A 72,089-nucleotide genomic window follows, 5' to 3' on the forward strand; every position below is an offset into this window, starting at 1 on the left:
TCAACAAAGTAACTGTATTCTGAATACCACCTTTTTAAACAGTAACTGTTGGGTCTGTGTTTCCACAAGCCCCGCTAATTCTAGAGACTTATTCATCATGAAGAAAACAAGACAGTCGATCGATCGATTATTTGAGCAAGGGAGGCCTCGTCTGTGTCCACCACGAAAATGACCCCCAGATCTGACCTCCTCCTGCTGCCTTTTATTGAGACACAGTTCACACAAAACACGTCAGAACAAAGCCACGCCCACATGGTCCTAAGACAAGGCATTTGTATGTATATGTGTGAACTTCTGTAAGAATTTGTGTGTGTGTGTGTGTGTGTGTGTGTGTGTGTGTGTGTGTGTGTGTGTGTGTGTGTTAGACCTCCTGCTGACCAAAGGGTCGTAAACCCAGGAAGCTTACATCAAAAGAAGCAGATCTTCCAGATAAGATGTATCTGCAATAAAACATTACACCCCCCCACCAGAACCTCGAGAATCTGGGGGGAAGGACAGTGGAATTCCTTTCATCAGAGTTAAAACACTGTACAAATGGTAAACATAAAAATGACAAACATTTAACAGTTTAACTCTAACAGTAGCTGAATATAGATACTTATATTTTGTATTTTAAATATGTAATGTATGTAATGTATGTCGTTACTCCCCAACACTGTCTGTGTAAAGATTTATGTTTCTAAAGTGAAACAGTGAAAAATAACAGTACTGTTAATAAATTAATATGTCGACGTTGTACAGAAAGGCCAATTTTGGCACACATCTGTCCTGAATTCGTGAAATGACAAATGACCACAGGTCCAAGTGTGTCAAAACAATGATTTTATTAAACACACGTGTGGAGGAAATACACCGTCACAATCCTCAGCATAAATCCCCCCAAAAAGCATACTTAAAATTAGGGATGGGTATCGTTTAGCTTTTATCTGATACCGGTGCCAAATCGGTACTTTTGAAACGGTGCCGGTGCTCAAACGGTGCTCAAACCGGTGCTTAAAGAATGGAGAACACAAACTTTGTCCAAAATCCTCTCATGTTCAGCTGTTTTTTTTTTTTTTTGTAAAAAGATAACAATGTTAGTCTTTTCTGCAGCTATGGGGCATATATGGCATCACTCTTGGCTGGAAGCAGTGCTTAAACAATGGAAAAAAGTGTATCACAGCTCAGGAAAAAAAAAGCACCGAAATAAAGCACCGAAATGTGCGCTGCTTTTCGGTCTGGTTACTACCGTTTATGTCAGAACCGGTGCCATCATGGCACCGGACACCGGTACCCATCCCTACTTAAAATGTTTTTATATGTCATGTTTTTATATCTCATGCATCAAAGCAGATACATAACATGCATAAGTTACAGTAACCACAGCTTTTCTGCTGACAACCTTTGAAGCACACTCAAAAAGACATTTTCTCCGTCTCCACGCCAGGTGCTTCCTGTCGATCTTCTTATTCTCACTTATCTCTGGAACATCAGAAGCACATCCTACAAAAAACTGTTGCTTATGCAGGTGTTACGGGGGAGCTGTTAAGAGAGCCTCCGTACAAAAAAAAGAATAAAAGTTCTAGTAGGGACCAGCAGCAAACCACCACGCACACACTGCAATGGGTTACACCAAAATTTATTTGTTCTTCCTCTAGGCGAACTACCGGCTGAAGACAACTACGGCCAGGGATTCGAAACCCAAAGACCACCACGGTCCGAGTCCTTCGCCTGTTTAGACTTTAGCTTCGTTCCAGGCTGGGTCTCCACATCACCTCCCGGCAGTTAGACTTCCCAGAACTGGTCCGATTTTTCTTATTGGGGCACAGGAGGTCTCCAGTCTAGTGCTCGTTTTCCTCTTTTCCAACACGTCCTCTCTTTTCCAGCACGTCCTCTCTTTTCCGGCACGTCCTCTCTTTTCCAGCACGTCCTCTCACAACTCCTTAGGAATGCGTCCTCCCTTCCATGTCCTCCGCTTCGTTAAAAGCAAAACCAGGCCAGGCAAAATAAAATCCTTTCCATTAAAAATGTGCACACTTTGTCCTCGATCTCCGGGGCTCTCTTACTTCACCGAAGTCCTACTAAAAACCAACAACAACAACTTCCTGCTTCCTCTCCCCTTTATAAAGAGGAACTCCAATCGGCCGCTCCCTGTATTCAACTCCGCCTCACTGGCAGCTGGGCTAGAGTAAAATCTCCCCTCCCACATAGGCACAACAACCGTAAGTAGACACAAAAACATGCGATTAATCCAAAACAAACTCAAAAACAAAACCAACAAAACTTAGGGGGGGGGGGGGGGGGTTCTCTCCATCCTTTCCCACCATGCTACACTCCGTAACACCCACCCCAACTTTTTCTTAGCCCGTCCTCGGGCACTCTACTAAGTATATCGAGGTGGGGGCTTCCCGAGATTTTCACGGGCAGATCTCCTTAAACCCTCCTGAGTTGCAGGGGCGGATTTGTTGGAGGACGGATAGTGATCTGGCCCTGGCATCTGCTGTGCCATACTCCATAGGAGTAACCACTGGTCTGAGGCTGTCGCTATATCATGCGCAGCCACCATTCCTGGTTCTAGGGCGCCACCTCCTGTTTTATCATTGACGGAAGGCAAGAAAGTACATATGCGCAGGCGATTACGATGTACCACTCTAACAGGCCCATCTTTGCCTTCTGGCCGAATTCTGTAGACTGGGTTCATAGGGTTAGGCTGGCCAACTATAATTTGGATCTCTTCCTCCCAGTGTGCTGCCAGTTTACCCTGTCCGTCCCTTCTTGTCGTATGGACTAGGACCCTTTCTCCCGGGAGCAATGGTGCTGCCCTAGCCCCAACATCATACCTGTCCTTCATCCGGCCTGCAGCCTTCTGGCTGCTCTTTTCCACCATCTGGTATGCCAGCCTCAAGTGCTCATGATGTCTCCTAACCCATTCCTGCGTCGTGGTTGACTCCATGGGTCTCTTCGTCCCCATGAACAGCTCGCCTGGCAGACGAGCATTCCATCCAAACATCAGGTAATGGGGGGTGTAACCTGTAGATGCATGGACAGAGTTATTATAAGCCTGGAGCAGTTCGGGCAAACATTGTACCCACCGAGTCTGCCTCTCTTCCTCTAGGGTGGACAGCATATTTATTAATGTCTGATTGAAACGTTCACAGGCCCCATTTCCCTGAGGGTGATAGGCAGTAGTTCGACTTTTCCGACAATTATAATACTGACAGAGCTCCTTTATGACGGCGGACTCGAAATTAGCACCTTGATCCGAGTGCAGTTGTTCTGGGCATCCAATTGGCTGAATAATATGTTTCAACAACATCTTCGCTGTGGTTGCAGCGGTCTGGTCCCTGGTAGGTATTGCCCAAGCATACTTTGTAAACAAATCAGTGGCGACCAAAATATACTGGTATGAGTCTGCCGGTCTACCTAATGTCAGGAAATCAACTGCCACGGTTTGGAGAGGTGCGTGTGTAAGAACAGGACTAAGTGGGGCCTGACCGTCACCACGACCTTTATGACGTACACACCGTTCACAGGATGTTGTCCAGTTCCGCACTCTCTTCTCCATTTGAAGCCAATAAAAACTACGGCGCAGCATCGACAGTGTCTTTGCCACCCCCAAATGACCATTCCTTTCATGGAAAGCCTTCCATGTTGGTTGCTGTTCCTCCAAAGGAACAAGGATTTGGTAGTACGCCTCACAGGTGTTGGAATCCACCCCCCTGCGGACCAGAACACCCTCCAACAACTCCAGCCGTGACCATTGTTTCATGTAGTTTAAGACTACAGTAGGCTCCTGGCGTCTTTCCTCCCCAGAGGGCATCCTTCCTCGGGCCATGTAGTGTCTCACTCTATGCAGCGTGGGGTCCTGCTCCTGTAAACCTTGCCAGCATCCTGGGTCCCAATCGATGTGCACAGCCTGAACCCATGCTTTTTCGTCCACCCTCTGTGGAGGCACCAAATCCTGGGGCTGCACCTGCAATGGCATTCTAGACAGAACATCAGCATTCACATTTTCCTGGCCAGGCCGATACTTAATATCAAATTGATAATTTGCGAGCTGGGCCACCCACCGTTGTTCCACTGCGCCCACTTTTGCAGTCGATAAATGGACCAATGGATTATTATCAGTATAGACTGTGAACAGAGACCCCCATAGATAATCTTTAGATTTCTCAGTCACCGCCCACTTCAAAGCGAGCAGCTCCAGCTTAAAGGAGCTATAGTTTGCATCATCCCTTTCGGCGGATGCTAAGCTTCTGCTAGTATAGGCTATCACACATTCCTTCCCATCTTGTACTTGAGACAGTACTGCACCAAGGCCCACTTTACTGGCATCCGTATACAGCCGGAAGGGTAATCTGAAGTCAGCAAAAGCTAAAATAGGAGCCTCTAGCAGTTTCTGCTTCAGAAGATCAAAGGACTGCTGACAATCCTCATCCCAATTTATGGGGATATTCTGTTTTTTATTCTTCGGTACTCCCACCAGCAGCGAGTTAAGAGGCCTAGCAACACCCGCAAATCCTGCAATGAACCGCCGATAATAACCAGCAAAGCCCAAGAAGGAACGCACCTGATGAATAGTCTGCGGGGCCGGCCACTTCTGTACAGCGGCAATCTTATCAGGGTCCGGAGCCACACCCTCACTGTTCACCAGGTGACCCAGGAACTTCACCTGTTGCTGGAAAAGAACACATTTATCAGGTCGCAACTTCAACCCATAGCCCTTCAATCTTGCAAACACTGCCTGCAGATGTTCTAGGTGGCTGTCAAAATCCGGTGAATATACTATCACATCATCCAAATATACAAAAGCGGACTCTGTGATTTGACTTCCCAAACAACTCTGCATCAACCTTTGAAATGTTGCTGGAGCATTACACAATCCAAAAGGCATTCTTTCAAACTCATACAAGCCAAAAGGAGTACAAAATGCAGTTTTTTCCCTGTCAGCTTCAGAAACTTTCACCTGCCAATACCCACTTGCTAGATCGAGGGTGGAGTAGTACTTTGATTTAGTCAGCATCGTCAAGGTCTCTTCAATTCTAGGTAATGGATGGGCGTCTTTATGTGTCACTGCATTCAGCTTGCGGTAATCCACACAAAATCTCAATTCCCCATTCTTTTTCCTTACTAGGACAATGGGTGCTGCCCAGGGACTTGTACTCTCTCGCACCACCCCTGATCGGATCATATTATTCAGCAATTCTCGCACTTCCTGATACATTTTAGGGGGAATTGGCCTATACCGCTCTCTAATAGGAGGTGCCATACCTGTCGGAATAGAGTGCGTAATTACATCTGTGTGGCCATAATCCTCTTCGTCGGCAGCAAACACATCACCCCACTTCCTCAAGAGACCATTTAACTTTTCCTGCTCCTCCGTGGATAGATTCGACCGCCCTTGTGTCATAACTTCAATGTGAGGAGCTCTACCAGATGATTCCGAGCTCACCTGGGATACGCCCACTTCAACAATGCCTGGCCTGGTTTGCTCAAACGTGACTTCAAAAGGCTCCTGAATGTCGACATTTTCCGTGGAGAATGTAGCCAGGACCTCATAACGTCGTAACGTAATAGGAAAAGGATTAAGGTTCCTTACTTTGATGGGGACCCGGCCTCTATAGACAGTTCCTAGCGATCGAGCAACGGCAACTGTACTAGGCCCTTCCAATGGCTCCACCAAAATACATTGTCCTTTCCTCAGTGTCTGTGGGGCCCTAGCCCAAATCACCTGCTCACTGTGCTCAGGGATCCTCACCGGGTGGCGGTAAGCGGGTCGCAGGGTCCCTACTTGTGATACGGGGACAGCTGCCTGAATTCTTTGACAGTCCTGAAAAGCAGATGCCCACGCTTGTTGAGTATCTACAGTCGAGCCAACCGGCCAGGTCTGGGTCTGTGTCTGAGATTTCGAAAAAAACACATCCCAACATGGAACGATGATGTTCATACCTAATATAGGTAAGGCATTAGAATTAGTGGGGTCGTCCTTTGAAATCACAATTCCCATATCTTTCAAGGTAATGTCTCCCACCTGTACTTCAGCTAACACATAGCCCACGTAAGGAATAGCCAATCCATTCGCGGCCTTCAGCTTCAGCCAGTTAAGATCACTCTCTTTCCCCGGCTCTTGTTCACCAAACAATCTCCTAAAACAGGCTTGTGGCATTAATGTTACATTGGACCCAGTATCCAGCAAAAATGTCACTTCTTTACCATCAACGAATACTTCTACTTGACGGCATGCCCCTAAAAATTGAGGGTGGTTTAACTGGGTTGGACCACTATCCCCCTTTCCAATCACCTGGCCCATAGCGACTGGATTTAATCGTTTAAAGCCATCTGAGGTGAAGTGCCCCGACACTCTCTTGCCATGTGTCCACTAACTCCACACCTACTACAAATAGGCTGCCCTTGCTCATCCCACTTGTGCCGTGGTCGCTCCACCAACCGTGGAGTTTGCTTTGTCGCCGGGGGTGGCTCAGACACTTCAACACCTCCCCTATATTGAGGGGAACTAAGGTTCCGCCTTTCTCGCTCACCTCTAGGAGCTGCAAACGTCCGTGGCGTTGGTGCTGGTCGGACAAATTCCCTCAGCTCCTCCTGAAGGGTATTTTTGAGATCCATAATTTGCTCCTTCATTTCTGCGAGGATCTCCACTTTAAATTTATCTTTCCAATTCAAAGTATCCTGCCACTTTAAATCCCCTCTTACCACAGCACAAGCGGAGTCCTCATGTACGCCATGCAGCGCATCCGCTTCCAATTGCAGAGCCTCCTTACGCACCTGTTCAAATGAGAGGTTAGGATCGTGCCTTAATAAACGCCGCAGGTCACGCTGTATCTCACCCTCCCTAAGACCCAAGACAAACTGATCACGCAGATGCAGGTCGGCCCGCCGAAGATCTTGTGGCTCTTTTGTCTGCAGGCGATGGCCCAACTCCCTTAAGCGTAGCGTGAACTTTCTAATAGGCTCTTCTGTCCTTTGTCTACATTCATAAAACATGGCACGCAGGGTACCCACAGCTGTTTTGTCCCCATACAGTTCTTTAAGCTGAAGAAAGATCTTATCTGGCGTATCCCGCTCCGCTTGTTCCAGAATAAGAATTTCACGTCGTGATTCTCCTCCTAATGCACTCAATACAAAATCACATTGCTGTTCTATCGACCACTTTTGAGCACGGAGCATTGCGCTAATTTGACTCTCCCAATCTTCATAACTCGTATTAAGCCCACAAAATTTTGGAACCCAGGGCGCACCAATAAAAAATGGTGACACCATATTCCTGGTTTCAGATAACTCATCCGCCATATTAATCAGTCTAAGGCAGGTCGGTTTGTATACTGGTCACAAATCCTGTCGACAAACGCCAAATGTTACGGGGGAGCTGTTAAGAGAGCCTCCGTACAAAAAAAAGAATAAAAGTTCTAGTAGGGACCAGCAGCAAACCACCACGCACACACTGCAATGGGTTACACCAAAATTTATTTGTTCTTCCTCTAGGCGAACTACCGGCTGAAGACAACTACGGCCAGGGATTCGAAACCCAAAGACCACCACGGTCCGAGTCCTTCGCCTGTTTAGACTTTAGCTTTGTTCCAGGCTGGGTCTCCACATCACCTCCCGGCAGTTAGACTTCCCAGAACTGGTCCGATTTTTCTTATTGGGGCACAGGAGGTCTCCAGTCTAGTGCTCGTTTTCCTCTTTTCCAACACGTCCTCTCTTTTCCAGCACGTCCTCTCTTTTCCAACACGTCCTCTCTTTTCCAGCACGTCCTCTCTTTTCCGGCACGTCCTCTCTTTTCCAGCACGTCCTCTCACAACTCCTTAGGAATGCGTCCTCCCTTCCATGTCCTCCGCTTCGTTAAAAGCAAAACCAGGCCAGGCAAAATAAAATCCTTTCCATTAAAAATGTGCACACTTTGTCCTCGATCTCCGGGGCTCTCTTACTTCACCGAAGTCCTACTAAAAACCAACAACAACAACTTCCTGCTTCCTCTCCCCTTTATAAAGAGGAACTCCAATCGGCCGCTCCCTGTATTCAACTCCGCCTCACTGGCAGCTGGGCTAGAGTAAAATCTCCCCTCCCACATAGGCACAACAACCGTAAGTAGACACAAAAACATGCGATTAATCCAAAACAAACTCAAAAACAAAACCAACAAAACTTAGGGGGGGGGGGGGGGGGTTCTCTCCGTCCTTTCCCACCATGCTATACTCCGTAACACAGGCACAAAATGCAGTTACTAGAAAAATACGTCTTAACTCTAACCTAGAAATGTTTCTATATAAAGTCTGTGTACGCAAGTGAGCTGTCACGACCTCACTGCATTCTGTCTCACCTCTTACCTCACCAGATAAAGCTTGTAACCTCTTACCAGACAGAAGGCCAACTCCTTTGTCAGCACATTCTCCCATAGATGTAATAACATGATTGAAACTGTATGTTTAATGAATGGAATAAATATTTAATCAAATGCCACTGCTCAAAGCTTAATAACAGGATATAAAAATAAACACAATATAGAAATGATATAATCCCCACAATTCAAGTCAAAAACACATCAAACTTTAAGAGTTTTTTCCAAGGATGAGGAAGCAGACTCAGCCCCAAAACAGCTGAATATATGGATGGTTCCCACAGCAACCACAGCTGTGTGCTCTCAGTATACTTAGTTGTATAAAGGAGTTCGTGGTGTGTTGCACTGAATAACTAAGCATCTGAAACAGCCTCATGTATGTTGACACAGGGAAAGAATAGTGTGCTGTTCACAGCAGTCACAGCTCGCTGCCTTCAACAGTCTCTTCCTTCCTTGATTGGATGTCACTGATATCATCTTCTGCTCTCCCACTGACCACCTGTTGGAGGTAGCATGCTAAGATGGCTAAAAGCAGCATCAGTACATGTAGTCCTTAGTGATGGAAACTGGAACCATGAAGTCAGTGATGCTGGAATAAGCATCTCCACAGTGACACTAATGGTCACTGTCATGACTCTTTGATGATATTCTGTAAAACACTGACAGACAAAAGTGTTGGACAAGTCTGAACAAGTCTACTTATTATACACGCCTGTCCATAATTCTGATGGATACATGTTTTGGAGAAACGCCCTCCCCCTGATGATCCTCTAATCGCCTGAGCCAAGGTGTAAACTGGGTGTGGGTCCCAATCAGCCAGAGTTTCGGGTGAGTTCATTGTGAAACCTGGCCCCACCTTATCATGTGATGTCCTGAGGTCAGATGGCCCAGGATGTGAGTGGGCGTTAAGGCGTCTGGGAAGGGATCTCAAAACTGGATTATAGATGGCAGAGAGTTGGTGTCGTAAACCCCCGCCTCTATTCAAAGATGGTCGCTCACAGTGGACATAGATGGCTTCTTTCACTCCTCTTTCAAACCATCTGTCCTCTCTGTCCAAAATGTGAACATTGGCATCCTCGAAAGAGTGTCCTTTATCCTTAAGATGCAGATGGACTGCTGAGTCTTGTCCTGTGGAGGTGGCTCTTCTGTGTTGTCCCATGCGCTTGTGAAGTGGCTGTTTGGTCTCTCCGATGTAGAGGTCTGGGCATTCCTCGCTGCACTGTACAGCATACACCACATTGTTAAGTCTGTGTTTTGGAGTTTTGTCTTTCGGGTGAACCAGTTTCTGTCTGAGTGTGTTGCTGGGTCTGAAATACACTGGGATGTCATGCTTGGAGAAAACTCTCCTGAGTTTCTCTGATACACCGGCTACATAGGGGATGACAATGTTGTTGCGTCTGTCCTTCTTATCCTCCTTCGCTGGTGTCTGGTCTTCTTTTCTTTGCTGACTTTAAGAACACCCATTTAGGATAGCCGCACGTTTTGAGTGCTTCCTTTACATGTGTGTGTTCCTTCTTTTTTCCTTCAGGCTTAGAGGGAACATGTTCTGCCCGGTGGTGTAGGGTCCTAATTACTCCAAGTTTGTGTTCCAGAGGGTGATGGGAGTCAAAGAGGAGGTACTGGTCCGTGTGTGGGGGCTTCCGGTAAACTTCGATGTTGAGGTTGCCGTTCTCTTCAATGTGCACAGCGCAGTCCAGGAAAGGCAAACAGTCGTCCTTTGTGTCTTCCCTGGTGAACTTGATGTTTTTATCCACAGCGTTAATGTGCGCAGTGAAGGATTCCACTTCTTGTGTCTTGATTTTGACCCAGGTGTCGTCCACATATCTGTACCAGTGGCTGGGTACTCTTCCTTTGAAAGAGCCAAGAGCCTTCCTTTCCACTTCCTCCATGTAAAGGTTGGCTACAATAGGTGACACGGGGGAGCCCATGACACAGCCATGTTTTTGTCTGTAAAAGCCTTCGTTGTACTTGAAATATGTAGTGGTGAGGCAGAGGTCTAACAGTGTGCAGATCTGATCAGGTGTGAAGTTGGTCCTGTCCTCCAAGGAGCTGTCTTCTTGTAGTCGTTTTCTGACAGTCTCCACGGCCTCCGTGGTGGGTATGCAAGTGAAGAGAGAGACTACATCAAAGGACACCATGGTTTCATCTGGATCCAGGGTAAGTTTCTGGACCTTGTCAGTGAAGTCAGTGGAGTTCTTGATGTGGTGTGGGGTGTTCCCCACGAGAGGAGCAAGGATGGTAGCAAGGTGTTTTGCAATGTTATAAGTGGCCGAGTTTATGCTGCTGACTATGGGTCTGAGTGGGACAGCTTCCTTGTAGATTTTAGGAAGTCCGTAAATGCAGGGTATGGCATCTCCTGGGTAAAGGCGGTGATATGTAAGGCGGTCAATAATTTTGTCCTTTTCAAAGTCTTGAAGGCAAGCTATAACTTTCTTTTTGTAGCTGGTTGTGGGGTCTCGCTTTAGGGCTTCGTAGGTATTGTCGTCACTGAGGAGAGTAGTGATCTTTGTATGCATGCATGCAAGCACGACATCCCGGTGCATTTCAGACCCAGCAACACGCTCAGACAAAACCGAAAGATAAAACGCCAAAACACAGACTTAACAACGTGGTGTATGCTGTACAGTGCAGCGAGGAATGCTCAGACCTCTACATCGGAGAGACCAAACAGCCACTTCACAAGCGCATGGCACAACACAGAAGAGCCAATGTTCACATTTTGGACAGAGAGGACAGATGGTTTGAAAGAGGAGTGAAAGAAGCATCTATGTCCACTGTGAGCGACCATCTTTGAACAGAGGTGGGGGTTTACGACACCAACTCTCTGCCATCTATAATCCAGTTTTGAGATCCCTTCCCAGACGCCTTAACGCCCACTCACATCCTGGGCCATCTGATCTCAGGAATTCGCATGATAAGGTGGGGCCAGGTTTCACAATGAACCCACCCGAAACTCTGGCTGATTGGAGCCCACACCCAGTTTCACACCTTGGCTCAGGTGATTAGAGGATCATCAGGGGGCTTTTTGTCCCTCTGTGGGGGGAAACTCCCACTAGGTTTATATCTGGGACTCTCCACCATTTGACCTTAGAACTGAAGAAGCTTCTCGGATGAGAGGTGAAACGTCTTCAAGCAACTTAAAGAAGTCCAGACACTTTTCTTTTCAAGCTCCTTTGACTGATCTTTGTATGGTAATCTGTAGTGTTTTAGGACCACGGTGCATCTTCCCTTATCAGCTGGTAAAACAGGGATGTTGTGGTCTTTGCTCACGGAAGCGACGACCTTCTTTTCTTGTATTGTGAGGTTAGACGGAGGCACTGGAGAGGTTGGCTTAGACTTTCATCCTGATTTGCTCTGCTTCTGTCTGTGATAATTTATTAATCCATATGGCGGTTTCTGTGGCTGTAATGAGGTCCACTATGGGCAACTGTTGTGGAGAAATGGCAAAATTGAGTCCTTGAGATGCATTATGTTGTTTTTTAGGTTTTCTGGGAGTTTGTGTCATCAGGCTTGTTCTACACACTGTCAATCAAAGCTACAAGCTTGCATGGCGTTAGCTTTGATTTGGAATCACTTTTAAAAAGGTAGATTTCCATGAAAAGACTAAATTTGTTTTCTTTCTTTATACAAAGTTCATCCCATTTTCACAGGCTCATTCTGACCAATCAGAAGCCTCCATTTCATGCACATTGTAGCGACTTCCACAGTCGCTAGAGGCCGAGGATGGAGCCTGCCTATTTGCATGACACGCTGTCAACTTTACGCAATAATGCGAGAGGTTGAATTGCTTACTTGTTTATTAAAGTGCTTTGAGAATTTACAGAGTAATGTGATCGGCTCACGATTCAGACTCTTAAAACATCACAGGCTCTAATGCAACAAGGGGAAACGCGTTGTGCAGCGGTCAACAAAAACTACGGCTAAGTAAGTAAGTAAGTAAGTAAGTAAGTAAGTACACGCTCTACCAAGCGTGTTCACATCACTCCCATCTTATATTCTTTACATTGGCTCCCAATAGAGTTTAGAATTCGCTTTAAAATTCTTGTTCTAACATACAGAGCACTAAATGGCCAGGCTCCAGATTACTTATCCAAGCTTCTTTTAAAATACACTGCTGCTCGTCATCTCCGCTCACAGACTCAGAGTCTCTTAGTTGTTCCCCGTACACGACTGAAGACAAAAGGGGACAGAGCCTTTCAGTCTGTTGCACCAAGGCTGTGGAACAGTTTACCACTACAATTACGTTTGCTTGACTCTGTGGATTCTTTTAAAAAACAGTTAAAAACTCTTCTGTTCAAACAAGCCTTTGTTGATCTACATATTTTATTTTATTATATTTTTTACATTATTTACATTTGATCTTTTACATTGTATATAATGTCTATTGATTTTATTGTTGATTTTAATATTTTAATATTTGTGTACAGCGCTTTGTGACTGCCTGTCTGCGAAAAGCGCTTAATAAATAAAGTTTACTTACTTACTTACTTACTTACCCAGCCCTCCTCTCTGTCAAAATCAAACCAATGAATGACAGACTGACAACGCCCACTTAATTTCACCGCTAGCACCCACGTGACTCCCATTACACATCACCATAGCAACCAAACAAATGAAAACCCAGTGATCATCAAAATTCAATACATTTTAATATGGCTCCTACACACATCTTTAAGTCGTCCTCTGGTGAACATCTTCTGAACCATTAAGAAACTTTCCTGAACTTTATCTTCTAACACTGGCCTGATGTTTCACTGTCAGTCTGGAGTTTGGCACATAGTGTTTGTATGCAAACTGTAGTGGGTCCTGGGGCATGCTGTACCTGTGGTCGGAGGACGCCAAACCTGTTGAAGACGTAGTTGAGTTTGTTTGCCTTCTCCACATCCCCCCCACCCCCCCCCCCCCCCCCCCCCCCCCAATGTGCTGTTCTTGGTGTTGTGGGCCCGTGATGGTTTTTCACATCATTCCATTCCTTATGGAATTCCTTATGTCACGTCACATGACTCATACATTTTGATTAGCACCCAAAGAAATAAAGAAAGGCTAAAAGGACGTTCAGCCAATCAAATCCCTCCTAGGAACAGGAAGTCTAGAGAGGAAATGGAGCAGAGAAGGAGAATCACCAGTTTAAATGTCTGAATTTTAAACTGGTGACCCTCTAATGAGGCTTTTATTGACTCTTTCTGTTTTCATTACAGGTTTTTTCACCATTTAAACTTTTTAATATCAGATTGAGAAATAACTTTTTAGTTATTTATACATTTGACACAAATAATAACTTTCTGACTTGACTTTGGACTAATCTAACAACTCAGCCTGGCTATGTTGGACTTGGTGTGGAAGCAGCTCCCACTTTGAGTTCAGGAGGTGACAGACACCCTCTCTACTTTGAAGATCAGCTTCAAACTTTCCTTTTTGATAAAGCTTATAGTTCCAGCTGGATCAGGTGACCCTGAACCATCCCCTAGTTATGCTGCTATAGGCTCAGGCTGTTGGTGGACTTCCCATGATGCTCTGCTTTCTTCTCTGTCCTTAACCTTTGTCTTGTCTCTCCTTAGTTTGTGTTTTGTTCTTGTCTCTCTGAGCTCATCTCTTCTCTTTCCCCTCACCCTGCAACCAGTCATGGTAGATGCTCCTCCTGGAGCCTGTTTTCACTGGGAGGATCTTTGTGTCAAAGGGAGTTCTTCCTTCCCACCATCACCAAGTGCTGCTCACAGTGGATTGTCTGATGGTTGGGTCTTTCGCTCTATATTGGAGGCTGTTACCTTATACTGCTAAACAGCTTGAGATGACTGCTGCCGTCTGTTGGGAATTGTCACTTATACATAAAGTTACATTGAATGGATGTAAATTGATAGATGTTATTGTGACAAAGAGAAAATGATTGTTGACAGATGGATTGTTGTTTTGTGTGTCTGCAGTCTGTCAGGCTGTCTGATCACAGACGAAGGCTGTACTTCTCTGGCCTCAGCTCTGAGCTCCAACCCCTCCCATCTGAGAGAGCTGGACCTGCGCTATAATCATCCAGAAGCTTCAGGGATTAAGGTGCTGTCGGCTGGACTAAAGGATCCAAGCTGGAGACTGGACACTCTCAGGTATGGAGAGAATGTCTAATAGAGGAGGAAGAGATGGAAACATTTCCTGTCCTTCATTCACTTCCTGTTTGTTTCCTGCGGCCTCCAACCTACTTACAGTAGCTGGCAATTCCTATTCACCTAAAATTAGCATTAGCCACTAATGGCATTCTACTAAGCATTAATTCCTCACTAATATAATGCTAATTCACATCAAATTAGCTTTAGCTGCTAGCATCAGCCAACTTAGAACTAGCTGCAAACATTGTTAAAAGGGAAGTGAAAAGTTTTAGCATCATCGGGTAATGCTAACTCGCATCAAATTAGCATTAGCTAATAAAAGCAGCCTTCTTAGCATTAGCTGCTCACATTGTTATAATGCAAGGGGAAAGAGTTAGCATTAACGGATGATGCTAAGTCACGTCAAATTAGCTTTAGCTAGTAATGGCAGCCTAATTAGCATAAGTCCTCACATTGTTATAATGCAAAGGAAAATAGTTAGCATTATTTGATAATGCTAATTCACATCAAATTAGCAATAGTTATTAACGGTAACACACATCACATTGTTAAAATTGAAGGAAAAATAGTATAAGCATTAGCTACTCATATTTTTAAAATATAAGAAAAACATTGTTAGCATTAGCAGATAAATTAGCATTAGCTAATAACGGCACCCTATTTAGCATTAGCCGCTCACATTGTTATAAAACAAGAAAATATGGTATTTGGATTAGCTGCCAATTCCTATTCACCTAAAATTAGCGTTAGCCACTAATGGCAGTCTACTTAGCATTAAATCCCGACTAATATAATGCTAATTCACATCAAATTAGCATTAGCTGCGAGCATCAGCCTACCTAGCACTAGCTGCTCACATTGCTATAAAGCAAAGGAAAACAATATGAGTATTAGGTTCTAATGCGTATTTGCCTTAAATCAGATGTAGGTGCTAATGGCGGTCTACTTAGCATTAGCAGCACAGATTGTTGTAATGCTAGGGAAAAGAGTGTTAGCATTAGCCGTGCACATTTTTTAAAGTTAAGGGAAATAGTGTTAGCATTAGCTACTCACATTGTTAAAAAGTAAATGTTAACATTAGTGCATAATGCTAATTCACATCAAATTAGTATTAGTTAATAACGGCAGCCTATTTAGCATTAGCAGATAATGTTGACCTTGGCCCACTGGAAAAGTTCAGAACTAAAGATTTAGGAGTGTTTCTCGATAGCTCTTTCTCATTTGAGAAACAAATAAATTCGGTTATTAAAACCAGCTGTAAGGTTTATAGTGTTGATTGTCATTGCTTAGAAATGCTTAGAAATATTTACTGATATATGCTTAGAGTTGTATAATCGATTGCATAATGATAGAGGTTTGATCCTTAGCAGTCTGTAAAGACTGTGTGTGCCTTCCAGAGTGCTCTGGCATGCACACACAACTTGGGGTCATGAGAGAGGTCGTACCTTCTCTTACTGATTTATGGTGTAGGAGGACACCTACTCTGTGTCTGGTTAAGTATAAGAGCCCTTTGTTAGGGGGACCGCTGGACTCTTAGCACCAGCTTTGGGGTCACAGGGTCACATCTGGAACGCACACAGACACACACACACACACACACACACACACACTATGCACAGACTGGTACTCTTTGTTCATACCTGTGTAAGACGTCATATGTTAATGAACTTGTGCATATTCATGTAAGCTCAATAAAGAGCAGTGTTACGAGGGAGCAGACGAGAGCGACTGAGGTCAAGTGAAGGAACGGCGCTGTCACAGTTCTCTCTCAAACTATGATGTCGAGATCATAGTTTGATCTCGACATCATAGTTTGATGTCGTGCATGAGATCAAAGAGCTCTGCTTGGTGCTTTTAGCTGTTGTAGTAGAATTGTCTGCTTCCAGCGGTGGGTCTGTGCTAGACGACCCATCACCAGCTTTTTCCACTGGTTACCAGTACGTGGTAGAATCCACTTCCAGATCTGGTTGTCTTTAAATCTGTGAATGGATTGGCTCCATCTTATCTCTCTTTAACAAAAGAATCCAAGTGGAGCCCTCAGGTCTGCAGATAAGCAGCTTCTGACCAGAACTAGACGTAAAAACAGAGGTGAGCTTTATCGATGGCTGCAGCCAAACTCTGGAACAGTCGCCCTTCACATCAGGTCGTCACCAACACTGGACATTTTTAAAAGCCGGTTGGAAACACATTTGTACTCTGTAGCTTTCAATCCTGACCAGTCTTTATAGTCATTACTGTGTATGTTTCCTATTTTCTCTCTACTCTGTGCAGCACTTTGGCTCAACCTGTTTTTAAATGTGCTGATAAATAAATGTAGATTTCTTTGAATAAAACAGTGGAGCCGAGCTTTGAGCTCAGTGTGTAACAGTGTGTGTGTGAGAGCCATGTAATGTCCATGTGTGCATGCTGACTGTGCTGCTCTGACCCCCCTCCTCCTTTCAGGGTGGAGCCTGCTGGAGTCCGATGGTTGACACCAGGTCTGAGGAAGTGTAAGTGTGTTTTTAATGGGATTCATGAAAACAAAGCAGCACACATTCAACCATCTTCATCATGTCAGGAGTCATCATCAAAGTGTCAATCAATGAACAGATGATGGATCAATAACTGCAGCTGGATTGTGTTTGTTCTCTCCATCAGATTCCTGTCAACTCACAATCGACACAAACACAGTGAACACAAAGCTCCAACTGTCTGACAACAACAGGAAGGTGACACGTGTGAAGGAGGTTCAGTCATATCCTGATCATCCAGACAGATTTGATTATTATCAGCTGCTGTGTAGAAATGGTCTGACTGGTCGCTGTTACTGGGAGGTCGAGTGGAGAGGAAGCGTTGAGATATCAGTGAGTTACAGAAGCATCAGAAGGAAAGGAGGCAGTGATGACTGTGTGTTTGGATGCAATGATCAGTCCTGGAGTCTGTACTGCTCTGATGATGGTCCTGTTCGTGTCTGGCACAATAACAGACTAACATCCATCTCCTCCTCCTCCTCCTCCTCCTCCTCCTCCTCCTCCTCCTCTGTCTCTAACAGAGCAGCAGTGTATGTGGACTGTCCTGCTGGCACTCTGTCCTTCTACAGAGTCTCCTCTGACACTCTGATCCACCTCCACACCTTCAACACCACATTCACTCAAACTCTTTATCCTGGGTTTGGGTTCAATCCTGGTGGCTCAGTGTCCCTGTGCTGAGTGGAGTGTAAAGAGTGTCTCCTGTTACAGAAACACTCTGACTGTTGAACAGATAGTTCAGTCTGTACATGTCTGTCTCTTTCACTCACAAACACGTTTTCAGATTCATGGATTCAATCAGTTGATGTTTGAAACTCTTCTAAATGATTCCTTGTAAACTTCTTCCTCTTCAGTCACAAACAAACAGGAAGTGATGTCACATGTGTTCCTGTCCACACAGCAGAATGAGTCTATTGCTGACAGTGATGTACAAACAGAGTGAGCATTTCTGAGGCCCAAAATAAACTGAGTAGTTCACTGAATGAACAATGGACTGTGAGCTCAGTTCCTTCATCATTAGTATGGATTATATATGTATATGTATTATATTAGTATCATATATATCAGGTGCTGCTGCTTTCAGTCATTGTGCAAATGTGCTGTTTGTAAGCTTGTAAAGCTGCAGTCAGCTGAGACTGAAGAAGTCACCTGATCAGTGAGCAAACGTTCTGCTCAGTCTGGTAGCAGATACCTCGTATTGTTCCAGATGTGCTGACATCAGCAGCAGCACAGCTGTGTGATACCATGAATCTCAGTTATTGATCCAACACACAGTAAATACAAAGATCAGGATTTCTGAGAGTAATCATTATGAGTCTGAACACATGATCACTGAATGTTAGTCTCCACAATAATAAGCTAACACAAGCAAACACAGCTTTCAGCTCTTATTTTGAAACTGGCTTATTTAGAGAGCTGTGATGTGAGCGTGCCTGGCTCTGAGGCACTTGGGTCAGCCTCTGTTGTTTAGAAGTGTTACAGACTGTGAATGACACAGACCTGTCAGTTTCCATGTTTGTCTGTAACACAGCTCAGGGCTCCATGCTGAACGCATCCATCCAGTGTTATTGATCCAGGACTGATACCAGCATTGGGATCAATACTACAACACACAATCACATGTGTCCACGTGATGTGTTTGACCAGCTTTATTCATTAATGATCAATCAGCTTATTTACTGCATCTGAGTCCAGCTTCATTTAAATGATCCAACCATGAAAATGACATCAGTCCTACAGAAGCACTTCATGCTAACAGGAAGTCATTGATTAAGGTGGAATAACACAGAGACACAACCACTCACAGCTAACCTGACCCCACTAACTGCATGTGTTTGGACTGTGGGAGGAAGCCGGAGTACCGGAGAGGACACACACAAACACGGGAGAACATGAAGCTCTGAAACAAAGATGGTGGATTTGACCTCAGGACCAGGTGCGTAATTTCCAGGGGGGTTACGGGGGTCATGACCCCCCAATAATCAGATCCAGCCAATAAAATTTCATCGTTCCAGTTTATAAAATTATGAATTATCTTGCATTAATAGCTTTTTGATTTTCTTTAATCGTTTCAATTATTATCAGCAAAATAGTTCCATGTTTAATCATCCAGTAATGTAACCCCGCCTCCTCTGCCGCGTACTTGGTATTACCCAACCAGCTTTCTCTACCAAACCTTCACTGTTTGCTGTGTTTGTTAGCACAGTTGCTGGTGCCAGAGACTGCCAGTGTCTTCAGTCTGAGGTTTGAAGTTTCCATGTCTGTGTGATGTGTGGTGTGAAGGCTGCTGGTTAAACTGGGACTCACTGTTTAAAGCACTGAGTGCTCATAGAGAGATGCTCCATGAGTCCCAGTACAGACTACAAACATGGTGGAAACTTAGCTTTGATATCCACACACTCTGCACGTCTGTGAGTAACTGTGATGAAGATGTGCAGAGATCTGTGTCCAAACAGGAGAAAGACTGTAAAGACTCTGTGCTTCTAACAGCCTCTGTTAACACATGTGAGGCTGTTTGTTGTTGTTGCCATGGAGCTTTGCACTGTTTGGGTCAGCAGGTCATGTGATCAGGTTTGTTCTGCTGGACGATGGTTCAGTGTCAGGTTTGTTTGCATTCATCAATAAATATCTAAATAAATCAAAGACTCCATGTTTGTTCTTTCATCATGTGACCTCTGCTCATCCATCTCTGTGTGTATCAGGATACATTTGGTTCATAATACACAGAAAAATCAGAGTTATTACCTGTAATAAATGTGAAAGATTCCTGCAGTGATAACCAGGCAGGACTGAAACACATCCAAGCTGTCACCACGGTAACAGCACCGCCCATCCACAGGTGAGGGGAGGAGCAAAAAGAGGGACTTTCACCATTTTATACTAAAAACACTCAACTAATGTTTCTAATATGAAACAAATAAGCCCGCATTAATGTGAGCGTTTATTAAATAATAATAATCATGATTTCCTCCTGATCTCATTTCCACAGCAGAGAAAACTGTGGTGTATATTGAGGTGGAGGGTGTGGCTCAGGTGTAGAGTGAGGGTGGGGTGCACCACAGCAGCATGCTGGGACTGCTGAGGGTGGAGGAGGGAGTGATGATGACTTCATGAGCAGCGCAAATGATTAATCACCAACACAGTTGTATTTGTTGCTAGTATAGTTATAAATAAGCTGATCAAATATCTGCTCACTGATTAGATCCAGTATCTATTACAGATGAACTGGATATCACAGCATGTTGTTAATCCGTCATATCAAACTAAACAGTGTTGCTGGTGTAAATATCCTCCAATAAAGTCAGATGAGGGCTTCTGTTGCCAGGTAACAATGATGTCACCCTGGATCTTCTGGGGTCTGATGTATTTCAACTGATTCATTGTTTCCACCTTAACAGTTCATTCCTCAAATCAAACAAGATATTTGACCCTCAAAAAATGTACCGACAAATAATTTTGCAATAAAATATTTATTTTTCAGCTTTTACAAGTGAAATCAAACAAGTGTGTTTAAGAGTGAAACCAGAGTGGAAGCTGCTCATATAGAGTCCAACCCAGGCTAAAGTAAGCTGAGCAGCATCATCAAAGTGTCGGCTCTCTGAACACGGTGCAAGATCGCCATCTGCTGGACTAAACTAGTTTTTCTCCTCGTCAACATCAAGATGACGTCATCGTACAGCAAAACGTGCAGATCAGGTGACATGACTGTCTGAGAGGCGGAGTTAAACTGTGGCAGGTAAGCATGTGGAGGAGGAGCAACAACATGACGCTGGAACATCATCATTGCATTATCCAGTTTCCTCTCTAACTGGATGCTGCTGTGAACAAGAACAGCTGTGGAAGCAGGGTCCTGAGTGTCGTCTATGGATGAATGCAGGTCAGTGAGTACAAGGGCAAGGAGACGTCACAGACATGTTGAAATTGTGATGTGAAGACGGTGGACTGTGGTGGCCACTGCAGACTGTTGGGCTCTGTTACAGACGTGGGTTTGCTTGGACAGCCTGATAGCGACTCCCTGACCGTCTGGAACAAAGTGTTTACATTCAAAAAGACATTTACACAAAACACCAACAACACACGTCAACATCACATGATATTATTTATTATATATTATTATCATTTATTCATATTTATTTTTCAATGAAGATGACGACCAACTGCAGCTTGAATCATTGAGACACATTAAATAAACTTTGCTCGATGACAATAAGCAGAGTTAAATCAGTCCAATAAGTGTGGAGTCCTTCCTTCAGAACGTGTCTGCGTAGGTTCTCAGTCATCCAGGTCATGTTTGTCCAAGCAGCAACCACAACCTCCCTGCACAACATTTTGCAAAGTGAAATTTGTTTATTGTCCCATCAACAGCTTACACACAGAATCTTCTTTCCAGGAGTACAAATATCTTTACTGTGAGGAAGTGACGCAGAAAATACAACGTTTCCCTCAATGTCAATGAAGAAGTGCTTGAGATTAAGCAGACCGATCCTTCTTCCTTCTTCATTTCCTGCTCGCAGCATCAGCTGACCTCTGACTTCCTTGTCAAGGTCTCTCAGCATCGACTGGAACATCAAATCAGACTCACACCATCTTCTTGTAATGTGGGCATGTCTGTCAGTTGTTTGAAGAGCATCTCTGGCCTAAACACAATAGGAAGAACAACACCGCCCCAAAACAAACACTTCCAGATTAGATGATGGGCACCATAATTGGAAATGGTAACATTAACACGTTAACTTCCTGTGTTTGGTCTGCAGTGGATGACTCGTGATTCAGGGATCTACATTTAAAAACACACATGTAAAACTGACAACAAGGTTTTACCATCATATAGTCGACATAACTAAGCACAGCTGTTAACCTGTATGTTTGCTAACATTTGAACTCTTACTGTTGCAAATTCTATCAACAAAACACTAAATATAGTTGAATTCAATCCTACCTGAGCTGGTTGAATTGAACCAGTTTTAAATTCTAATTTTATTTATCACACACACAAAACCATACACAGTATGACAGGAGGTGAAATGCTTGCAGCTGTGCAATGCCCGACCAGTTTCATGACATACTTCCTCTTCCATCTGGGAACATAATCTAAAGACAGGAAGTAGCCACTGTCAGCTTCCTGAGTACCCAATAAGAAACAAATCAGGCCAAATCAACAAACCTTTGGGTCTCGTTTTCAAAAGTGCATGTTTGTCAGCTTCTGTCTCTCTTTCCATCCACTGTTGGATGTCTTGTTCTGAAATAGTCACTTGGACAAACATGGAAGAGAAAAGATTCACTTGCGACTACAAGCATATGGTCCATTAAAGTCGGGTTACTCGGGGACTCTTTGAGGATGGCAGAAATGTCCTCCTCAGCAGACTGGTGACCTTCTCCTCTTTGTCCCATCTCTGAAGGAGCTGCACTTCTATCAGTAGGAACTGTCAGCTCTCTCAGTTTGAATCTAAATGAGTCATTTTAACTACTAATACAGAAATATGTAGACCTAGATCCAATGACTTCCTCCTCCCATAATGCAATAGTGCATCAGTCAGAAGGTTCAGTCGATGTGATGGAGTCATCTGTTTGTGACTCGTGCAAATCTTCTGAGGAGAGAGCAGAACCTCTCCATGCCTTCTCCATCGTTCAGCCCAAACCCAGGAAGCCTTCGTGTGCTCTACATGATTTCTGATTAACACATATTTGCTGTTTACTGTACAAGAGTTTATCAAAGTATGGACTGAATAGTGTGTGCATGTGCTTAGGATGACATGTGTGTCAGTTTGTGTACATTGACCAGTTTATGTCCATAAACATGGACAGCCAGGGAAACACCTGGAGGTGTTCCTCCTGCATTTGTCTGATAAACACCAAACAGTGTTTTATAAACAGGAAATGTTGTTCTTGTGTCATATAGTAAAAGAAGATACTCACATGTATATGTGAGGACAGCACACAGTGTCGTATATCGTTAGCTTCATAGCATAAGTGCCTAAGTCATTTTTTTGTGTTTTCGTAGGCAGACGGACAGGATGATGCAGCAGTGGTAGGGGAGTAAAGTTAGGCAAAAATCTCAACTTGACCAAAAAATGACTTAGGCACTTATGCTATGAAGCTAACGATATGAAATTCAGCTTGATGTTCTTGTCCTGGTTTCTTTTCACCAGCTCACTGATGACACTGGATCTGCTCGCCTGTTTAAAACAGATCATCTCAATGGTTTCGAGTCGATAAGGCAAGGCAAATTTATTTGTATAGCACAATTCAACAACAAGGTGATTCAAAGTGCTTTACAGAGACATTAGAAACAAAAACAGATAAAAAGCATGATTTAAAATTTATTAAAACAAGCAAACAAACTAACTAACTAAACACACACATTTCACACCTGTTCGCGCGATCTGAACCCTTATCGTAAGGGGAGCTACCAGTCCTTCTGTGGACGAGCTACTTTCTATTTTAAATTCCCTGAATTTAAAATACTCTCTAGACCCAGTCTAGACCCAGTCTAGACCCAGCTGGGGAGCTACCCAGAGCTCTAAACCCACTTAACAAACAAACAAACAAACAACAGTATATAAAATCAAAACAGATAAATCAGAACAGTAGATAAAATCAGTAGTTAAATGTAAGTTTTGAAATTTAAGCTTAAAGTGTGGATTTGGTGCTTTATTCAAATGCAGCTGAGAATAGGTGAGTCTTCAACCTGGATTTAAATAAACTGAGTGTTTCAGCTGATCTGAGGCTTTCTGGGAGTTTGTTCCAGATATAAGGAGCATAAAAGCTGAATGCAGCTTCTCCGTGTCTGGTTCTGACTCTGGGAACTGATAAAAGACCGGATCCAGATGACCTGAGGGATCTGGATGGTTCATACTGGGTCAGGAGGTCACTGATGTATTTTGGTCCTAAACCATTCAGAGCTTTATAGACCAGCATCAGAACTTTAAAGTCTATCCTCTGACGGACAGGCAGCCAGTGTAAAGACCTCAGAGCTGGACTGATGTGGTCCACTTTTTTGGTCTTAGTGAGGACTCGAGCAGCAGAGTTCTGAATGAGCTGTAGTTGTCTGACTGATTTTTTAGGTAGACCTGTAAAGATGCTGTTACAGTAATCAAGCCTACTAAAGATGGAAACAGATGTTTTTGAATTTGTTTTTGAATTTGATAAGAGAAATAATATTTTTGGGAAACATTTGGTGACATTGTTGACTGTAGTTTAACAACTTAAGCATTGATTAACAACTCAGCGTTCTCCATGAATCATGTTCAAAAACATCAAGGGAATTTCATGACGACAGGAGGCTCCAAATACACCAGTTACACCAGTTACATCTAGTTTTTTCTGCTGGTTTTGTGACTGAAGTAAATTTCCAGCTTTAGAGTTGCTGCAGTCCTAATTACAAAAGGAAATAGTAGTCCTCAATCAACCATAATAACTTTAACATGACAGAAATTATCTTTAAAATAAAAAAAATAGGTGTGTGTGTGTGTGGGGGGGGGGGGGGGGGCAACACTCAACATCTGCACATTCAAAAACATCTGTTTCCATCACAGATACTTCAAATGTTGTTTCTTATATAACCAGTCCATTTAAAACTATGACTTATTTAGGAGAGCACCTCACTAGTGATGGAGCAGTGACATGAAGTTTCCTTCAACATTTCCTCAGCTCAGCTGGTTTGGAGCTCTCAGGATGAGACAGCAGATATTCCTCTACATCTTTGTCTCTTACAAACATGATGTTTCCATCCAAGCGCTCAGTAATACTTCTTCTTTTTCTTACAAGGCCAAAGTCAGCATCCATGCTCACAATCATTGTGCCATCAGTCTGAAACCAAACATCAACACTGGTTCATCCATTTCTGTCTGATGGAACCAAATCTCATGACAGGATGATTAACTTGGTTGGTAGATCATTAGATAACACCTGACAGACTGAACCCAGTCCAGTGGACATAAGAGTAGAAAATATGATCTAGTGTCAACATTGAAGGACTTTTCAGCCTGAAACATGTTTATATCCAGAAATGTGTCAAATGCTGTTAAACTGCATGATCTGCATTGTGTTGCACTGAGGAATGACACGCTGATGTCCAAACAGAATAGTTTGGCATTAAGTCATAAATCTCTAAGAACAAACCTGTGTTCACGAACATGTTTATCTCTCTTGTGTTTACTGCGTGGGTCTGTGGTCCTCTGGTAAATGTAGCTGTAAATGTTGTTTTCCTAATATACACGAGTACTGCTGCGTTCATGCATCGATGTTCTCCATGTTCTTTGCAAATAATGCAAATGTTTGTGGATGGTGCTGAGCATTTCTATGACATCTTTCAGTGAATCCCACAGGCTGAGCTCTTCTCTCTTTGCCTAACTGCTTGCTGTCTCTGAACCAAAAGAGCTCCAAGTCACATTATCCATGTTCTCAGCCAGTGGTGTGACTGGTGTGGGGACAGGTGAACCAGTCATCCTGTCACATGCTCAGTGTGACAGGATGTTATGTTAGCTGCTGTGAAAGCTGAATACTCTCTGGTTAGAAGTGATGTCACACAGTAGGATAACTGTGTAGGATAACGGGCGGCGCTGCTGCACTGGGCCCCGGTCTGGATGGGCCTGGGCCCCCTTTCCCTGGCGGGTCGCGGAGTATGGGGGTGCCTACTGGGGTCAGCGGGGGAGCTGGCCCCAGGGAGGGGTCACTTGCCCCTCCCTTCCTTCCCTCCCCATCTCCAGCTGCCTCCCTCTTCCCGCTCCACCACAACCACCCACACATGCAGGGCCTTGGAGTAGGGGTATGTCACCAGGGTGCAGAGGAGGCTACCCCCCCCCCCCCCCCCTCTGTCCCCTTCTGGCTGCCTCTGCCTCAATTTTATCCCACAACTTAGACATTCACATTACTCACACCCTCATTACACATACATATAGGATCTTGGGGGTGGGCACGATACACGGAGTCCAAAGTACCATCAGGGTGTACACCCCACCCCTGGCATCGTTGCCCACCTCTCAATTTTAAATACACGTAGACATTGAGGGCTAGCAGATGGATGCTGGTAATATGGGACATACTTGTCGGCCGCTTATCGGGGCCTGGAGCCTGGGGCTCGCTCGGGCCACTTCGGAGGTGGGGTGCCCCCGGCCTCTCGGCCTGGGGCTCGGTCACTCAGGCGCAGCTGGCTGCCGGCGGAGCTCACGGGCGCGTCACTGCAACTCCCCCTGGCTTCTGCTCCGCGGCTGCTGAGTGAGCCCTCATCTGGGACTCTCCTCAGCTCTTACTGGGACAGTGGCGCAGCTGCCCCTCTGTTGGTCTTCCTTGGTCTCTTGTGTTCTGGGGGCCTCTGGATGTCTGGAGTTTTGATCTCCTCCATACCTGCTTCACGCCCTGGAGGACGGGGCTGTGGCCCCCCCACACCCTCTAGCAGATCATTACATGAAGGAACCTTTTAAAAACAAGCGCGTCCATGCTCACAGGTGTACACACGGGTGATCACACCCACAAACTACACCCTTTTTGGCTCCTACCTCAAAGCACACTGTGTTCTGTTGATCTTATGTGCTGCACAATAATGTTTAATATTTAGTATTTACTGTCATATTCCCATATATCATTGTGATGTTGTTTATTCTATTACTCTTGTTCTCTTCTGCTTGTTTTCTTTTTTCTTTCTCAGCAGGTGATCCAGGTGATTGATATATGCATTTTTTTTCTCTGCCCGTTCTGTTGGTTTTTGTCTTTTGCCCTTCTCCCCCGTCCCTCTTCTCAGCTGTTTCTCTTTCCCTCTTTCTTTCTCCCCTTCTTTCCCCCAGTCAAGTCTGTCCCGTATTCAGTAAGTGAAAATAAAATAAACACTAAAAGGTGAATCAAATGGACCATTACGGCAAGGCTGGGATGGTCAATTTGGTAAAGTAAAATCCGTTGGGCATCTTTCTTTGCCTTTAGACAACATTTCTGATGCAAAAGAGCCAAACGGGACGGGCAAAAAAAAAAAAAAAAAAAAAAAAACCACAGTAGGATAACTGTGCTCGCTCTCTGTCAGAGTACCAGGGCCTCGCTTTGACCACATGACTCTCAGTACTGTGGGAATGTTTATCTTATTTTAGAGTTTAGGAATGTGTTAGATAGGATATAGAATTGTGAGACACTGACACTGCACTGGATATAAATAAAGGCCTGACTGTGTCATGAACTTAGGAGTAGATTGTAGGAGACCCTCCCCCACTTGAACTGTGAAAGTAAAACAAGAGGAGTTAATGCTGAGTGGAAATTCCCCAGAGGATACCTGGGTGGGGTCTCAACATTTGTAACTGGATAACTGTGGTCTGGAAGGGAGATGGGTTTTTATGACCTCTAGGGAGTCACCTACACCCACAGTCTTCCCTTCTAGAAGATGCATACTTAAATGAAGATGAATAAAGATGAATAAAGGTTTTGTGAAATGACTACTGAGTTCCGGTGGCGTCTCTGGAAGTTTCGACGAATAAAAGAACCGGGGTAAAACTGATTTTGCAACAATGTGCATCGAAATAAAGATTGCTATGCTTAAATAATGAATTGTAGAATAAATTCTGCATTTGTAAATTCATTTTTGAATTCCAATTTAAAAAACTGCATTTTAAATCCATTTCCCTTTCCTGTTCGCTCAGGGATTAACATTTGGATTAGAATTTGGATTAGTTAAAAATCCTGCTGCAATGCAAATTAGCCACACCGTGGGATGTAAGGAGCTCTCTGATTGGTTGGTCAGACACAGCCCGTCCTCCTGCATTTTTCTAGCTCATAGCTTCTGCCGTTCAGCCTCGGGATTTACACTTCAACTCCCAGCAGTTGACAACTGAAACTGAGTTGCCTCTTGTTATGTATGAGCCAAAATATATTGTGTGCTATACAAGCTATCGCCAGTAGTGGGCACCATGCCCAATTATGTGTATGTGTAGGCCATGGTCATCAGCCGGAAAAGGTTGCAGTGCCCAGTCCAAATCAGGCACGAGCTCCTGTCCCAGGTGAAGGATTTTAAGCATTTCAGGGTTGGTACAGTGTCTGCAGAGATGGGGATGCTGTCTGTCATTGTGAAAAGAGAGCTGAGTGTAAAAGCGAGGCATCAATTTACCGGGTATGGAGTGAGCCAATGTAGACAACAGCCCCATCCGGTCCTGAGGTCATCTTTCCGGCGCTGGACACAGATCCGCCGGACTACAACGTTTGGGAGTAAGTTTGAAGACACTTGGAAAGGGGGAGGGGGTGAGTGTGTGTCTATGTCACTGTACATGAGAGATTTCCATGAGTGTGTATCCCATGTCTAACTTGACCTATCACCCGGTTAAGCAAAGGTCAACAGTCCTCCAGCCAATACAGATGACCTCGAAGGATGTGGGCAGAGAGTCAAAACACAGTCCTGTTATCAGGGAGAATTTTGTTGCTTTAGCCAGCCTCGCCCTTGGGGCCTTCCAGCAGGTGCTGGGGGGTAGCAACTTGATGAAGGTGGTGGTTGTTTGCTACTAGACGTGATAAAACACTGGGTCACTGTTATGTCTCACTACCTCCACTCGGCTCTGTAGATCACAGATGTGTGCACTTTGTGCCCACTTATAAAACAGACTTAAAAAGATAGAAAACACAGATAAAGGACATGAAGGACGAGACAGAAATATCTGTGCTCTGCTTGCATGAGTGTTACGACTGCACAGACATGCTTGGAGAGTCTTGTAGGGGTGATTTGGACACGCATGCTGATGTTGAATGTTCTTGTACTGTGTTTTGTAGAAACATGGTTGTTCCTTCGAGGCGAGTTAAAACTCATCCTAACTTTAATCTGTGGGTGACTAAATCTATGATATCCAGCATACAGAAAAGGAATTCTGTTTCTAAACATGGTACACCTTCTGACCTCCACTATGGAATGATCTATGTTGTAACGAATGCATGAATGCAAATAATTTCATTTCATTTTATTAAGTTCCTTGTGTGTAAATTCAACAACCCTCGCACACAGGACTTATAGAACTCAGCAGCCGTGCAAACAAAGAAGCCATCGTGCATGCTCGAACGTCTGCTTTATACATAGTTCTAAGGTTTCACGGTCTCTGGTCTTTCAGTTTCAGAGTTATTGAACATTATGGTGGAAGGATCCTGTCTGCAGTCCACACCATTTCAAAGCTGTGATGAAGCTGCTGGTGCATATTTTACATTCACACATCCTGTGTGTGTTACAGCTTCTGACCTGCACATTATTCTTTCTGTCTTTCCCTCTAACCTCTGATCCTCCAGTAGACTCAAACAGCTTTTATTGTGAAGGTTCTCAGAGGAGGAGACTTCCTGTGAAAGAGAACTTTCTGTTCCATCAGCTGCAGAGTAACAGCTCTGCTCTGACAGCTGTCAGTGATTCTGAGAGGATCAGCTGTAATGAGGATGAAGATCCTGCTCCTCTTACTCGGTAAGAAAGCTGCTCTCGTCCTATGAAGAGACACACACACACACACACACACACACACACACACACACACACACACACACACACACACACATATGTAAATATGATTCATCACCCTCAGTGGACATAAGGTAAATATGCTTGGTACACACTGAATGTCTATAATCAAATATGTTTTTATTCAACCCCACTTAACTAAATGTAACGTTCTACACTGTGGTCATGTGTGTGATCAAATTGCATGGGAAATGTGTATGTAATAAATACGTCAGTACTGTGTGCATCTGGGTGTTCACATTGAGTGTGTAACAGTTCAGTAAAACCTCCACATTAGCTTTATTTATTCCATCCTCTGTTTTTTAACCACTGGTGGATCTTGTTCATGTGGCCTCCATGCAGGACAGACCTGCTCCACCTGCTGAAACCTAGCTGCACACTGTTATATGTCTGCTGTACACTGAGCACCATTCATGTGTCTGTGTGATGATCTGATGTGTCTAACCTCAGACTGCAGTGTGGACTCTGAGCTACAGGAAGTTCTCACTGAGCCTTTTTTAGATTTAGCTTGACACCCCAGCAGTCGGAGGAGCCACAGACAGAAACAGGAAGCAGTGTGGGGAGTGTTGTATATCAACACTTTACCGAGTTCTTTTGATTCCTCATAGGCAGCCGATGGAAAACAACACACTGCTTAGTAGACCATTTCACATTTTATTCTCTCACAAAGTTACTTCTAGGAGGGAGATGTGTCCTGCATGACACGGTGCCGCGGATCTCAAAATGGTGGTGTGCTCCTGACAGTTTTATTACAGAAACTCTCTCATTCTAGTCTAACCAACAGTGCCTCAGTAACTTTCCACTAGAGATGGGCCCCTCTTATCTGCATTTTCCCAGGCAAGCATGGCGAGAGTCTACAGCTTTCTACCCCCCAAGGTCAGGTAGTCTAATGCCTTTATTTTCAGGGCCGTGTCCACTTAATACTACAATATATGGTTATGTGGCATTTTAGTTCATATAAAGCACAGAATTGAAGCACTTCAAATAATTTCATCTCAACAGTCCCTCCTTTGATCTGATCAGATCAGATCAACACTACTGAAAGTCATCAAGCATCATGATGACGTCTGCCTTGGTATCTATAACAGCCCTGTTAACCAACCTTACCAATAATCCTCAGAAGGCACAGAACAACAACAACCACAAATTACCAACATAGCTATGAAACGGATAAGACAGACGTCATCCACTCCTCCAACTGATTATCAATTCCAAAATATTCATTTCTTTGTGCACAGACTAGAACCTCTGTCTGAGGGGCTTTTGACCTTCTTTACAGTTAAACAACTAATCTTCCGGGAAGGATGATTCTCTGCGCTCTTCTCAAAAACAAACGAAATTAAAAATTCTGTAGTTTATGGATCTTATAAAATATAAAACTGCAAAAATTATGTGAAAAACCACATATAATATGTTACCAGAAAATGTACAAAGGATGCTTTTGACAGAGAAGGGGACTATGATTTGAGAGGAAAATTAAATTTTAAGACTTAAAGAACGGACAAGGGTTAAAACCTTTTGTATTACCATATGTGGTGTAAAACAGTGGAACAGTTTTCCTGTGGACCTACAGCTGTGTTCAGGCATTAGTCAGTTCGTAAAGATGTTTCAAAAACTGCTTTTAGAAGAATATGAAACTGATAAAGTTGATGACTGATAGATACAATTAATTTACTGTTATGTTCCTGGGTCGGTGACCCAGTGTTTTGAGTTTTGTATCATTATTGAATTTTGATTTTGTCATTGTACGGTTTTTACTAAGCTAACTACCTTTAATTTAGTAAACTCCCACCGTAAGGGTGTGTTTAACTGATGAATCTGTGTCGTACTCAGGCTCGGACATCTGATTGCTGCCTTTTATAAGTTTTATTGCACAAGCATAAACTAACACCAGTACAGTAACCGTGCCTTTACAGAAGCCAGGTAATCAACTGAAAGACACAAAATAAACAACCATACAACATTAACAAAGCAACACTATTAATGACAGTACAGTTTAGTAATAGTCATATTTATAGCTTTAACATGTTACTTAGTTAACACAGAAACTCACCAGCTCAGCTTCATCAGTCATAACAGCAATATCAATCAAAAGAAGATCCGGCAGGTAGGATCTATGAGCGGCCGTTAACACGTACTATCCCAGACTTAGATAAATCACTCCGTCTTAAATAAATTTGTCATATAAAGCAAATATGAGTCTGGCTGATAATAAATCACAACAAACAAATTGGCATGTTAGTAATATGGGAAAAAACCACACAGTCATAGTTTATCTTTTTTAATCTTTTGGTTCTTGTGTATTCCCTAGTCAAGTACACGTCTGTTATGTTTCCTGTTTTTCTAATAAGTCTGTGTCCAATGTCAGTGTATTTAGTTTCACCTCTCCTGTCCTGTCTTTAGGTTCATGTGTGTCAGCTGTGCTCCCATGTGTGGCCACTTCCCCTGATCATCCCTTATGTGTATTTAGTCTCTGGCTGTATCCCAATTCAGGGTCTGCAGCCTTAAAGGCCGCATTTCAAGGCCGATTACGTCACAGCGGCGCGCCGAAGGCTGTCCCAATTCAAAGGCTGCTCGAAATGCGGCCCTCAAATGCGTCCTTCATTTCCCTGAATTTTAAGGCTGTGGCGGTGTAGACTTCGTGGCCCAACATATCCCAGAATGCATAGCGCGGCGATGGGTGTGGATAAATTTGCAGAGAAAAATGGCGGATGAGGGGCGGGCGAAGAGTAAACTTTAAGTACTGAATATGATGTCACTTATTTATGTGCAAATGCTTAATAACGAAGAACATTAAAACATTACTGTTGGCCACATGTCTGCAAAGTTATGTGACATTAGTGACGTTTGTACTAACTTGGTTTTAAAGCCTTTACTTTAAATATACGCCGTTCAATAGCTGAGCTTCATCTTACAGAGAATGATCAAAGCTCATGTAGAAACAAACAAATGAACAAAAGATTTTCTCCTTCATTTCTGTCAAACAAAGCTGTATGACACGTTTCCAGCTGTTAGTATCATAGTTGCTAGGCAACCTGGGCAGCGCAACGGAGGCTTTTTTTTTTTTAACTTTATTGACAAACAACAGTATCAGCGCAACGGAGGCTAGACCGTCCCATTACACAAGCCTCGCACTTCCGGCCTTAGCGGTCTTTGAGTACGCGGCCCTTGAGGATCGTTGAGGCTGCGTACTTTAAGGCTGCAGACCCTGAATTGGGAGACAGCCCCTGTGTTTCATTCAGTCTGTGTCGCGTCGTCTGTGTTCCCACCCTCCATGTTTTCACGGCCAGTCTTTGCATTCATCGTCATAGTTCTCTGAGTCTCCATAATTTATCACAGTATCAGTTTCCCAGTTTAGTTATAGTTTAGTTTAGTCACTGTGCTTCTGCCTTGTTTGAACTCTATGCCATCAGCCATAATAAAGGCTCGCATTCAGTTTAAGTTCACTCCCGTCTACTCACTTGTGTTCACACCTGGGTCCACCACACACACCACCACACGGCCTGTCTCCACAGACCGTGACAATTTACAATTTAGCAAACTTATACTATCACTGTAGTCCAGGGCTGAATGGGACAAAAACAAGGTTCCGGGCATTTTGACTAGAGACCGGCCCACCAGGTATTAAAGCCATAAAGCCTTTGAATGAAAACAAATGCTGTTGTGACAGTGATGTACTGTCTTCTTGGTGTATATGTATCAGAGGACCACTTTGGTTGTAAGATTCAGATAATTATTTAATAAAAGCGAGATATTTTAAATGACAATAAGAAAGAAAATTTCTTTGTGCCCCCCCTCTCCCTGTTAATGCCCTACCTGCCCCCTGGTAAAACTTTGCTAGACCCGCCCCTGCACAGTTACCAGCTGTCAGCTACGTAGAAAAGGATCCTGGTGTTATTTGTCTCTCAGAAACAGTTCATAACTTCAACTCATTCATGTGACCTAAAAGGTAAACCTGTTTCTCCATCACCTGTTCAGCTCTGATGATTCAGTAAGGACATCTCCTGGTTTCATCTTCATGTTTCCCTCTCACCACATATCCAAACCCACATCATGACCAGCAGCTTTACAGCTGTGGCTCCAGCAAACATCAGCTGATACTAGAAAGTAATATTAAATAAATTCTAACAACAGCTGATCAAGCTTAAACGTGCTGCTGTTGTTTAACACGACATCTGCTGGTTTCTTCTTTCTGGCACAAAGTGGGCGATAAACAAATGAGAGAGAAAAGCTGATCACTGATCAGTTTCATGATTGAAGTAGAAACAGGAGAGGGAGGGGGAGAATGAGAGAAGAAGAGGCAGCTGTGCAGCATAAACACAGAATAACTCCAGCTTTGTGTCTTTTTTCCATTCTAGCTGAAGTACAGGAAAAACTGTGTTCCCTCTCACCTCAGGACCATTTTCTTCTGTTTGTCTGTGATAAGATTGCTTTCAGAGCCATTGGCCAAGCAAGAGGGAGGGTGCATCTGAGCTCCTCAGCTGTAATTGGCAGATGAGCTTTATCCACCTGACCTGAGCCCATCTTTCACTACAAACCTGCTGATGGACCTGAGTGACCCTCAGAGGAAGCTTCTCTCAGCTGTTTCCTCTGTGATGTTCTGAGTACAGAGCAGGTTCTAACTGTCTGAGGGGAGAACAAAGGGTCTGCTGTGTGTGCAGAAGCCTTTACTGTACATGTGTGTTTGTGTTGTGTTGGTGATCTGAGCTGGACAGGTTCATTGTTACAGACCTGAGCTGATGGTTCATGTTTCTGCACTGTTTCTTTGCTGAAGTGTGTGTGTGTGTGTGTGTGTGTGCGCGCGCAAGAAAGGTCATGTGACTGTGAAGCACAGGTCTCACCTGCTTCATGTTTCTGTCCTCAGTTTCCCAGCATGCCTCAGGGGTGGAGGTGTATGAGGGGGAGGAGTCTGTTCTGCTGCCCTGTCAGGTACCAGCTGATGTTTCCAGTAGCTCCACATCAGCAGTGTGGGACCGTGATGAGTTCAGGAACCCAACAGTTCACCTGCGTCTGCAGAGCGGTGACGATCTTAGTGGTCAAAACAATCGTTACACCCACCGAACATCAATGTTCACCGACGCTCTGCAGACTGGAGACCTCAGCCTCACTCTGAGGAAGCCCACAGTCTCTGACAGTGGAACCTACACCTGCACCGCTCTCAAGGCTGGACAAGCTCAGAGACAGACTCAAGTACAGCTGAAGGTCACAGGTGAGTGGACAGAGGTCAGATTTATGTGAGTTCATACAAACATGTTGATGATGTTCATGTCTCATGTGTTTGTGTTACAGAACCTCCTCCAGTCTGGCCCATAGTCCTCTCAGCTGTGCTGGGTACTCTGATCATCCTGGCTGCAGCCTTTGGTCTGTTTGTGTGCCGTGCATTTATAAGGAAGAAGAGGAGTGACGGTACGTGTGTGTGTGTGTGTGTGTGTCAGTAACGGAGAGAGCTCTACCATAAATCTGACTGATGTCTGTGACCTTTGACCTCCACATGAATCCAGCAGATCCTCATGGATCACTGAAACCAGCTGCTGATGTTTCCAGAACGTATGTAACATCTGGATTAGAGTTGCAATAATTAGACTATAAACAATTCTTTGTTGCGATGCTTTGTTTAACACGTGGCTGGGTACCGCTCCACTGTCGCTATGGAAACACAGGCTGTATTTGCGACTAGAAACAGGCATGCAATGCAAATGTATGAATACAGCGGTAAGCCCACACAGTAAGATGATAACACAACAGCAGCGGTTATGATGATGTCACAGTTTAACGTGGACGCGGTGGAGCCATTGCTGTGACGATGAGCTCAGGTGGAGAACACAACAGCGATATTCCTGAGATCACCTGTCAAACATTTCTGGAACAACGCTGCAGGAGTCCTTCATCAAAGCAGCTGATCGACAAACTCAAGCTCCGCCCACCAACGTCTGTTTACATAGAGAGAAATATCAACTGATTCTGATACATGTTTACATTATACAGCTTAGTGAAGGCTGACGGTAGCCATCTAATTTTACATGGAAGCAACAACAACAGCAAACGGGATGAGTCTAAAGGGGAGGGTAACATTTTTCAGACTGAAACTAAAATTATATGAAACACTGTCTGAACTAAACTGTGTTGACATTTAAAAATATAAAAATGAAAGCATTTTTTCACAAGCCAATAGAAATGTACATGCCTGCACTTGAGATTATTTATACATTTTTTCATTTAAGCAAATATTTTCTTTAAAAAATATAATTTAATGTGGCAGGTAAATACAATCAAAGGATTTGGTTGTTTTCTCGTTTCTTATGACACATATTTGCATGAACACATTGCAGTTTCTGAAAAGGAAACCCCTGCAGTCCTAATCTGGATGCAGTGTTAGCTTCAGCTCCTCCTTTCAGTAACTGCATGATTCTCAGCTGTCACATTACAGGTAGGAGCTCCACCCAGTGCAGACGAGACATCATGACTGTAAATCTAAGGTCATATGGATACAAACACTAACGATCATTAAATATAACGCTCCGATGGCACTGACTGTCCTGAACTACAGTTATCGCTCAGATCGGAGCAGGAAGTCCAGAAACTTCTTCAGCCTCATGGAGGTGAGCAGTGCTGGGAGCACCTCTGTGAGCAGGGAGTCTAACTGCATATATCAGACTAACTTCCTCTCACAGTCAGCATGTCAGTATAACAGGACACAGCTGATGTCCTCAGATTAACCACATCCAGACTGCTGAGGTCATAAATCAGGATATTATCAGTGCGGCAAACAGAAGACTGCTCAGGTGTCTCTAAAACCTACAGACGTGCTCTTCCATGAAGCCTCTAACATGGACCGGGGTGATCCAGGATGTTGTTCCAGCACCTTCACTTAGTGAGGAATTGGTTCATCTTTTCTTTCACTGAAAAAACACAGCAGCCACCGGCAGGTGGGGGGAGATACGACCCCACATGTGGACGGGCCTAAGATGTTCCCAGACAGGTGGAGTCTAAGACCTGACCTGGCACATAAACACAGACACACACATGCATTCCCACCCTCATGCACACATATACAAATACTCAGCACTCGCCCAACATGGAAGCACACAGGACGGAACACTGCACACACACTCACACTCCCCATAACAGAGTAGGCATAAATATACACACTCTGTACTTAAATAGTAGTACATATACTACTGTTAAAAGAACTGCAGTAAAAGCTGAAGTACTGATTTAACTACTTTATTCAAGTAAATGTACCGGCTCTGATATGTACTCAGAGAAAGAAAGTAAAAGAAGCTCTTTGAAGGATGTTCCTAATTTAGTTCAAAGCTCAATGAACCTTGTGCTATATTAATATAATAATAAAATATCAGTAGATGGGAACACAAACCTTAGTCTGATTTGAATTTCAATTGTAGCTTGAATCAGAAAAAAATAAAAAAAAGTCTGTTTTCTGTAAAATACTGTACAACCACCATCAGCTAATTCCTATGAATCTCTGCTACACTTGATGTAAGCTAACTGTGACCATTAACCCACAGCCACTGTGCAGCAGTTACACACTGGTCTTTACTTTAAACCTATCATAGTGCTGCAAACTAACCTGTTTATCCTGCACTAACCTGCAGAGGATTTTCATGAAACCTTTAAAAAGCACAGTCTGCCTTGGTTTGATTTCGGTTGGATGCATCAGCAGGGATGATGAGACAGAGTACCGGGCTGTGGTCGACTCCTTTGTCACGTGGTGTGAGCAGAATCATCTGCAGCTCAACGTGGCAAAGACCAAGGAACTGATCGTGGACTTCAGGAAGACCAGGAAACACTTGACCCCTGTTTCAATCCAGGGGGTCAGTGTGGACATTGTGGAGGACTATAAATACCTCGGAGTACACATTGACAATAAACTGGACTGGGCTAAAAACACCACAGCACTTTACAGGAAGGGCCAGAGTCGTCTCTATTTTTTGAGGCGACTGAGGTCCTTCAACATCTGCCAGAAAATGCTGAGGATTTTCTATGAGTCTGTTGTGGCCAGTGCGATCCTCTATGCTGTTGCATGCTGGGGGAGCAGGCTGAGGGTCGCAGATGCCGACAGACTTGATAAACTGATCCGTAAGGCCAGCAATGTTGTGGGGATGGAGCTGGACTCCCTCAAGGTGGTGTTGGAGAGGCGGATGCTGTCCATGATAAAGACAATGTTGGATAACACCTCCCACCCACTCCATGACATGCTGGTCAGTCACAGGAGCTCGTTCAGTGAGAGACTGAGATTACCGAAAAGCACCACTGAACGACACAGGAAATCTTTCCTGCCTGTGGCTCCCTGTACAACGCATCCACTTAACACACTGTTTACTGCTACAACTACACATGTTTCTTTTCCAACTATTTATTTATGAGTAGGGATGGGTACCGGTGTCCGGTGCCGTTCTGACATAAACGGTAGTAACCAGACCGAAAAGCAGCGCACATTTCGGTGCTTTATTTCGGTGCTTTTTTTTCCTGAGCTGTGATACACTTCTAGCCAATCATTTTACGTTTCCGAGGATAGTAGGCGGGGCCAGGTACGTACGTTCTTTTAGAGCAGAGCTACAGATCAAAAATGTCCAAGGCGAAGCGGTCAAAAGTCTGGCTGTACTTCACAGCAAAATATGCAAACTCAGCAGCAACAAGTGCTTTAAGGTGATACTGTGATACTGTCAAAGGAGGTAACACCAAGAATCCGATGAAACACCTGGCGACGCATAGCGTTTTTTTTAAAAGCCGAGAAATGCACCGTATTTGATAGCTTGCTGCGAGACCTCACACCGAGCGCATCTACTGCGGGTGGGTTGCCTGTTATGCAACATCCCCCAAAAGCACGAAGAGGAGAGTCCTGGCCCCTAGCCCTGCCAGTGTAGCAGAAATGATGAGGATGATGATGGCAGCAGCAGCCGTTCTTCTCTGCATGAGTAGCTTAATGTTGTTCGTGTGTAATTTACGTTGAGTAGGCTAACCACGTTATTACATTAATGCATGTAAGGTGAACTAGCAAACATCATCATAGCTACATGCGGCTGTCTTCTTGTTTGATGGCAGATACTCCCTTCACCCTGGCCAAAAAGGCTAAAAAGACCAAAGAAAAAGTGGAAAACAGTTAAACATGAGAGGTTTAGGACAAAGTTTGTGTTTTTTCCATTGTTTAAGCACTGCTTCCAGCCAAGAGTGATACCATATATGCCCCATAGCTGCAGAAAAGGCTAACATTGTTATCTTTTTACAAAAAACAGCTGAACATGAGAGGTTTTTGGACCAATTTTGTGTTCTCCATTCTTTAAGCACCGGTTTGAGCACCGTTTAAGCACCGGCACCGTTTCAAAAGTACCGATTTGGCACCGGTATCGGATAAAACCTAAACGATACCCATCCCTATTTATGAGTGACTTATGTATGTATGTATATATTGTGCTATTCTTAGTTAGTGTATTGTCTGTCTTGTCTTAATGTTGGTGTATAATGGAGCACTGTAGCAAAAAATAATTTCCCCCAGGGATCAATAAAGTATTCTGATTCTGATTTCACAGTATGAACAAACATAATGTCACATGTACAGATTTACATGTACAGATCCATTCATCCATCCATCCTCACGCACAGGAACAATAACAGAACAGCACCACCAAGGCTGGAGACAGAGCAATACTGGAAGAACATATGGGAGAAGGACGCAACCCATAACGGCAATGCTCAGTGACTAGTGGATCTGAGGGCAGACCATAGCGACCTCCCTGAACAGGGTCCAGTAACCATCACAGTGGCAGATATCCAAGAAAGGGTCTCCAGTATGAAGAGTTGGACAGCACCAGGCCCCGACATGGTTCACGCCTACTGGCTAAAGAAGCTGACTGCACTCCACGAGCGTCTGGCAGCACAAATGAACCAGCTGCTAGTTAACGAGAGACACCCGGCTAACCGAAGGCCGGACAGTCCTGATCCTCAAGGACCTCCAGAAGAGACCGGTCCCCTCCAACTACGGCCAATAACCTGCCTCAGTACTACATGGAAGCTACTGTCAGGCATCATAGTGGCTAAGACGAACAGGCACATGACACAATACATAAGTGAAGCACAGAAAGGGATGGGCAAGAATACCAGAGGCGCAAAACACCAGTTACTGGTAGACAGAACAGTCAACCGAGACTGCAAGACCAGACTGACCAACCTGTGCACTGCTTGGATTGATTACAAGAAGGCCTATGACTCAATGCCCCATAGCTGGATACTGGAATGCCTAGAATTGTACAAGATCAATGGGACCCTAAGAGCCTTCATCAGGAACTCAATGGGGATGTGGCGGACAACACTAGAGGCCAACTCCAAGCCCATAGCACAAGTCACCATCAAGTGCGGGATCTACCAAGGAGATGCTCTGTCCCCACGGATACTGGCGATGGAATGGAGAAGTTGTCAGCCACCTCTTGTACATGGATGACATCAAGCTGTATGCCAGGAGTGAATGAAACAGCACCACACCATCACACATCCACACCACCAGGATATACAGCAATGATATCGGAATGTCGTTTGAACTGGAGAAATGTAGTACCTGGGGATCCCGCAGGCGAATGGGAACCATGAAGAGGCCGCTAGGAAAGCTGCAACCACCAAGTACCTGCAGAGGGTCAGGCAAGTCCTGAGGAGTCAGCTGAATGGTAAGAACTATCAACACCGGCTATCAACACCTACGCCCTGCCCGTGATCAGGTACCCTGCTGGGGTAATAGGCTGGCCAAAGGAGGAGATAGAAGTCACTGACATCAAGACAAGGAGGCTCCTGACCATGCATGGAGGGTTTCACCCCAAGTCCAGCACCCTGAGGTTGTACGCTAAGCAGAAGGAAGGGGACCGGGGACTGGTGAGTGTCAGCACCACAGTCCAGGATGAGACAACGAACATCATGAATACATCAGGTAGATGATCCCAAATGACTGCGTGCTCAGTGAATAGATAGATAAAACATTCAGTTTCCAGTAGCACAGCAAGTTGCATGTTACAGAGTTGGAATACCAAATAAAGCAAAATGAGACAGTAGGAAATACCTCAGGCAGCAGAAACCTGGGGAAGAGGAGGAACCATTATGGAAGGACAGGCCCCTGCATAGTATGTATCACCAGCAAATAGAGGAGGTGGAGTATTTTCTGTTTGTGTTATTAGGAGTACTAAATAAGATGAAGCCCCATATGATACAGTGGCCACATGCTTCAAGCAATACAGATACAGCAATATAACATGCAGTGAATCCTGCTGGTGCTGTGATATTTAGGACTGCAAACCGAGCAGCATTCATTGACTTTCAGCTTGTTGTGTTTGTGGATATTTGACTGACTTTAATTATCCATAAAATCATCACATTCTCTGTAAGATTACAACACGTTCTCATCCAAAAGCATAACATACAACACCATGGGGCAAATCGTCGGCATGTTACGCGTTCTGAAACATAAGAACTGTTTGAAATCAATCTACACATGTACATTTCTTTTACTTCCTCACAATTATTGCTTTGTAAAACACTATCTAATGCAATTAAGAGTGTGGTTAAGGATAGGGATAAGGTTATGGTTAGGGTTTTGAGAAAGGTTAGTGTTAGGTCTGGAATACACGGCTGGAACGTTTGTTAGCGCCATGAGCGTCATTCCATTGGATTCCATCCACAATCTGGCGCGTAACAAAGGGACACAGAAGGTTACCTTTTGCGTTCCTTCGGGACGCCTCTGGACGTGACAGTTATGCTACGCGTTCAGAATGAGAATGGTCTGAAGAGTAAGATCAACTATTGAACTGCGTATATTTTAAAGTAAAGGCTTCATCCTCTTCTGCATGACTTTTTAATTTTTTGGGGAAAAAAATATTTCACCCTATTTTGGTGGAGCTTTAGAGTCCCTAATAATATCCATCCATCCATCCATTCGCTTCCGCTTATCCTTTTCAGGGTCGCGGGGGGCGCTGGAGCCTATCCCAGCTGTCATAGGGCGAAAGGCGGGGTACACCCTGGACAGGTCGCCAGTCTGTCGCATGGCCAACACACAGGGACAGACAACCATTCACACTCACATTCACACCTAGTGACAATTTGGATTAATCAATTAGCCTATCCCCACAAGCTGCATGTCTTTGGACGGTGGGAGGAAGCCGGAGTACCCGGAGAGAACCCACGCAAACACGGGGAGAACATGCAAACTCCACACAGAAAGACCCCGGCCTGATGGTGGAATTGAACTCAGGACCTTCTTGCTGTGCGGCAACAGTGCTAACCACCGTGCCACCGTGCTGCCCCCCCTAATAATATATCAATCAAAAAAATTTGAAGGTATAGAACCTCATTTGGTCTTTCTGCTCCATGCTAGTGCCTTCACTGTGTCTTCTGTAGAGCAGCCAGGTGGTAACGATGATCATGTCCAGAAAGTGGAACACCAGCCGGTGGTACCATGTCTTGGATCTAACTTTGTTGCTGTAGAGTGCAATCAGTGAGTCAAGCAGGTCCACCCCACCCATAATATTGTTATATTCTTGCACCACAGCAGGGCAGGGGACAGTGATGTGTTTCTTCTGCTTGCAATGCCACCTGTAATGATAATAATAGATTATCTATCTATCTATCTATCTATCTATCTATCTATCTATCCCTTGACATTTGAAAACATAGTGACAGGGGATTTCTTTAAATCACCCCGTAGTTCTTCAGCTAAGACACCTGAGTTAGAAAACACAAACACTGCAGTCGTCTTTACACGTGTGGGCAGTGACGCACACTCTGCGATCTGCGTCTCATCACTGCCTGCGTACTTTATTTATACATGTCTGTGTGTGTGTGTGTGTGTGTACAAAAATAACAATGTCACTCAGAGCAACAGGTTCTTCCCCTTTTCTACATCTGCATGTTCTCGGAAAGAGCTGAGGTTTCTCTTCTCTACATCTAACTGTTCTCTGAAAACACGAAGTGGTTTAGTAGGTGAATAAGTTCATCACAAAAGTTATTAGGTGAAAAGTCACGTAGACATGTAGACTGCTTAGTGATCAATAAAAAGCACATTTCATGGAGCTGATCACATTATATAAAAACAATTTCCCCTTGACATATAGTAAAAGATGATCTATGTAGCAGTCCTCACTTTCTGAGGGAATGTCACTAACTGCACGTTCCCTTGGTTGCGGAGTGCGGAGTGCTGACTAAGTCATGTTAAACCCATTAAAGCGTCGAGCTCAAATATCTTTTCATTTTTGTGCACTGTTCTCTTGTCGGCACACATTTCCTGTTTATTGAAGCCTTTTGTGAATAATTTTGATCATGTAAAAACTGGGAATTGGTCCCTGTTGACAATACTCTTATTTTTTGCATTTCATATGTCATTTAGGAAAGGTAATTGGTCACTGAACTTTTTGCAACTGTGTATTTCTAAATTTTGTGGCTTCAGTGCACGCAAATTTATATTGTTCAGTTTGCATGTTAAAAGCCTGCCAAGCACCCCAAGGCTGATTATGCTTGGTAAGAAGTCATTTATGAAATAGAGCTGATTAGACCATATTAAAATTTCTGTTTGGCACAGGAGCTTTTCGTGGACACAGGTATCCATTCTCTGTTTTGTTAGCTCAAATTTCTGTAATTTCCTTTATAAACCAAGGTTGTTGGACATGTGTCTCAGTGAATCCAGCAAAGTAACAATATCAAATTTCACATTACATATTACTGATCAACATAGTAGTCTAGCTACACCAACAGCAGGAATACTGAAGTCAGTACTGTAAAGTTTAACAGCAGCACAAACTATAAACTCCAAAATAACCATACAGTTGATTCACCTCCGGTAATTTAACTGGGCTGACTCTTTGTTAGGTGTGTTTAATGTCCAGAATAATTCCCAATTATTACAATTATAATATGTTAAAATGGACTTATGTACATAAGGCCATTAATAATTAACTGTACGTAGCTATTTGCTTTATGTGTCACGGTCCGGGGCAGCGGCCGTGTGGAGAGTGGAAGGAGGACCCAAAACGCAGCACTTACTCAGGTGTGAGGGTGATTTATTGATAATATCAAACACAAGGTGGAGATGGCAAACAGAACTAAGGACGAACTAAACTGGGATAAACTACACAGAGGAGTGGCAAACCTGAACATGAAGGGAGAACAGCAGGGAGAGCACGCAGAGGATTACACCAGGTATGAACACAGAGTACGCAGGGTAACTCAGAGGATGAACACAGACGACGCAACGAGGAGCAGAGGAAATCACACACTATAAGTACACAGAGAGACACTGGGAAATCACACACAGGTGGGAGACACAGCTGGACCTGGTTAACCTGACGAGACAGGGGAACACTAACACCAGGGACCAACAGAGGGAGCACAAACCCAAAACCCAGTATCTAAAATCCCAAAACACAAACCATCCCAAAACAGCCATGAATAATAATGAAAGTAATAACAATAAAGAACACAAACACAAAGTCACCGAGTCATGGTCGCAGGACCATGACAGCACCCCCCCCCTCAAGGGCTGGCCCCTGACAGCCACAAAAACACACCACCAGACCCGGGCGGGCGGCAGGGGGCCCAGGACGGAGGGACCGGGCCACGACCAAAACGAAGGCCCCAGAGTCCCAAACAAACGTTCACAAAAAAAAACCTCACAGGGGAGCAGAGTCCAAAACACAGTTCAGGCGGCCGGCCAGAGGCCCGATAACACAGGAGGCCAGGAAGGGACAGTTCAGGAGGCCGGCCACGAAGAAGGCCGTGGAGGCGCACAAAAGGTTCAGGAGGCCGGCCGTGCGGAAGGCAACGGCGGCCACTCAGGCGAAGAGGGTCCGGGGGCCGGCCGTGCGGAAGGCAACGGCGGCCACTCAGGCGAAGAGGGTCCGGGGGCCGGCCGTGCGGAAGGCAACGGCGGCCGCTCAGGCAATGGCGGTCCGGGGGCCGGCCGTGCGGAAGGCAACGGCGGCCGCTCAGGTGACGGCGCCCGGCCAGTAGCCTAGCCAGCGGTCCAGAAAACGGCCGTTTAGCTCCAGACCCAAACGAGGCTGGGCCAGGCGAGGCTGAGGGCACGGAAGCCGGGACCGCAGCAGGCGGAGATGATAAAGCAGACACGGAGGCTGGACCAGACGATGATGCAGACACGGAGGCTGGACCAGACGATGATGCAGACACGGAGGCTGGACCAGACGTGGATGAAGCCGGGCCAGGCGTGGATGAAGCCGGGCCAGGCGTGGATGAAGCCGGGCCAGGCGATGAAGAAGCTGTAGCTGAAGCCGGGCCGGGCGAGGACGAAGCTGTAGCTGAAGCTGGGCCAGGCGAAGCTGACGCTGTAGCTGAAGCTGGGCCAGGTGAGGATGAAGCTGGACCAGAATCAGGCGAGGATGAAGCCGAGGATGAAGCCGGACCAGGCGTGGATGAAACCGGGCCAGGCGTGGATGAAGCCGGGCCAGGCGTGGATGAAGCCGGGCCAGGCGTGGATGAAGCCGGGCCGGGCGTGGATGAAGCCGGGCCGGGCGAGGATGAGGATGAAGCCGGGCCAGGCGAGGATGAAGCTTCAGGCTGAGGCGTGGCAGTAGCAGGTGGTAGCGCTGCAGGTGATGGTACTGCAGGAGGCGGCGCTGTAGCCACAGGTGGTGAAGCAGCCACAGGTGGAGAAGCAGCCACAGGTGGCCGGATGGGATCCTCGGGCCCCCCAGCTGACGTGGCAGCCGGTGTGGCAGGAGGCTGGACAGGCTCCTCGGGCCCCCCAGCAGGCGAAACAGGAGGCTGGACGGGCTCCTCGGGCCCCCCAGCAGGCGAAACAGGAGGCTGGACGGGCTCCTCGGGCCCCCCAGCAGGCGAAACAGGAGGCTGGACGGGCTCCTCGGGCCCCCCAGCAGGCGAAACAGGAGGCTGGACGGGCTCCTCGGGCCCCCCAGCGAAAACAGCCGCAGAACCAGTAGGCACATGGGCCTCTGGCACACATGAAACAAAACCAGTAGGCACGTGGGCCTCTGGCGCACGTACGGAGGGCTGCAGCTGCGCAGAGCACTGACCCTGCTCAGGCAGTGACAGCCCGGTGCAGTTCACAGCTGGCAACTTGGCCTCCAGGGGTCCAGAGTAAGCTGAGGGCAGTAACCCAGCCTCTGGGGAAGCCCCGGAGTGAGCAACAGTCTCTAACGTTGCCAGCTTTCGAGGAACAGGTCCGTTGTAAAACAGTTCATCTCCCTGCTTAGAAACAGCGGTGGAAAAATAGTGTGAATGTTGTGACTCAGCCATTAACTGAACTGTGGGTTGTAGCGATGCTAGCGGTGGTGGTGGCTGAGTGGCTAACTGGAGCGGCGGCAGAACCGGTGATTGTGTCCGTAGGGAGGCTAACGGTTGAGCCACAGACCTGAGAGCTTGTGGCCGGACACAGAACTGAGCCGGAGAATGGTGGTAAAGTCCTGGCTCAGAAGGAGCGGCAGAGAAACAGTCTCTCGGTTTTACAGAGGGTTTGTAGACGCCCACTTGCGAAGGATCCGTTACCACGAAGGTGGGTACGCTGTCTACACTGTCTCTCATCCCGCTCTGGATAGCCCCAGAAAACAGAGTCCCGGAATCAGGGGAAGCCAGAACATGTCGCTCGCTCACCGCCTCAGGCTGCTCGAAAGTAAAAGCAGACGGGGGGTGAAGTCCGAGGTCCAAAAGGAGGAACTCCCGCTCCCACGAACAAAGCGAGCCCAGAAGCCATGGGAGACCGGTTACCAGACGCTGTAGCCGCCTCTCTATAGCGCGCTGGGACATGCCACCCGGGTTTTCCAGCCACCGGTCGATGAGCTCCTGTGTGGCATCGATGAGATTTTCCCGTAGCTCCCTGGACGGGTTAAGCGCTGCTGGGTCCATGTTGTGGTCGCGTCGTACTGTCACGGTCCGGGGCAGCGGCCGTGTGGAGAGTGGAAGGAGGACCCAAAACGCAGCACTTACTCAGGTGTGAGGGTGATTTATTGATAATATCAAACACAAGGTGGAGATGGCAAACAGAACTAAGGACGAACTAAACTGGGATAAACTACACAGAGGAGTGGCAAACCTGAACATGAAGGGAGAACAGCAGGGAGAGCACGCAGAGGATTACACCAGGTATGAACACAGAGTACGCAGGGTAACTCAGAGGATGAACACAGATGACGCGACGAGGAGCAGAGGAAATCACACACTATAAGTACACAGAGAGACACTGGGAAATCACACACAGGTGGGAGACACAGCTGGACCTGGTTAACCTGACGAGACAGGAGAACACTGACACCAGGGACCAACAGAGGGAGCACAAACCCAGAACCCAGTATCTAAAATCCCAAAACACAAACCATCCCAAAACAGCCATGAATAATAATGAAAGTAATAACAATAAAGAACACAAACACAAAGTCACCGAGTCATGGTTGCAGGACCATGACATTATGACTGTCTAGACAGTGTGAAGAAGTGAAGTATTGAAATTATTTTATGTTGCATAATGACAACATGTTGCCCTGGGACCACTGTGAAGCGAAAGGTTGTTCACATTAACCCTCATTCACAACTTTCCTCCAGTGGCTTACTGAATTTGAGTGGAGAACTTCAAATTAGGTAACTGTTTTTGTCATTTTTAGTGATTTTCTTGTATAATTTAAGTGACCAATGTGTGTTACCCATGGCTCCACAGATGATCCATGGCCCATGCTTTCTGGATATTTACACAAGACGAGCAACAATGAAGACAAGCTCTCTCGCCATCTTGCAAGACGCTGTTTCTGTCCAATAGGTTTTTTGAGTGCAACAGTTTTGATTTCTTTTCCTTCTTTTACCCGTTTGTTAAAAATTATTTCAGCTACTTACACTTTAATTGTCACATGTATTGGCTCACCCTACAAATCAATGAACTCAGTCCACAAAGCAAGATCAGGGTTCAGTGCAGGTCAGTCAAGTTCCTTCACACCACACACGCTCATCCATGTCCTTGTGGACCCTGCTTTGTGCATTGATTTGGTGGTGTGAGCCAGTATTTTGGACAAAGTGTATATAAAGGCAGAAGTGTGGGGCTTGATATTATATCCATTACAATTCAGTTTGTTTGTATGGTGCCAACAAAATGAATGCCAAGGCACTTCACATTGTAGGTTTGAGACCCTACAAAATATAACTAAGGAAACCCAACACTTGAGCATGTGTTGTCTGCCATGATATGGATATGACATAATATCGTTATTGTTTGTACAACCATCTGAGAAAATAATGGATTACATGGTTTAGTAAAACCAAGTGCTTGCTCAATGAAAATATGTTTTCAGTTCTTTTCAGTTATTGATTTTGGAAATGTGTATTTCAGCAGGGAAGAATCAGAATTGAAATAAAGTGGTGTAAAGCACATGAATTATATTTTGTGTGTGTGTGTCTATCCATCCATCCATCCATCCATCCAATTTTTTTGGAACCCTCCAGTCTCTTACAGTATGTTACTGTTAACTGAAATTACGGTAAATTACGACCTGTTAAACAGTAAATGACCGCCTGTTGGGACACGGTATCCTCTAGCAGAGATGAATATTTTTGGCACTGATGATGCGTGATAACGGTAAGTTACTGGTTAATATATTGCAGTTTATTACTTTGCAGCGGGCTTACAGTGACATACCGTGAATAAACGGTAGTATACCAATTTCTTAATCACAGTATGATATTATTTGTTGTTACATTTTTACTTTAGTGTGCCATAAGTCATTACTCTGACTCAGTGCTAGGCAAAGTGCTGCTGCCTAGGAATGACTACATGAAAGCCTACACTTTATATGCTTCAACATGCTAAAAAAATACTTTTTCACTATCCACTATTTTTCCGGTATGATGGCGCCTGTGTTTGGCTTCGCCGCTGCCGGGTGCAGTTTGTCACGCTCTATCGTCGTGTTTTTTTTCTCTACTCTGCTGTTTTTTATTTGTATCAATGATGTTCTGGCTGCCTTGGTTTATGATCGTTTGACGCTGTTATCAATCCGATCTTCAATGATGGCCCAAGATGTTTCATCTTCCTCCTCCTTTGGCACTTTCCATTCTCCGCACTTTCCCCCGCACTCCTTTGGCACTTTCCTCGGCCAGCGTTCTCAGCGTTCCCCGTAGTTCACGGAGAAGAAGAGGAAGGAGATCAGGTATCCAGGTGAAGCTTAGGCTTTTCTGGCGGCGGGGGCTGATTGGAAAGCGATGTCGTGCGGGTTTTGTTACCTACGCTCAAAACAGCTCCATAGAGAGGAATTTGTTTTCCACGGCCCTGCTTGGATATGCAGGGCTTGGCTCTCCGAGACCGTGCTACCTCAGAAGGGTTCATCCAGACTCTCCTGCTGACTGGCTTTTCATCCCCTCGGTGAGTGGAATATATGAACGTGAAGGCTCTAACCTCGAGTATTTACGTCCTTTAACTCGAGCTTCTCCCAATAATGATGCTCTCACCCCGCTGACTATGGCGCTCTTTACTGCCCGATCTTTGACTAATAAATCGTTTGTGCTTAACGATTTTATTGTTTCTAAAAATCTGGACTTCCTGCTTCTGACCGAGACCTGGCAGCGGGGCTTGGACTATTCATCTCTCATTGAAATGTGCCCAAATGGCTTTTCTGTCATCAGCCAGCCTCTGGGATCTGGTCGTGGAGGAGGTCTCGCGGTGGCATTTCAGAGCCGTTTCAACTGCCGGTCAGTGAAAGTTGGACACTTTCTTTCTTTTGAATTGCAGGTCATTAAAATCGGAAGTAAGGATCCTTTTTACTGTGCTGTGGTGTATCGTCCACCCGGCCCTAACAGCTTGTTTTTAGCGGAGTTTAGCGACTTCCTGTCCTCTAGTATGAGGTTGTCCAAATTGCTTTTAGTGGGGGATTTTAATATACATGTTGATGATGAGTCCGACCTCTTTGCCAGGGGTTTTATTAACATTATGGATTCTTTTCATTTTATCCAGCATGTGTCCGGCCCCACACATAACAAAGGTCACACACTGGACCTTGTCTTTACCTTGGGTTTGAATATTGATTGTATTTGTTCTAAGGACATTTTTATCTCTGACCATTATTGTATTCTTTTTAACATGTCTTTTCATGAGCCTATGTCTCCTGTTCACCGGACAGTTATGTCGCGCATTATAAATTCCTCCACAGCGCAGAAGTTCTCTGATGCTTTTAATTTAACACTATCCCCACAAAACGGTGTTGATTTCTCAACAGATCTATTTAATCATCATTGTCTTTCGATCTTAGATGAAATCTGTTCGGTTAAAATGAGACATGTGCCTGTTGAGTGAGCAGCTTCCGCTTCCTTGGAGTACATCTGGCTGAGGATCTTACGTGGTCAGTACACACAAACAAAACAGTGAAGAAGGCGCAGCAGCGCCTCTTCTTTCTCAGGAGACTGAAAAGATTCGGCATGAGCCCCCGCATCCTCAGGACCTTCTATCACTGTGCCATTGAGAGCATCCTCACTGGATGCATCACCACCTGGTACGGCAACAGCACCGCCTACAACTGCAAAGCTCTCCAGCGAGTAGTGCGGTGCTCTGAACGGATAATTGGAGGTGAGCTTCCCTCCCTCCAAGACATGGTAAATGGCCTGGTAAATGGCCTGTATTTATACAGCGCTTTACTAGTCCCTAAGGACCCCAAAGCGCTTTACATATCCAGTCATCCACCCATTCACACACACATTCACACACTGGTGATGGCAAGCTACATTGTAGCCACAGCCGCCCTGGGGCGCACTGACAGAGGCGAGGCTGCCGGACACTGGCGCCACCGGGCCCTCTGACCACCACCAGTACAGGAAGCGGTGCCTGAGGAAAGCGGGGAGGATCATCAAGGACTCCAGTCACCCCAGCCATAAACTGTTCAGACTGCTTCCATCAGGAAGGAGGTTCTGCAGCATCCGGTCCCGTACCAGCAGACTGAGAGACAGCTTCTTCCACCAGGCCATCAGACTGCTGAACACTTCATAGACACCTCAGCTTCACTACTGGAACTTCAACATTATGCACTCCATATTGTACAGTAATGCCACTGTTTTGCACATGTCTCAACTCTGTATATTTTATTTTATATATTTTATTCATTGTTTACTCTATTTAATTTGTAAAATATGTGTACACACACACACACACACACACACGTAGAAAAATATTTAGTATACACATCCAGAAATGCATACACTATTATATATTGTACATATATTTATTAGTTTCAGATGTAGCCATTCTTGTATTTTGCTTGTTTACATTATTGTATTTTGCACAACTCTGTTGCTTGTGAAGCTCGCACACAAGAATTTCACTCACATGTGCTGTACCAGTGTACCTGCACATGTGATGTGACAATAAAAGTGATTTGATTTGATTTTTGATTTGTTTCCAAGTCCCTACCTTGGCTAAATGACAACATCCGCTCTATAAAACGTAATTGTCGAAAAGCTGAGCGGTTATGGAGGAAAACTCATTTAAATGTTCATCTCCTTTATTTAAAGGATCTTTTAGCCTCTTTTAACAATGCTATTAGAGATGCAAGGGCTGCTTACTTTTCTCAGTTGGTTGCAAAGAGTAGAGGTAATCCTAAGGTTTTATTTGACACTATTACTGATATTATTACTCCTGCTCCACCTGCTGCCATTATTTCTTCTGTTGAAGACTGTGAAACATTTCTTGCTTTCTTTTTAGAAAAAATTAGCAATATAAGGAAAAAATTGTCCCCATCAGCATCTGCACTGTCAGTTCCCACGCCAGTTCGGCCTGTTGTTTTAGAAAGATTTTTACCTGTTTCACTATCCGAGCTGGGAAAAATAGTTAGTGCAACAAAAGTATCCTCTTGTTCACTCGACATTTTACCCGCATCGTTATTCAAAAATGTCTTTTACTCTATTGGTCCCTGTATGCTCACTATAATTAACACCTCTTTGGGATCTGGTAAAGTCCCTGCCTATTTTAAAACTGCTGTTATACACCCCCTGTTAAAAAAGCCTACGCTGGACCCATCTCTCACTAGCAATTACAGACCGATCTCAAAAATACCGTTAATTGCTAAGATTTTAGAGAAGATTGTGGCTAAGCAGCTTACAGCAGTTTTAGACAAACATAATATCTTCGATAAATTTCAGTCTGGCTTTCGTAAAGCTCATTCTACTGAAACAGCCCTTCTTAGAGTTTCCAATGACATTCTGATGCAAAACGATGCAGGTAAATGTTCTGTTCTCTTAATGTTGGATCTCACGTCAGCCTTTGACACCGTTGACCATTATATTTTGCTTGATAGGCTGAAATACTGGGTCGGTGTATCTGGGTCTGCCTTAGAGTGGTTCTCCTCGTATCTCTGTGAACGATACTCTTCTGTGGCAGTTTCTAAGTACAGGTCATCTTCTACGTCCCTGTCCTTTGGTGTGCCACAAGGCTCTGTGCTGGGGCCATTATTGTTTTTAATTTATTAACTTCCTCTCCAGCATATTTTGAGCCCTTTTGAGGATATTTGTTACCACTGCTACGCAGACGACATCCAACTATATATATCTTTTAAACCTGAAGATGCTTCTAAACTGCGGAATTTAAATGTGTGTTTGGAAACCATCAAAGGTTGGATGGCCGACAATTTCCTCCAACTAAATGAAAATAAAACTGAAGTCCTTTTATGTGCTCCAGACAGACATGTACCCAGCATAATGAATGCTCTTGGTCCCCTTTCAACGTTTGTGAAACCATCTATCAGGAACCTAGGGATAACCTTCGATCCTGCTCTTACATTGGATATTCACGTCAAATCTCTGGTTCGGTCTTGCTTCTATCATTTAAGAAATATTTCTAAATTGAGCCCCATAATAGCTCATACTGAACTGGAGATTGTTATTCATGCTTTTATTTCATCACGACTGGACTATTGCAATTCACTGTTTACATGTCTAAACAAGAGTTCCCTGGAGCGTCTGCAGACTGTCCAAAATGCTGCAGCAAGGCTTCTGACGAAAACATCGAAATACTCACATATAACACCGCTGCTTATACAGTTACACTGGCTCCCTGTCGAATTCAGAGTCCACTTTAAGATTCTGGTTCTGACATTTAAGGCTCTTCAAGAACAAGCACCATCATACATCATTGAACTTTTACAGCCCTATGCCCCTAGTAGGTCTCTGAGGTCTTGTGGTCAGGGATTACTTGTTATTAAGTATACAAGACTGAAAACTAGGGGTGATCGAGCTTTTGCTACTGTGGCCGCCAGACTGTGGAATTCTCTTCCTCAGAACTTAAGATCTGCTGATTCACTGATTACTTTTAAAAAACAGCTAAAAACACATCTTTTTAAAATTGCATTTTGTTAACTTTTGACTGTACTTTGTTTTTTTAATCTGTACCTATACCTTGTAAAGCACTTTGTGATCCTTTATCTAGAAATGTGCTATATAAATAAAATTTTACTTACTTACTTACTTAATGTAATTTACGACATAACGACATAACGGTATCTCACTGACATAACTGTCGCCAGTGAGATACCGTAAAAAAGGCTACGGTGCGTTACCATAATTTGTCCAAGAGTATTATACCACACCAGCAAAAAACGGTATCATCCTGCAGAAAGGTAAGCTACCGTAACACGGCGTCACGGTATGACGCTGGCAGCAGTGACGCCAGTATGTTACCGTAAAGTGGCGATGAAAAGTCTAACAGTGTGCCACTGCACTATGAATCAGAGTATAGACTGGGTCCCTAGTGCAACGCACCCACTCCTACCCATCCTTCAAATCCTGGGAAAAGGAGGACGCTTTGTGGGCTGCATTTGGAGCAGCCTTCGAATTGGGACAGCTTCCGTCACCTGGCTGATTTAATTGGACTTCAATGTGCCCTCCGAAGAGATAAGCTGGGACACTTTTCATGCTACATCCTCTGGTGATTAATAAATGAACAGGATTTCCTTTAATGTGTTTCTGTTTAGGCTCAGACTGGTTTGGAAGCAGTGAAGTGAAATAATAGCTCTACTCAAATGTGTTAAACTTAAGGTGATGAGACTGTTCTGAAAATGTGAGGAGTAAAATGTTTAGATATTTGTTTAAAAAAATGTGGGAAGTATTCTACTCTAGTAGAGTAACAACAGTAGCAAGTATTTGTACTTTGTTATTTCCCACCTCTACCCCATACCAAGTCTATACTCACAGCTCCAAGCACCAACACCCCCAGAATCTATGTATTTAAAATGCAGGAGGCCCATGGTGCCAACGACCCTCTGCTAGATGGATATCAATCGTATGGTCGCAAGAAAATCAAATTCGTTTGAAATCGTGAGGGTATCAACACAATCTCTCATACTGCGCACGTGCAAACACAGAAATGGAAGTGAAAAAGACGGAGTGGCACGGCAGTGCAGTGTGTGATCTGGACACAAGAGATGGAGGCCCAACTTGGCTCATCCAAGCCTTTTTCATGCAGCCTCACAAGATTATCACAACTGCACCATCTGTGAAAAGAGTTGGATGGACATTGCTGCTCAATTGAAGCTGCCTGGCCAATATTTATCATTAGCAATTTATCAAAGTCAATGGTGGTGGTGTGTGTGTCTGTGTGAGTGAAAGACAGAGAGGGAGAGGGAGAGACAGATTTTGTGTTATAACCTTCATGTTATGGACGCACCGTTTGAGCACTCAGGTCGCAGCAGAGCATCGGGCGGTATAGTGAGAGACCTGCATCGTGACCTACGAACTTCTAACCCCTGCGATTCGGTTGCAGCTTGAGCAGGAGCGGAATAACGCGACTGAAAAAAAATCGCACAGTATATGTCCAGCTTAAGCTATGGAATAAAACTGAGGCACAGGTGGCCATGAGGGGACATGACTCCCCTGCACCTCAAGGCCCTCCATGTGTGGTGGTGTAATGGTACATGGACATGAGATCAGAGAGAAACTGTTGTAAAATTTGATTAACTTTAATAAAGTGTAAGTTTCTTCCTTTTAAAAGGGAGTTTTTTCCTCCCACTGTTGCAAAAGTAGTTGGTGAAAGAGGGAATGTTTCTCCATGAAGCACATTTAGGTAAATGTTGTTGGGCCTCCTCCTGTGCTGGTGATGAGGAGCTCCTACTGTGCTGATGTTGCTCTGTGTGATGTAGGAGGTCGGGGAGCAGAGCTGTGGAGCTGTGGAGGTGACGGCTGTCTGAGATGGAGCGTCTGCCTCTGCTGTGAGTCTCCTTCATGTTTCTCCACATGTATTATCTGTGTTTCCACCACTGGAGGGCGCTGTGGGTTATTGATGTGTGGGAACAGTAACCAATCACTGCAGTCTGAATGCTTCTCTTTGGTCATGTGACCATTTGATCTCTGATCAGTGCGTTCTTCAGTTTCAGGCCTGTTTCTGCTGACTGCTGCAGGTGAGCTGATGTTCCTACACCTGTCTGTCCTCATCATGACCTCTGACCTTTGGTGACCTTTAGTGACCTCTGTCCTGTTACAGGTGTGTGTGTGCTGCTGCTGTCTGCTCTGGCTGTTCCTGCAGGTGAGTTGATGATGAGGAAAAAACACTAATAAATGAAAGAGGAGGAGGGAGGAAAGACCTCCTCCCTCATTAGAGAAGCTCTGACATGATGCAGTAGGGCAGATGTTGTCAGTCTGCGTCACCTTTTAGATAATTTAGATAGATTTATATAAAGTGCCTTGAGGTTGTTGTGATCTATATAAATAAAACTGAATTTTAGATCCTCCTCAGGTTTGGTCTTGAGCAGCCTGTTGGGGCTCATGCAGTGTAATGTTCTCAGAGCTTTTCTGCTCTCACTGACTGCTCAGAGTATTTGAACTAAAGCTCACACACCTGCCTCACCTCCACAGCTGATCCAGGATCAGCACTTCCAACCTTCCAACTGTGAGGGGACAGAGTTGACCACTGCTCCTCTGTGCTGTGTTTAATTGACCAACACTCCTCCTCTGCTTCTTCCTTCTTCAGATGGTCCTCCTCTTGTTCCCTGTGAGTCTGTGCTCAGACTCTTCTGCCATCTAGTGGTCTTCTGTCCGTACTGCATCTCCACTGGTCTGCTGCTGTCCATCTGCTGCAGCAGGAAGACACTGAACAAACCAGCCATCTCCATGGAGATGACCCAGCATCACAGAGGTCAGGAACTGGATGAAGACTGCGATGACATCACTGCTGATGTCACCACTGAGCATGCCCTCTGAGCTGCAGAGGCTGTTTGTGTTGAAGCTGCAGAAGATGGTTTTTCAGTCTGTTCCAAAAAATTCAGAAATCCTCCAGAAATATTTCCCACAGCTTCATCGCTGATCTGAGTTCATCTCTGTGAACTGACTCTTCCTCCCACTGTGCCACAGCCTGAGATGCACATGCTGGAGCAGCACCCACAGCAGTCCTCTGTCCTTGGAAGAAGCAGCACTCCTCAGATCTGAAATAATTAAACATTTATCTATCATGAAATAATTAAATAGTACATCTTTGTAAGAACGAGTACCACTGATATGGAGTTTTTCACGCTTTACATAAAGACTTAGGGCGGCTAGTTTCCTGTTGGCATTTTAAACCTTGGTGACTTAAAAGTTTAGCAGCAAGACACTTGTTTCCTTTGTTCCATCAAACATTTCTTTCAGCCCTCTGTATTTATCAGAGCGATATGTGACATTTTTTTTATTGAATCACCAGAAGGTACACAAACACAAGATAAAATATTTTATTTATCAAAGATACATAATTACAACAAGTTTTCTATAAAGATTACGCACGGTGTAAGAAAACATTATGACATGCAAATAAATGTTTTATGATAATCTGACATATTTTCAAATCATAGAGCAGTTTTAGAAAACTTACACACCTTTACTTTTTCCACAGTGCTTGTATGCCTCTTCCAAAACTTTGTGCTTTCCACCATCAGACATGATAACTCACGAATAACTAAGACCAGCCATGAAATGTCCATGGCTTCTTCACAATCCTTTGTCCCCGCTGCTGCCCTCACTTAATCATTTATTGATTACGTGTAATCAATAAATCATTGTTTGTCTGGATTTCTCTGGAGTGTTGTTTGTTTGTTCTCTGACTCAAATAAAAGAATCGGGACAGACCCAAATACAGTCTTCTGTACTGGGGGGTAAAATGGCTCTTTTGGTGGTTCATCAAAAATATCTCAAATAGCCATGTTTTAAGTGGAAAAACGCTTGAATGTGGTGAGGGGACCAGAAACACTGGGTTGCAGAGCAGTTGGTAAGGACTTGTATATTTTTGGAGAGTCTGCAAAATCTCAAAAGCTGTCTTGGTTGATTTCAAAACTCTGCGCACTTCGCTCTTCAAAAGGCTGTAAATTCAGCTCATTGGTCAGATCAAAGCTATCCCCCTGTGTTTCAGTGGCCGAAGTGAGAGCCTCCCTACTCTGGGAGGAGTTTGAGTGCGCTGCCGGGGGTTACGGTAAGAGGTATATTTCCAGTAGGTGAAAATCAAGCCGGTGTGAGCTTCCAGTTAGAGCAGAATCAGAATCAGAATCAGAATCAGAAAGGGTTTATTGCCAGATGTTGAGCAGGTTTACAACATTAGGAAATTGCTGCGGTGCTTCAGTGCAACATACTGTCATAAAAATATAAAAATAAGAATAAGAATTAAAAGTGCTAAGTGGATAGATATATACATGATATATACATGAGTGCAGGTGGTGATCAGTGCCAAACATGGAATGATGCAGTGAACACAGCGTAGGGTCATGTGTTAGTGGTGGGAACAGTCATATGGTTATTGTTCATGTGTCTGACAGCAGAGGGGAAGAAACAGGGCGATAAGAACAAAAATATTTATCACGATATACATTCGAAAATTTACGATTACGATATAACTGATGATATAATTGATGCAAAAAACCCCATCAATGTATTTTCACTTAAACAAGCAGCTGGTTTTTATGTGCATTAAAGTTATATAAAAATGTAACAGTGCAAATGCAAATTCCTCGCTGACAGTTTAACCAAAAGGCATTTCCAGTGGAAACTGGCCGACATATCCTCAGCATAACCATGTATAATATCCACTAAACTTAAAAAGAGCCTATACACATACAATACGGTAATATTATGTTGAAGCACAGTACGTATCACTCGTATAAAATCATTTCGAGGTCAGTAAACACAACCAGAGTTCATACATAAGGCACACGGGATTATAAGGGGCTCTGTCGACTTTCAGAAAAATCAAAGGATTGATTTTAAGTGCGCCGTATTTTCCAAACAACACGGTAATAACGACGGCCCGCTAGCATGCGCTACCAAAAATAGTGCTTTGTTGTGTATCTGACGGATGAAAGCTAAACCAGTTCCACACCACTGAAGCTGCAGCATTTTTACAAACCAGTTCTGGTTCATCCATTTCATTCATTTCGCCGCAATGCTTTTCCCACCATGTGTGCGTTTTACCCATATTCTATCGCGTTATTTCATTTTCTTATCATTGCCCAACATTATACCGGTATTACCGTGAAAGGCATGATATGGCCCAGCCCTACTTCCAGTCACTTGGGGTTGACCGGGGAAGGGGCCAACACTCCCGAACTGCTGTTTCAGGGGGATCAGGATAAATCCTTGTGCCTTTCGGGAATTGCTTTATTGATCTGTGTTTTTTTCTCATTGGTAAAAATCTAGGGCCACTTATCATTTTCAATTGTTCTATTACCGGATCAGGGAGGGACCCTGGTTCCGGGCTGAGACCATGAGTAAGTGTCATTTTACCCAGATCGAGTGATGTGAGCATACGTTTAATTTAACTTTTAACTTTAATTTAACCTGAGAGCTAAATACTGATGTTTTCTTAGGAGGGGACCCTGTTACTTTGCTCAAGGATTTTTGCAGGGGACCCTGTGAACGAAAACTAAAGATTTATTTTACTATGGTTTGACACATTTTCACACACACACACACAAGCACGGGCCCATAAACAGATGGCATTTTTGGCCATAAAAAAGTAAAGTTTTTTGTCTTAAACTGAGAAACTCTGTTATTAGAAAATCCATCCATCCATCCATCTTCATCTGCTTTATCCGAGGCCGGGTCGCGGGGGCAGCAGCCTAAGCAAAGAGGCCCAGACCTCCCTCTCCCCAGCCACCTCCTCCAGCTTATCCGGGGGAATACCAAGGCGTTCCCAGGCCAGCCGAGAGATATAATCTCTCCAGCGTGTCCTGGGTCTGCCCCGGGGCCTCCTCCCGGTGGGAAATGCCTGGAACACCTCACCCAGGAGGCGCCCAGGAGGCATCCTTGTCAGATGCCCGAACCACCTCAGCTGGCTCCTTTCGATGTGGAGCAGCAGCTGCTCTACTCTGAGCCCCTCCCGGATGGCCGAACTTCTCACCCTATCTCTAAGGGAGAGGCCAGCCACCCTTCGGAGGAAGCTCATTTCTGCCGCTTGTATCCGCGATCTCGTTCTTTCGGTCACTACCCACAGCTCGTGGCCATAGGTGAGGGTAGGGACGTAGATCGACCGGTAAATTGAGAGCTTCGCTTTTACACTCAGCTCCCTCTTCACCACGACGGACCGGTGCAGCGTCCGCATTACTGCAGCTGCAGCCCCAATCCGTCTGTCGATCTCCGGCTCCCTTCTCCCATCACTCGCGAACAAGACCCCGAGATACTTGAACTCCTCCACTTGGGGCAGGAACTCATCCCTGACCCGGAGTGGGCACTCCACCCTTTTCCGGCTGAGAACTATGGCCTCAGATTTGGAGGTGCTGATCCTCATTCCCGCTGCTTCACACTCGGCTGCGAACCGTTCCAGTGCGATCTGGAGGCCCTCACCCGATGAAGCCAACAGAACAAAATCATCCGCAAAAATCAGAGATGAGATTCTGAGGCCACCAAAGCGAAAGCCCTCCGCCACTTGGCTGCACCTAGAAATCCTGTCCATAAAAATTATGAACAGAACCGGAGACAAAGGGCAGCCCTGGCGGAGCCCATCACCCACAGGGAACGAGTCTGACTTATTGCCAGCAATGCGAACCAAGCTCTTGCAACGGTTGTATAGGGATCGAATGGCCCGTAGCAATGGGCCAGAAACCCCATACTCCCGCAACACCTCCCACAGGACACCCGGAGGGACACAGTCGAATGCCTTCTCCAAGTTGGGCAAACTCCCATGCACCCTCAAGTATTCTCGAGAGGATAAAGAGCTGGTCCAGTGTTCCGCGACCAGGACGAAAACCGCATTGTTCCTCCTGTATCCGAGGTTCAACTAGCAGACGAACTCTCCTTTCCAGCACCCTGGCATAGACTTTCCCAGGGAGGCTGGAAAATCTTATTAATAAATAAATATCGATAAAAAAATCAATATTTTTAATGATCAAATCTTTGGGGGAATAATTTAAAATTAATTAATTATGAAATATCATAATTTTAATCATATTTTTATTAATATCATAATTTTATTAATAATACGTATTTATGACTACCACAAACTTTTATTACTTCCTTTATTACTTCCCGGGTCATAAATCATATTATTAATAATAATAATAATAATAATGATAAATTTTATTTATAAAGCACCTTTCAAGTCACCCAAGGACACTTTACAATAGGATAAAATGCTTAGTAAAACAATGGCAGAATAAGAACAATAAAATAAAAGCACAAGATAAAATTAACAAACAGTGGATTCACAGTGAATATGCAGATTTGAACAGATGAGTTTTGAGTTGGGATTTAAACTGGGGGAGAGAACCAGTGTTTCTTATTTCTGGGGGCAGAGAGCTCCACAGCCTGAGAGCAGAGCAGCTGAAAGCTCTTCTTCCCATGGTGGTGAGGCGGAAGGAAGGTACAGCAAGCTGGATAGAAGAAGAAGAAACAAGTGAACGGGCAGAACAGGTGGTGGTGAACAGGTCAGAAAGGTAAGGAGGAGCGAGGTTATGAATGGCCTTGAAGGTGAGCAGAAGAAGTTTGAATATTATCTGGAATTTCACAGGGAGCCAGTGAAGTTCCTGAAGAACAGGTGATGTGCTGGTAGGAGGGGGTTCTGGTGATAATGCGAGCAGCAGAGTTCTGAACCAGTTGAAGGTTATGGAGGGACTTTTGGGGGAGACCATGCAAAAGAGAATTGCAGTAGTCAATATGCGAGGTAACAAGACTGTGGACAAGAATGGACGTAGACTGGGTGGAAAGAGAAGGAAGCAATCTGTTAATGTTACGTAGATGGAAGTAGGCAGAACGGGTGAGATTACTGATGTGAGATTTATAGGAAAGTGAACTGTCTAGGATGACACCAAGGCTCTTAACCTGAGGAGAAGGGAAAACTGTGGAGTTATCGGTGGTGAGTGAGAAATGGTTTGCCTTCAAAAGGTTGGATTTGGTGCCAATAAGGAGCATCTCAGTTTTATCCTCATTGAGCTTTAGAAAATTAGAGGTAAACCAAGATTTTAACTCGAATAGACATTCTGTAAGGGAAGAAGGTGGGAGGGAGGAATCAGGAAAAAAAATGTCTTACTCCATTTCACCTTAACATTTGGCATGAGATTTCAAACTGAGCCAAATCACCCAAACACACATTATTGGGGGTCATAAATCACTCAGTTTGAAATAAGGGCTTTAATATCCCTCCTGGCGGGCACTAGTGATGGGAATTCCGGCTCTTTTTAGAGAACCGGCTCACTAAAAAGAGCCGGTTCTTTTGGCCCCCAATCGGCTCTTCTATTCTATTACTCTTGTTCTCTTCTGCTTGTTTTCTTTTTTCTTTCTCAACAGGTGATCCAGGTGATCGATATATGCATTTTTTTTTCTTTTCTTTTTTTTCCTGCCCATTCTGTTGGTTTTTGTTTTTTGCCCTTCTCCCCCGTCCCTCTTCTCAGCTCTTTCTCTTTCCCTCTTTCTTTCTCCCCTTCTTTCCTTCAGTCAAGTCTGTCCCATATTCGGCAAGTGAAAATAAAATAAACAATAAGGGGTGAATCAAATGGACCATTATGGCAAGGCTGGGATGGTCAATTTGGTAAAGTAAATCCGTTGGGCATCTTTCTTTGCCTTTAGACAATAATTCTGATGGCAAAAGAGCCAAACGGGACAGGCAAAAAAAAAAAAAAAAAAAAAAAAAAAAAGGTGTTTACATCCAGAGCTTGAAAGCGTCTCCATTTCCTACAATCTCCCGGTGGATTAAATCTCTTATCCTGGGGGGGGGGGGAAGGAAAAACTCCCTTTTAACAGGAAGAAACCTCCGGCAGAACCAGGCTCAGGGAGGGGCGGGGCCATCTGCTGTGATTGGTTGGGGTGAGAGAAGGAAGACAGGATAAAGACATGCTGTGGAAGAGAGACAGAGGTTAATAACAGATATGATTCGATGCAGAGAGGTCTGTTAACACATAGTGAGTGAGAAAGGTGACTGGAAAGGAAAAACTCAATGCATCATGGGAATCCCCCGGCAGCCTACGTCTATTGCAGCATAACTAAGGGAGGATTCAGGGTCACCTGGTCCAGCCCTAACTATATGCTTTTGCAAAAAGGAAAGTTTGAAGCCTAATCTTGAAAGTAGAGATAGTGTCTGTCTCCCGAATCCAAACTGGAAGCTGGTTCCACAGAAGAGGGGCCTGAAAACTGAAGGCTCTGCCTCCCATTCTACTTTTAAATACTCTGGAACAACAAGTAGGCCTGCAGAGCGAGAGCGAAGTGCTCTAATAGGGTGATATGGTACTACAAGGTCATTAAGATAAGATGGGGCCTGATTATTTAAGACCTTGTATGTGAGGAGCAGGATTTTGAATTCAATTCTGGATTTAACAGGAAGCCAATGAAGGGAAGCCAAAACAGGAGAAATATGCTCTCTCTTTCTAGTCCCTGCCAGGACTCTTGCTGCAGCATTTTGGATTAGTTGAAGGCTTTTCAGCGAGTTTTTTGGACATCCTGATAATAATGAATTACAGTCGTCCAGCCTGGAAGTAATAAATGCATGAACTAGTTTTTCAGCGTCACTCTGAGACAGGATATTTCTAATTTTAGAGATGTTGCGCAAATGGAAGAAAGCAGTCTTACATATTTGTTTAATATGTGCGTTGAAGGACATGTCCTGGTCAAAAATGACTCCAAGGTTCCTCACATCGTTACTGGAGGCCAAGGTAATGCCATCCAGGGTAAGAATCTGCTTAGATACCATATTTCTAAGCTTTTCAGGGCCGAGTACAATAACCTCAGTTTGATCTGAATTAAGAAGCAGAAAGTTAGCGGCCATCCAGGTCTTTATGTCTTTAAGACATTCCTGCAGTTTAACTCATTGGTGTGTGTTATCTGGCTTCATGGACAGATAGAGCTGGGTGTCATCAGCATAGCAGTGTAAATGTATGCTATGTCTTCTAATGATGCTGCCTAAGGGAAGCATGTATAATGTAAACAGAATTGATCCTAGCACTGAACGCTGTGGAACTCCATAATTAACCTCAGTGTGTGAAGAGGACTCTCCATTTACATGCACAAACTGGAGTCTATTAGATAGATATGATACAAACCACTGCAGCGCAGTACCTGTAATACCTACAGCATGTTCTAATCGCTCTAATAGGATATTATGGTCAACAGTATCGAATGCTGCACTGAGGTCTAGCAGGACAAGCACAGAGATGAGTCCACTGTCAGAGGCCATAAGAAGATCATTTGTAACCTTCACTAAAGCTGTTTCTGTGCTGTGCTGAGCTCTGAAACCTGACTGAAACTCTTCAAATAAACCATTCCTCTGCAGATGATCTGTTAGCTGTTTGACAACTACTCTTTCAAGGATTTTTGATATGAAAGGAAGGTTGGAGATTGGCCTATAATTAGCTAAGACTGCTGGGTCTAGAGATGCTTTTTGAGTAAAGGTTTAACTACAGCCAGCTTGAAGGCCTGTGGTACATAGCCGATCATTAGAGATAGGTTGATCATATTTAAGATCGAAGAATTAATTAATGGCAGGACTTCTTTGAGCAGTTTTGTAGGAATGGGGTCTAAAAGACACGTTGATGGTTTGGAGGAAGTAATTATTGAAGTTAACTCAGAAAGATCAGTTGGAGAAAAAGAGTCTAACTTAACATCAATGGTACTAAGAGTAGCTGAAGATAATAATACATCTGTGGGATGATTATTGGTAATTTTTTCTCTAATGATAAAAATTTTATTTGTGAAGAAGTTCATGAAGTCATTACTAGTTAACGTTAAAGGGATGGTTAGCTCAAAATAGCTCTGACTTTTTGTCAGCCTGGCTACAGTGCTGAAGAGAAACCTGGGGTTGTTCTTATTTTCTTCAATCAGTGATGAAAAGTAAGATGTTCTGGCTTTGCGGAGGGCTTTCTTATAAAGCAGCAAACTATTTGTCCAGGCTAAATGATGACCCTCTAGATTTGTGACACGCCATTTCCTCTCCAGATTTTCAGGCCCCTCTTCTGTGGAACCAGCTTCCAGTTTGGATTCAGGAGACAGACACTATCTCTACTTTTAAGATTAGGCTTCAAACTTTCCTTTTTGCTAAAGCATATAGTTAGGGCTGTACCAGGTGACCCTGAGTACTCTCCGTCTCCCGCAGAACAACTCAAGCCGTAATAACTGCTTGTTTAAAGAAGGAGGCTTGAGGCAGAGGTGAGGTACAGACCAACCAGCTTTTATTCAGCAACATTAACAGAAAGACCAGAAAAATAAAACTATACAGCGCAGTGATGCTGACTGACTCTGAAGCCACAACAATAAACCCTGTTCAGGAACTGCACACCTAGCCATCAAGTCAAAACATAAAGTTTTATAGGGTCCTTTTTAAAAATTCCACAAGCACCACACCACATTTGTCATATAAAGTGTAATATTTCAACTCAATTTCAGCCTCAGCAGAATCTCTCAGAAGAAAACATTTTGCCAATAATCAGATAAAAAGATTGTTGAACCAGGTGGTATTCTCTGGAGTTTAAGAACAAACTCAAACAGTGAATTGACATTAGACTGGAATTCATAAGATGAATAGAAATACTGCTAAAGCTAAATGAGACAGAAAGACAGACAGACACACACAGCTGGATAGCGTAGTGGTTAGACTACACGTCTTTGGAACCCAGGATCGCAAGTTCGATTCCTGCCTGGGGCGTCTGTATCCAGTAAGGGTCCTAAGGCTAGACCCCCTATGCTAAGCGAGCCTACCGCAGACATGAGCGAGACGGATAAATATGAAGGCATGCCGGCTCGGACGTCGCCCGGATCAACAAGGTCCGCGTCAGGTGTCGAGGAACCAGGGCACTCTGACAAAAAGTGGGCTAAAGAAGCTGACTGCACTCCACGAGCGTCTTGCAGCACAAATGAACCAGCTGCTAGTTAACGAGAGACACCCGGAATGGCTAACCGAAGGACCCCTGATCCCCAAGGACCCCAAGAAGGGACCGGTCCCCTCCAACTACCGACCAATAACCTGCCTCAGTACTACATGGAAGCTCCTGTCCGGCATCATATCGGCTAAGGTCAATATCGGCTCGGTCAATGCATGAGCGGGACACAGAAAGGAATTGGCAAAAATACTAGAGGTGCAAAACACCAGCTTCTGGTAGTCAGCCGAGACTGCAAGACCAGGCTGACCAACCTGTGCGCGGCCTGGATAGACTATGACTCAATGCCCCACAGCTGGATACTGGAATGCTTAGAATTGTACAAGATCAATGGGACCCTAAGAGCCTTCATCAGGAACTCAATGGGGATGTGGCGTACAACACTAGAGGCCAACTCCAAGCCCATAGCACAAGTCACCATCAAGTGCGGGATCTACCAAGGAGATGCTCTGTCCCCACTGCTGTTCTGCATAGGCCTGAACCCCCTCAGTGAGATCATTAACAAGACTGGCTACGGATACCGACTACGGAACGGAGCAGTTGTCAGCCACCTCCTGTACATGGATGACATCAAGCTGTATGCCAAGAGTGAACGAGACATCGATTCACTGATCCACACTACCAGGCTATACAGCAATGACATTGGAATGTCGTTCGGACTGGAGAAGTGTAGTCGGATGGTAACAAAGAGAGGGAAGGTAGTCAGAACTGAGGGGATTGAACTACCAGAAGGCAACATAGAGGACAGTTACAAGTACCTGGGGATCCCGCAGGCAAATGGGAACCATGAAGAGGCCGCTAGAAAGGCTGCAACCACCAAGTACCTGCAGAGGGTCAGGCAAGTCCTGAGGAGTCAGCTGAATGTTAAGAACAAGATCCGGGCCATCAACACCTACGCCCTGCCCGTGATCAGGTACCCTGCTGGAGTAATAGGCTGGCCAAAGGAGGAGATAGAAGCCACTGACATAAAGACAAGAAAGCTCCTTACCATGCATGGAGGGTTTCACCCCAAGTCCAGCACCCTGAGGCTGTACGCTAAGCGGAAGGAAGGGGGCCGGGGACTGGTGAGTGTCAGCACCACAGTCCAGGATGAGACAACGAACATCCAAGAATACATTGGGAAGATGGCCCCAACTGACCGAGTGCTCAGTGAATACCTCAGGCAGCAGAAACCCAAGAAAGAGGAGGGAGGCGAGGAACCATCATGGATGGACAGGCCCCTGCACGGTATGTACCACCGGCAGATAGAGGAGGTGGCTGATATCCAGAAATCTTACCAGTGGCTGGACAAAGCTGGACTGAAAGACAGCACAGAGGCACTAATCATGGCAGCACAAGAACAAGCTCTGTGTACAAGATCCATAGAGGCTGGGGTCTATCACCCCAGGTGCAGGCTGTGTAAAGATGCCCCAGAGACACTCTAGCACATAACAGCAGGGTGCAAGATGCTAGCAGGCAAGGCATACATGGAACGCCATAACCAGGTGGCCGGCATAGTGTACAGGAACATCTGTGCCGAGTATAACCTGGAAGTCCCGAGGTCAAAATGGGAGATGCCCCCAAGGGTGGTGGAGAATGACCGAGCTAAGATCCTGTGGGACTTCCAGATACAGACGGACAAAATGGTGGTGGCTAACCAACCGGACATAGTGGTGGTAGACAAACAGAAGAAGACGGCCGTAGTGATCGATGTAGCGGTTCCGAATGACAGCAATATCAGGAAGAAGGAACACGAGAAGCTGGAGAAATACCAAGGGCTCAGAGAAGAGCTCGAGAGGATGTGGAGGGTGAAGGTAACGGTGGTCCCCGTGGTAATCGGAGCACTAGGTGCGGTGACTCCCAAGCTAGGCGAGTGGCTCCAGCAGATCCCGGGAACAACATCGGAGATCTCTGTCCAGAAGAGCGCAGTCCTGGGAACAGCTAAGATACTGCGCAGGACCCTCAAGCTCCCAGGCCTCTGGTAGAGGACCCGAGCTTGAAGGATAAACCGCCCGCAGGGGCGTGCTGTCAAGCTAATCAAGTTTGCAGATGACACCACCGTTATTGGGCTCATCTCGGACGGGGATGAGTCTGCCTACAGGAGGGAGGTTGAACGTCTGGTGTCCTGCTGCAGCCACAACAACCTGGTGCTGAATGCCCAGAAGACAGTGGAGATTATTGTGGACTTCAGGAAGCACACAGCCCCACTCCCCCCCATCATCCTGACTGACACCCCCATCACCTCTGTGGACTCATTCCGCTTCCTGGGTACCACCATCACCCAGGACCTGAAGTGGGAGCCCACCATCACCTCTGTCATTAAGAAAGCACAGCAGAGGATGTACTTCCTGAGGCAGCTGAAGAAATTCAACCTGCCAACACGGACGATGATGCAGTTCTACACTGCAATCATCGAGTCCATCCTCACCTCCTCCATCACCATGTGGTACGCTGGAGCCACTATCAGAGACAAACAGAGACTGCAGCGTGTTGTGCGCTCTGCTGAGAAGGTGATTGGCTGCAGACTCCCATCTCTGCAGGACCTGTACACCTCCAGGACACTGGGGCGTGCAGCTCGGATCTCAGCTGACCCTTCTCACCATGGACACAGTCTGTTTGACCTGCTCCCCTCAGGCAGGAGGCTCCGGTCCATTCGCACCAGAACCTCTCGCCATAAGAACAGTTTCTTCCCCTCTGCTGTTGGACACATTAACAATAACCGTATGACTGTTCCCACCACTAACACATGACCCTACGCTGTGTTCACTGCATCATTCCATGTTTGGCACTGATCACCACCTGCACTCATGTATATATCATGTATATATCTATCTACTTAGCACTTTTAATTCTTATTTTTATTTTCATGTTTATTTTCAATCCAGCCTTGGATTGTGTTTGTTCTTTCCATCAGACTCCTGTCAACTCACAATCGACACAAACACAGTGAACACAAAGCTCCAACTGTCTGACAACAACAGGAAGGTGACATGTTTGGAGGTTCAGTCATATCCTGATCATCCAGACAGATTTGATGTTAAGCCTCAGATGCTGTGTAAAGATGGTCTGACTGGTCGCTGTTACTGGGAGGTCGAGTGGAGAGGAAACATTTCTATATCAGTGAGTTACAGAAGAATCAGAAGGAAAGGAGAAAGTAAGGACTGTGGGTTTGGATACAATGATCAGTCCTGGAGATTGTATTGCAATAATGTTGGTCCTGTTTATGTCTGTCATAATAGCAAATTTGAATCAACCACCATTACCACCACCTCCTTGTCCTCCTCCTCCTCCTCTGTCTCTAACAGAGCAGCAGTGTATGTGGACTGTCCTGCTGGCACTCTGTCCTTCTACAGAGTCTCCTCTGACACTGATCCACCACCACACCTTCAACACCACATTCACTCAAACTCTTTATCCTGGGTTTGGATTCTGGTCTAGTTCCTCAGTGTGTCTGTGCCAAGTTGAGTGGCCTCCTGTTCAGTGGCGGTCCTAGCCTTTTTGGCGCCCTGGGCGAACACCACCCCCCGGTTGCTGTGCTTTTCACAGGATTATGTTGCCATCCTTGAACTCCCTCTGTGCTGTCAATTTCAAGCTTGGCACACTCCCCTCATCCTTCAGGTGCCCGTCTGTTGTCCACAATCTCCTCTGTTGGCCTCTGGACAGCCCCATGGCACAGCTCTCGTTCCAACGCAGCTTCATGGTCATTGCGGTTGCTCCGGAATCTTCTCACGATGACTAGTAGAGCCCCAAACGACCTTTGACCTCGACCACTGCCTGGGCTGTCAGCTATGCCTGGAATGGTCCTTGTTCCTCACTGGGCCTCTGAAGATTTCTCAGGAGATTCTTTTCAGCAACACTCTGACTGCTGCACCTGTATTTCCTTGCTAGAAGGAAAAAACTTCTATTTGGAAAGCATGTCAACAATCATTAAAACCACATCTGATTTTTATGTGACCTGTACCGTCGGCCTGACGGTAATAGTTCAAACAGTTGATTGCTGGGGTGAGAGTAGTCCTTGATGATATTGCCAGCTCTGCTGAGGTACCGAGAGGTTGCAGTGACCTCTAGGCTGGGCAGAGAGCAGCCAGTGATCTTCTGGGCTGTTGATGACCCTCTGCAGTACTTTCCTGTCCGCAGCTGAGCACCCTGCATACCATGTTGTTATGCCGTACGTTAGGATGCTCTCTATGGTGGCTCTGTAAAATGTCACCAGCAGCCTCTCCTCCAGGTTGTTCCTCCTGAGCACTCTCACTCTCATACATACACTATCAGTATATGTATGTGTGTGCGTGTCCATAGTTCAGCTGAGACAGTGTCCTTCGCCCTGCCAGGCTAAGTAAACAGTCTTCCAGCCAACCCAGGTGGCCTTGCATGGAATGGGAAGGAACAGACTAAACACAGTCGTTATCAGGGTGTTTTGTTCAGCTCCGGCCTTGTAGCTGGCGCCGAGAGGGTATCCGCATGAAGTGATGTTATTTTTTTTACTTTAGTGCGAACAGCTCATATGAATTTCAAAGCAGTTCTACAGTCCAACACTGGTCCCGTTGGAGAGCCGCGAGCTTCGCCATACTTGCGTTCTGTGATGTTGTCATTTCTTGTGCTCAAGGAGCCGATTTCTGAGAACTCACGGCAGTGTGCCTCCCCAAGATGTCATCCAATTTTGCGCCTAGAGATGTTATTCCGGGCTAGCCCTTCCGAGATGTATCCAGTCTGCAGTCAGATATCTTATTCTGAGTATTCACAGCAGCCGTAGCCTCTCCAAGATCTTATCCGTGCTGACTCAATGAGCCCATTTTGAGAAACTCACGCCTCTCCCATCGTTTCAATCCCAGCGGGCAGCCTTGTGGGGGTTTGAACAGCCGGTTCCGCTTTCTTAATTCTTCGATAAGTCAGGGCCAAGCCAGCTCCGATCAGCCAGAACCCTGTTACCATGGTTCTGAATAGGTAGATATCTTCAGCACTCAGGCTCACCCGAGCCCAAACTTCTCATTGAGAAAGGGGTGTCAACAGTGTTGGGAAGGTTACTTTTAAAATGTATTCCGTTACAGAATACAGAATACATGCCCCAAAATGTATTCTGTAACGTATTCCGTTACGTTACTCAATGAGAGTAACGTATTCTGAATACTTTGGATTACTTAATATATTATCATGCTTTTTACAACAACGTGAATGTACTATTGCTGTGTGATTTATTACTATTACTGAAGGTCCACGACTCCGAACTGTAGTAAAGGGACCTCTGACTAATACGGCGGGGTCCCTGTCGGCTCGTAGCAGAAAAATAGCTTTACTTTGTTGTGTGGGTCAATTTTTCTTGCGAGACACAGAGAGAGGCGTTGAAAGGCTGCTCCAACGGAACTTATTGTTTTCGGAGGAAAACACGAACACGGTGTACAGTCGAGTCTTAATAGCTTACTTACAACTGGGCTCGTCAGACACTCTTCTTGGCTGCAGTGGTTATTATTATATTTACATGCTTCCAGCTCCCGTTTTTCCTCGACGACAACTCGTACCTTTCCACTCGCCTTTTTCTCCCTCCTCGCGCTCACAGACCCATAACGTGTATGGCAGTCCATTCTCCCTGCAACACTGACTACACTGCCCATGATGCTACATTCTTTAGAGTTATGCTTGTAGCATTCTGCCTGTTAGCTTAGCACAACAACAACAACGAAAAGGCGCTCTCTCACCCAGGAAACACACAGTCGCAGAAAGAGAGACAGAGCGTCGCCCTGTAACCATGGCAACCGTAACGCTGCCGCCTGGAACAACAGAACGTAGCTGTCAAACAAAACCCAAACAGTCCTGACCCGCGACAAAATGAAACAGGAAAGTACCGCAGTGTAATCCGTTTATTTCAACAAAGTAACTGTATTCTGAATACCACCTTTTTAAACGGTAACTGTAACGGAATACAGTTACTCACATTTTGTATTTTAAATACGTAACGGCGGTACATGTATTCCGTTACTCCCCAACACTGGGTGTCAATTGCATTTAGGGACCAGTTGATCCAATCCATGATTCCTCTTTTAGGTTTTAGAGAACAGACTGTGAGAGAATGTTCCAGGGAAAATACAAACCCCCCCCCCCAAAAAAAACCCCCACGAGACTAGACAAGGACATAAGCAGGGAAGATAAGGGAGAGGAGAAAACGTGCGTCTGCCTCCTCCGAGAGCCAAAGACTCAACTCATCTACCCTAGATTCCTTTCTTATAGACAAGGGTTAGTTAGATCATTTCCCAGGCAACATCAGGGCGTGTCCTCCACTGGAGCAGCACCACTCCGGACCTATAACCCTGCAATAAAAGATGTTAGTGTGTTTTGCATATTAAGTTTGCTGAACACCTGGCTCTGCCAGGAGCCTGCACTCAAACGACAGAGATTATCGAACAAAACTTTCAGTGCACTGTGAAAGTATCAAAATAAGCCTTGTTAAGTCATGACACAAGCTTCTCATCTCAGGAGGGTAAATCATACCATTAGCATGGTTCATCATGCCATCACACCAACTGGCAGGCTCAACTTCACAACAAAAGAAAAATCATCAGCTAGATTCATTCCAAAACATCCATCCATCAGCCACACAACACACAACATAAGCCTAATTTTTTATTAGCTATGAGTTTAATCCCCAGGTCTGTGCTCTTCACACATTTAGGCCACAGACCCATTTTATTCAGTTTTCATTCTTCCTTTCATTATAAAACATGTGACATGTTGTCATGCACTTCACAAAACAAGTTCGTTCTGACGTATTCAGAGTTGTGTATCTGAGTGCAGGATTCACTCGCACATCAAAACAGGAACCTCTGTTTTTTTTAGTGTCTCCACTCTAACAACTCCCACTTAATGTAGAAATGATCAACTAATTTGCATATCAGCTATTAACCCACCAAGTTGACAGGACGACAGAAATGCATTTTCAAAATATTATCACAAAAGAGAATTTCCTTCATACAGTAAATTACTTGTGCTGCATCAATCAAGCAGGAAGCTTCTCCCAATTTACTATATTAACAACTAAATTTATTGTCTGATCACTGGTTGGTCAAACCAGAATCTTTTTTTTCCCATAAAAATTTAACTGTTGTCCTGCAACCTAGAGAGTTAGTTGTCAGAATTGGATAAGTTCAGCATTTGATAACAAGTGTCTGTTAAATTGACACTATTTTAACACTGAAGAGAGATAACAAGCTGATCTTCATTGCATGTGTGTTTGTGTTATTAGGCATGTTTAATGCATGTCTGTGGAGCTGCATCTCCAGCAGAGCATGTTCTTAAAGCTGCCTTTCCTACACATTTCTCTGCTATTATTTGATCATTTCTTAACTAATGTGCTATGAGTTCCACTGGTCTTTGCATCACACGAGGTGACTTGGACAAGATGATAAACAGACTCACATGCTTAAGATGTTGTCTAATCTT

The 72,089-nt window shown here is 44.9% G+C and overlaps 1 protein-coding gene across 2 annotated transcripts; it reads left to right on the top strand.

Moving 5' to 3' along the window:
• Positions 1 to 29,305: 29,305 nt before the first annotated feature.
• LOC120731082 lies at positions 29,306 to 56,043 on the top strand. Of its 2 annotated transcripts, XM_040027894.1 has the most exons (7): positions 29,306 to 29,343; positions 34,262 to 34,606; positions 34,687 to 34,803; positions 54,510 to 54,578; positions 54,738 to 54,767; positions 54,851 to 54,892; positions 55,337 to 56,043. In XM_040027894.1, the coding sequence occupies exons 1-7, from the start codon at positions 29,313 to 29,315 to the stop codon at positions 55,564 to 55,566; spliced, it is 864 nt and encodes a 287-aa protein (XP_039883828.1). In that variant the 5' UTR covers positions 29,306 to 29,312; the 3' UTR covers positions 55,567 to 56,043. The 2 variants fall into 2 exon arrangements, with proteins under 2 accessions (XP_039883828.1, XP_039883913.1); XM_040027979.1 differs by lacking the exons at positions 54,510 to 54,578; positions 54,738 to 54,767; positions 54,851 to 54,892; positions 55,337 to 56,043 and adding an exon at positions 47,069 to 48,654.
• The last annotated feature ends 16,046 nt before the right edge of the window (positions 56,044 to 72,089 follow it).

This window comes from Simochromis diagramma, unplaced genomic scaffold (genome assembly GCF_900408965.1).
Source record: "Simochromis diagramma unplaced genomic scaffold, fSimDia1.1 OVJJ01000504.1, whole genome shotgun sequence".
Classification (NCBI taxonomy): Eukaryota; Metazoa; Chordata; class Actinopteri; order Cichliformes; family Cichlidae; genus Simochromis; species Simochromis diagramma.

Bases quoted from the DNA above. Each gene is read 5' to 3' on its own strand.
- LOC120731082 (XM_040027894.1), top strand. From the start codon at position 29,313: ATGAGGATGAAGATCCTGCTCCTCTTACTCG. The intron at 34,607-34,686 runs GTGAGTGGACAG...TTTGTGTTACAG, and splicing joins AGTACAGCTGAAGGTCACAG to AACCTCCTCCAGTCTGGCCC. The intron at 54,579-54,737 runs GTGAGTCTCCTT...TGCGTTCTTCAG, and splicing joins ATGGAGCGTCTGCCTCTGCT to TTTCAGGCCTGTTTCTGCTG.